The 71,635-nt window shown below is 43.5% G+C and overlaps 2 protein-coding genes across 2 annotated transcripts; both read right to left on the bottom strand.

Moving 5' to 3' along the window:
* Positions 1-15,113: 15,113 nt before the first annotated feature.
* On the bottom strand, positions 15,114-47,915 carry LOC102931425 (guanylate cyclase soluble subunit beta-2). The gene is made up of 16 exons (XM_043545668.1): positions 47,859-47,915; positions 47,101-47,174; positions 43,320-43,414; positions 40,530-40,690; positions 39,645-39,744; positions 36,242-36,438; positions 35,569-35,683; positions 32,889-32,992; positions 31,741-31,957; positions 28,951-29,259; positions 27,710-27,891; positions 27,056-27,202; positions 25,397-25,551; positions 23,102-23,265; positions 16,837-16,932; positions 15,114-15,266 (listed from the first exon to the last, which is right to left on the bottom strand). Exons 1-16 carry the CDS (start codon positions 47,913-47,915, stop codon positions 15,139-15,141), a joined length of 2,301 nt encoding a protein of 766 aa, XP_043401603.1. The 3' UTR covers positions 15,114-15,138.
* Positions 47,916-58,704: 10,789 nt separating this feature from the next.
* Positions 58,705-65,941, bottom strand: C1H13orf42 (chromosome 1 C13orf42 homolog). The gene is given in 6 exon segments (XM_043545666.1): positions 58,705-58,735; positions 59,715-59,949; positions 61,044-61,179; positions 61,700-61,728; positions 62,222-62,238; positions 65,556-65,941. Coding segments are annotated over 6 exon segments (834 nt in total).
* Between the last annotated feature and the right edge of the window lie 5,694 nt (positions 65,942-71,635).

Genomic DNA, 71,635 nt, shown 5'->3' with positions numbered 1-71,635 from the left:
GTATACTTCATTAAAGGGTATGGTTCAGTTTGTGTGTTGGATTGTATTTTTAATTTAAGTAGGACAAAGAAATATCCTTACCCATGGAAACTTATGGAATAGCCTTTGTTGGTCATTGCAGTAGTTTCACAAGGAAAATAAAATACAGTCAACTAATATATTAGTCTGTGCCAGGTAATGAAGTGGTCAATTCTTGAACTGAGTGGAGTAAAAAATAAGTTTACTAACATATACAGGAAAAAAAGTAATCATGGTGTAAGTGGGTACAAATCTAAAGGTTCACGAAGGCAAATTCAGTAATACACTTAGAACCAGGCTTAAGTACTTTTCTGTACTGGTGCCTGCGTAGTGTGTGTGTCTGTCTATTTATGAATTTGGTCAGGGCTTTGGAATGCTAGAATAAGTGCCTCTGAGGTGGATGGATGGGAAGAGGTCATATGATATCCATGTAATTTATCAGATAGATATCACCACTATATATATAGTAAAATGTATGTATGTGTACATACACAACTGTACTGAAGTGAAAAAAGAAAAGGAGTACTTGTGGCACCTTAGAGACTAACCAATTTATTTGAGCATAAGCTTTCGTGAGCTGCAGCTCACTTCATCCGATGAAGTGAGCTGTAGCTCACGAAAGCTTATGCTCAAATAAATTGGTTAGTCTCTAAGGTGCCACAAGTACTCCTTTTCTTTTTGCGAATACAGACTAACACAGCTGCTACTCTGAAACCTGTACTGAAGTGGTAGCCGGTTTCTTTTCTCTGACTTTAACAAGGAACTGTTAATCAGACATAGGGGATGAGCTGTATGTTTGCCAAAACATTATTTTGGTGTCTCCATGAATATGTGTTAAATGCTGACAAGAAGTTATCAGAACTATCAGGAGACTTAATTTACTCCATTTTCAGACACCAGAGAACAAGGTGCTAAGCAAAGGTGTCATTGTTCACTGGTGGCCAAATCTATGTATTAGAGTTAACAAGAACCAAACAAGAAAGTAAACAAGGTTCAGATCTCTTCACCTATGCATCTTTCAGCTGTGTATGTTTTTCTTTACGATACGTGCTTTTATTCCCACAAAGGATGGAGCAAGAAATCAGTGTGATCACTAACATTAAAGGAAAACAACACCCACATTGTGCTTAGCCCATCAGGAACAAAAAAAAAAAATATTGTTTACGTTGTTCTGCATTTTCAAAGCACTATAACGAAGGCTTATAACACAACCTCATTTATCCAAAGCTCAATTTTCTGAAACTCTCTGTTATCCAAAGCGAGGTCATGTCTCCCAATGTCTGTTACGTTGAAAATTGCCTTGATTATCCACAACCTCAGTTATTTGAACTTACTCAGTGTCTCCTAGGACATTTGGAAAATAGAGATTGTATTGTAGTTAAAATAATACTCCTATGAGGGTAGGCAACTACTATCCCTATTTTACACAGGTAGGAAATGGATAGAGAAGGAAAGGGCCACCTTTTCAAAATTGCCCTCTAATTTTGGGTTACTCGGTTTTCAGGTGCTCAGTGTTACGTACCTTGTGGTCTGCTTTGCAAAGGTGTTGATCATCTGCAGCCCTAGTAACTTAAGCTAGAGTTGTAGATGCTCAGCACTTAACACCACCAAGAACAAGATATCTCAGGCTGGCCACTCAAATATTGAGTTACCCAAAATCAGAGGCTGATTTGAAAAATTTGGCCCAAGCTTGCCCCGGCATGCATGATGAGTCAGGGTCAGGAATAGAACTCGCACACATTCTTCTCGCCATAAACTTATAAGTTATTAGTTGTAATTGGCATTTTGGTGCTTAGTACTGGAAGCAAACATCTTGCTGAAAAGTGATGGGTTTTTTTGGTGCATGTGGACCCAGTATGAGACTGTAAATATATTTCCATCCTGATTCATTAATTTCTTAAGGACCCCAAAAATAACCAATGTTTTAGTTTTAAATATTTTTCTTTTTATTGTTAAACCAACTGGTAGCAACTGATGAAGTTGCTGAGTTTCGGTAACTGAAACTTGCATCTTTGAAGGTGTAGGCATATTCTGTCTGATTTATTTATGAAGAGACAAACAATATGTAGGTCATTACAATAAGTCCAAAATTACCCAGTTTGATTTATTACTAAGCAATAAGACAATCAGTACATTGTTGAGTATTAGTCTGCGTAGCACTAACTCACAATGTCAGAAATGAAATTAAAAATATTTCTTAAAAATTAATTAATTCAGCCTGAACTTTATCAAACTTCATCTGCATAGGACATGCAAACCCTACTGGAGATGCTGGAGACATCATCTCTTGCCCTTTTAAAAATGATAATGAAATATAAACTCCCCTTTCTGCTGCTATAAATAGTATGGGTGGAGTGGGAAGGGGTAGAACCTGGCACACAATAGATGAGGCTGACCCAATATCCCAGACCTGAACAACCCTTAAGATTGGGAAGTTGAGATCTAGAGCCAGAGTCAAAGTTTGCAGTTTGGGCTTGTATCTAGAATACGCTTACTGAAGGATTAATATCTCTGTTTGTTTCCACAACCAAAAATTGCCGCAGTTCTTTACAAATGAAGTTACTACTGTATAATTTTTATTTTAGCAAACAGCAAGTATAACTGCTGTTATCTCCCAGGTCATAATGTGTTCGGCCAGTTGCAGCATATGGTATGTAAAAGGGGCAAAGGGCCTGACTGTACTGCCACGCTAGCCAAACACATCCATGGGATCAGAATTTGCTGGATGCTACCACAACCTCTGGAATCTTGCAAGAACTCCAGTAGATACAGTACTTCTCTCTCCCTGCTTCCCTCTCCATTTCATCCATCCAACACAGGGCAGAATCTTAGGGCACAGCTAGAGAGCTTACAGCAGCACAGCTGCACTGCTGTAAGCTCTGTAATGTAGCCGCTCTAAGCCAATGGGAGAGAGCTCTCCCATCGGTTTAACTACTCCCGCCCCCACAAGTGACAGAAGCCATGTCAGCAGGAGAAGCTCTCCCACCGACATAACCCTGTCCACACTGGCACTTAGGTCGGTATAACTTATGTCACTCGGGGGTGATTTATTCACCCCCCTGAGCAACATAAATTATCCCGACATAACCTGTAGTGTAGCATAACCTTAGCCTACCTGGTTTATGCTGTTCCAACACAGGCATCAATAAATGCCAAGCTACAATTCCATACTTAGTCACTAGGTGGCAATGACTGAGAGTTGTAGGGAAATTAAAACAGGGAAGGAGTGAGTGCAGTAGAAAAGTCTGTAATGGATTCATTACAATAAAGAACTGCTGACGTAGCCCGTTGCCATCTGTCTCTCTTTTGCTAGCCAAGTGGTTGGAAAGCACAGCTTAGACCAAGAGGCAAACTGTAGGATGATTGTTTAGTGTGGTTTTCCTTTCAAAGGCAAGTTGTGATTGTTTTTTAAGACTCTTTTAAATTTCCCTTTCAGTGCCACTGTTCAGTGACCAGGAGAACTTGCCAAAAGTTGTGATTCAGGGACAGGAGCATTTATGCAGCAAGGAAGAAGACAAGCAAGAGGAGAGATGAAATAGAAGGAGTGAGAGGATGAGAAGAGAGGTGTCCTAGGCAGGATTGGGGGTGGTTGCATAAAAAGTGATCCAAGATCCAATTCTCCCCATAGAATTCTTCCTGGTCCAACACGCTTCCAGCCCTCAATTTTTCCATGTATTTTACTATATCAGGAAACAATCAAACCACAGTGGGCACTTTCTCCAATCTCGTGTCTAGAATATGGGAAAAGCATTAGGTAGTAGGTTAGCACTGCTTTTTAAAAAGCCATAACTCATTACAATAGTTGTACTATCCTGTGCTTGAACTTAATATGTTATTGGAACAGATGGTTGGGTTCTAGTTTAAACCAATAAGCCAATCAAAATAAATGAGTTTGCCAGTGATTCTTTACTATAATTGGGGCCACTACACTTCCCAGGCCTTTCTTGTCCCTTTTCTGTAGCTTTTTGACTGATTCCATGGCACTGTTTATTTTTACAGTTGCCAAGTCATGCTTGGCCCTTGAAAAAACAGATAGGAGGCATGATCCCCGTCCCCAGAGAACTTGCAGTCTAATTTTAGACATGACATAAGGCATGAGGGTAGTAAACGAACAAAATAGGGAAAGGGATGAAACAGTGGGGCTTAAAACATGGGCAATCTGGGATGTGCTGGTGCACGCATTCTGCTAAATGTGTGTGTGTCGTTGAGATTTTCAAGGCTGAATTGGCCACGTAACTGTCACTGGCGTTAATGGGAGCTGTATGGCTGAATCCCCTAGTGAGCTTTGGAAATACCTGATTCTATGTGGGTTGTGAATTAACTCACGTTTTGTAGGTTCATGGATTCATAGATGATAAGGCCAGAAAGGACCGTTGTGATCATCTAGTCCGTCCTCCTGAATAGGGCTGAATCAGTTCCTGTTTGAACGCAAACATATATATTAGAAAAATATCCCATCTTGATTTAAAGATTTCCAGTGGTGGGAAATCCACCACGACCCTTGGTAAATTGGTCCAGTGGCTAATTTCTCTATCTCAAAAATTCGCACCTTATTTCTAGCCTGAATTTGTCTCACTTCAACTTCCTGGCATTGGATCTTGTTATATCTTTGCTAGACTGAAGAGCCATCTATTATAAAATTTCTTTTCCTCAAGTAGGTGGTTATAGTGACCATGATCAAGTCACTCCTTAACTGCCTCTTTGTTAAGCTAAACAGATTGAGCTGCTTGAGTCCTTCACTGTAAGGCAGGTTTTTCCAATCTTTTATTCACTCCTTGTGGCTCTTCTGTGACTCCTCTCCAGTTTATCAACATCCTTCTTGAATAGTGGACCCCAGAACTGGACACAGTATTCAAGTAGTGGTTGCACCCTTGCCAAATACAGAGGTAAAATACCTCCCTACTACTACTCAGTATTCCCCTTATTATACATCCAAGGATCACAGTAGCCCTTTTGACCACAGTATCATAGTGGGTGCTCATGTTCATCTGATTATTCACCCTGACCCCCCCAGTCCTTTTCAGAGTTTCTCCTTCCCAGGGCAGACTCCTCCATCCTGTAAGTACGGTGTCATGTCTGGTCAGGGTTTGGGGGTGCAATCCAAATTGGTGAGGGATTGTGCCACTGCCTGTCCTGGGTGCCTCACAATGTTTTGCTGTTGTAGCTCCCAACATGGGCATCTCACAACCAGCCTACCAGCATGCAGGTCACGCCTGGAGAATCTGTGTAAAGCTGCAGCCCTAGCCAGCAGCTCTGTCCCCAGCAGCCTGCCTGCCAGAAACCAGTCATGCTTTGGCTTTCACTAGCCTTGGTTACAACCAGCAAGTTGACCACAACACACGCCCAGTCCCAAATTTCCTCCAAACCATATGCCCTGAAGCGTCCACTCCTCTCCTGGACAACTCAGAGACATACTAAGGTTTGTTACTCCTGTAAAGAGACAAAACTGCATCACAGCTTAATTGGGGGTAAATACACCCTTCCCTTTAAACACACCATAGAGTTGGTTTATGGTAAAACTGAAATAAATTTATTAACCAAACATACATAGGATTAAATGAGTTCAAGTATAAGGACTGAAGATAGAAAGTTACAAGTAAAACAAAATGCACTTCTAAAAGTCTAAAACAATCTAGCAAGATGCAGGCTTTGTTCAAGATGGTTTCTCTTACCAGTCATTCTTCTCCACAGTTGACTGGTTGGCTGACTTTCTCTTAGGACCTTCCACAAAAGTACAAGGTCCTGGCTTCCCTTTTCATCGTAGGTAAAAGATCTTTTCCTAAGCAGGTTTCTCACCAATATTCAACCCCGCTTGGTTGAAGGACCATCTTTCTCATTTTGCAACAGCTCTGGTCTCCTGTGTCTGTCTAGTGATGGATGCCAAAGATGGCTTCTGTCCTTGCTTGTATCTCCCAAATTACAGTGACTTTGCTTCAGGAGGCAGGAAGCCCTCCGGGTGTGCTCAGCTTGCTGTGTCCACCAGGAAGCTGGCCTCATGCAGTTCGTCCCTTCCTGTGGGCTCCCCATATCCCTGTATGTAAATGGAGCTTCCGTTGGTTTGATTCTACCACGTTAATTCACATAAGAGACAGGTAAAAAGCTTCCCACACCCCTCCTGTCTGGGTAGGAACTGGCCCTTCCTTTGGCCATATGCTTTAAAATGTAATATCAATGAGTATTGTGACAGTGTCGGGCCAGATGGCTACAGGAGAGTAATAGAAGGCAGATATATTAGCCCCAGGTTAAGTAGGTCCCTTTTCCTTGGGTAAGGTATCAGGGAAGGTTCCAGAACAATCAGGAACCTTCTGGAGACAATTAAAACAGACTGGCTGCAGGTGTTCTAATCAGCCTATCAAGAAGCTGTTAGAATCAATTAAGGCAGGCTAATCAGGGCACCTGGGTTTAAAAAGGAGCTCACTTTAGTTTGTGGTGCGCATGCGAGGAGTGAGAGCAAGAGGCACTAGGAGCTGAGAGTGAGAACGCAGACTGTTAGAGGACTGAGAAGTACAAGCATTATCAGACACCAGAAGGAAGGTCCTGTGGTGAGGATAAAGAAGGTGTTGGGAGGAGACCATGGGGAAGTAGCCCAGGGAGTTGTAGCTGTCGCACAGCTGTTCCAGGAGGCACTCTAGACAGCTGCATTCCACAGGGCCCTGGGCTGGAACCTGGAGTAGAGGGCGGGCCCAGGTTCCCCCCAAACCTCCCAACTCCTGGTCAGACACAAGAGGAGTCAACCTGGACTGTGGGTTCAGTCGACCTGGACTGTCCCCCAAGCTGAGGGCTGCCGTGAAGCTCCAAGGCGAGCAAATCCGCCAATAAGCACAAGACTCACCAAGGTAAAGGAGGAACTTTGTCACAGTATTCATAATTCTTCCTCTGGTGTTCATACATTTCACAGTGATAGTAATCACTAGTGTGTCACTAGCTTTCAGGAAAGACCTCATTCCATACACTTTGTATACAATATTACTGTATTATAAATCAGCTGATGCAGTTGCTTATCACTTGAGCTTCAGCCCCGTTTTTAGAGACCAGTAAACCTTTGAAATGGGTTCTTCTGTAACATAAAACCCAGACTAAGTTTCCCTTTCGTGCTGGGTATAGACACCGTGCTGTCTTCAGGGCTGTCCCTAGGGGGTGCAAGGCCCGGGACATAGGCACAGAGTTTCTAATCCGCTGCGCGGTGCTGCCCAGGCCCCGCCCCCACTCCACCCCCTCCCCTAAAATCCCACCCCTGCCCCGCCTTTTCCCCGTCCAGTTCCGCTCCCTCCCCTGAGCATGCTGCACCCTCGCTCCTCTCCCCTCCCCCCCGCCAGCGGCTCCTGATGTCACAAAACATCTGATCCGTGGCACACGGTAAGCACTGAGAGGGAGGGGGAGGCGCTGATTGGTGGGACCTGCCAGTGGGCAGGAGGTGCTGTGGGGAGGGGAGGGGGAGATTCTGGTAGGGCGGCTTCTCCCCCCCCCCCCCCCCACCTGCCACTTGCCTCCCGATTTGCCTCCTCACCCCGCTTGCCCGCCTGCCTCCCACCTCCCCTCCCCTCCCTGCTAATGGGGTCCCACAAAGCGCAGGGCCTGGGACAGTAGCCCCAATTCACCGTACCCAAGGGACGGCTCTTACTTTCTTCTCCTCCACTTGTTAGTGTGAAATTTGCCTCCACTCCCTTGTTAGCTTGATATCTGTTTACTGCTTATATGTAAATAGAGGAAAACACACATTCCTTTGTTTAGGATAGACCTGTTTTACAATTCCCCTGACACACCCGGTTTACACACACTTTAGTTTTAATTCCAGCATATGTTCATAACCTTAATACCCATTATGTACATACATCACTCAAGAATATTAATGATCAGTGAGTTATTTATTTTCAAATGATTCCTCACAAGGCATATTTTGTCAAAGATTATTACAGTAGTGTATAGGCACATATGGACTGCTTTCTTTGTTACTATATGTATAACTTTCAAGCTGGCCGTATTGTTTGCTTGCACCCAGTTTACCAAGCAATCCAGATCGTTCTGTATCAGTGACCTGTCCTCCTTGTTATTTACCACTCCTCCTAATCTTTGGGTCATATGCAAACTTTATTAGTGATGATTTTATATTTTCTTCCAGATTATTGATAAAAATGTAAAATAGAGTAAGGCCAAGAACCCTTCTAGAAATACCACCAGCCCCGAGGGTGATTGCTTGTTTGCAATTACATTTTGATACCTGTCAGCCAGTTTTTAATCCACTCAAAGGGTGCCATGTTGATTTTGTATCAATCTAGTTTCTTAATCGAAATGTTGTGCAGTACTAAGACAGATGTCTTAATACAGAAGTCTATTTTGGCAATACTATTACTTTTATCAACCAAATTTGTAATCTAATTTTAAAAAATCAAGTTAGTTTGACAGGATGTGTCAAACCCATGTTTCCTGTGACATGCTAAGAGCAAACGTAAAAAGGAAGAGCATGGTGGTTTAGTGAAAATGGGTCTTCCATGCATATGGGATAGCAAGGAAGAAGGCATGGAGGTGACAGTAGGAGAAGGAATAAAAGGGGGGGTCAGGGCTAGCATTACTGGGAGGGTGAGAGGAGAGAGGGAGTACTGAAGGAGAGAAGGTCAGTGATGTGGGCATCCCAGATATCCTGAAGCCAGAAACAATTATACAGCCATAAAATTATGGATTGCCACAGGCCCTGAATATAATAATAAAGTTCTTTATGCTACTGAAATGCTTTAGAATGAATTAGAACGACAGAAAGTGTTTCTTTTACAAATAAACAGTTCATAATAGCAGAATTCTATCTACAGGAGCCAAGGTACTGAGCACCCAAACTCCACTTGGGCCTGATTCTATCAGGTTTCAGAGTCAGGTCTTACTCAGCCCTTATACAGGCAAAACTCAGAGAGGGTGAGGCTGGTTAGGCCAGTGGACCTGGCTTGGAGAGAGCTGTGTTCAATTCCTGGCTCTGTTACAGCCTTCCAGTGAGACCTTGGGCTAGTCACTTACTCTCTGTGCCCCAGCTGTAAAACAGCAATGGCAATCTTTCCTTTTTCCAACCCTTTGTCTGTCTTGTCTATTAAAATTGTAAAGGATTTGGGGCAGGACCTTGTTGTGTTTCTGCAATTCTTAGCACAATGGGGCCCCAATCTCTGCTTGGGTCTCTCGCTATTACTGTAATACAAAGAATGAGAGGTTTTGCCTGAGTGAGGACTGCAAGATTTGCCCATATAAAATGCCCATTAAATGAGTACATCTCCCATGGATAGTGCTATGGGATGTGAGTGTCTCTAAATCTATTAAATAGATCCATTTTATAGAATATTTACTATTTTCCATTTAAACTGATCATTGTGCACATAAGCCTGCTTTAATACACACGCATTTACTAGTCTGTGTTGGTTCAAATATTTATTTTAGAAGCAGACCTTTTAAAATGTATTCTATTCTTTGGGCCCAATCCTGTTCTCAATTCTATTGATTTCAACAGGGGAGTGATAAGAACCCCTTATGTCTGCATTCGCTGACTGCCAGGATCGTACTGCTGTTGGTCTGTTACAACCTGGGAGCAGCAGGAGCCTACTAAGCAAGGGCACATGGGAGCTGCACAAAAGATTGCTGAATAAAACCCTGTAACAAACAAAAAAAAAACCAATGGGAAGACTGTACAGCATGAATTTCAGCCAACGTATACTGTGTGCATTGCATTACAATTAAAAAACACACATACAGCTGAGTTGAAAGCCCACTAATTATTTTATATACTGACCAGAATTGTGCATGGCCCTTTATAGACAAATAACATTAATGCTCCCTGCCCCAAGAAACTTACAAAGCCAAAGGATGTATGATAAAAGTAAAAGGCATTATTTAATAAGTCTGATATGCAGCATTGCTTACAGTGCCTGTTTTTGCACTGGAGCCTGTTTAAACAAATTCCTAACAGAAAAAATATTAAACATACTTGATCGTGTTCATTTAAATTGGAGTGGGGCGAAGATGTCGTGGAAAGCATTTATCTGTATTTTAATAGGTTCCTTTAAGCCTCCTTTACAAGGATGAGTTAAGTGATCTCGTTGTCATGTCATTATCACATTTTGAAGTTAAACAGCTACATGATCTACGAACTCTCATCACACACTTAATTACTCCTGCGTTTTTCCCCTGTTCTTGAAATACATTATATTTCTTTGGCAGTCCGCCGGGAGCAATGACTGCTTTTGTGACAGCGACATTGCCAGTGGTGTAAAAATCTATGCATCTGTCAGGTTTCCCCATGTGAAACATAATTGCTTAATTTCCATTTGAAAGTACATCCCTGACATTAGAACAACGTAGACGCACCAAGGATAACAATGATTTCCTGACACCTACAATGGGGCATAATGTGGTAATAAATATGTGTGCAAAATGAATGCTCTGTGCACAGAGGGAGCAGGTCTGAATTTACAGCTGCAGATGAAGTGTTCCTCAGGAAAAAAAATAATAAAAAGAACGAAACCAACAGATTAGCATCAGCGTGAGTCTATGTCAGCCAGATGGCTTGCTGTGGAAAAAGAGCTTCCCTGCTTTATTCCAGTAACCCTGCCTAACAGGCTGAATGTCTGAGATGAGAGGGAAAAAATGAGCTCATTCCGCTGTTTTTTTGTTTCGTTTTGTTTTCTTGCCTATGTGCAGCTTAAGCTGAAGCGAAGGAGGCAGCTTGAAACGAATACAGAAGTCATACCTGAACAATGATGTGTTAAACTATATTTATAATTCAGTGGCAGGGGCCAGGAGAGCTCAAAATCAGGCATTCGAGCATTCAGACAGGATAACATAAAAGCAGTGACAGTAAAGGTGGAGAAAACCCTTGTGATATTCCTGAAAGTGCTAAGCCAACATTGCGCTGCAGGATTTAATGCTGTAGACCAAAGCTTGGGGAGACTGCAGTGTTTAGAAATCTACATTCATAGAGGGGAAGATATTGAGGAAATTTGTGTCAAAAAATATCATTTTCAAAACTGGCTGCCAAAAGTTAGGCTTCTAAATTCATAGCGGCAAAGAAGGTTGGTCTTGTAATTAGAGCCCTGCCTGAGATTCAGGTAGCTTGAGTTCAAAGGCTGACCTCCACAGACATCCTGTATGCATTTGGGCAAGCCACCGAACACCTATCTGCCTCAAATCCTCACCTAGAAATAATAATAATTTCTTTCTCCCACCTTTCTCAAGCTTGTCTATTTAGACCATATGCTCTTCAGAGCAGGGACGGACTTTTACTGTATGTTTGTATAGCACCTTCAACAATGGGCCTTGGGCTCAGTTGGCGCCATAACGTGCTATTGTCATACAAATAACTTTTTGACAAGTTAATAAAATTCACCTGATTTCAAAGGTGTTGGGTGCCTGCTCCCATTGATTGCGGAGAGATTTGAGGCTGCTCAGCAGGTCTGAAAATCAGACAGTTTATAATGAGGTGAGTAAATGTAGGCACCCATTTTTTAAAATCATGGTCATAGTGTCCATTTCTCTAAAGAGAGGTGAGAACAGAGTACTGTATTTACAGGAACACCTTGCTAGTCAAGTATTGTTTCCATAAATTTCTGATAAGGCAGTTACTTAAGCAGACAGCTGCGTTGGCCAATGTGCTTTGCATAACAGGGATGAAGGCCTAGAATTTCTGGATTCCAGTGGAAACGAAGCACACATTGGGTGCTGTGGTGAGAGCTCCCCTGAAGAAAGGCAGTAGAAGTAATCAGAGTGACTGCTACACACTGTCTGGCTGTTAGATACAATGAGTAGGAGAGAGTCTTTTTGCTCTCAGAGAGTGGGTCAAGACCTCTACCTAGGATGGCGCTTGGTGCAGTTGGGTTGTTGTTTATTCTGCACCCAATAAGGATTCCTTGGAACATGAAGGGACAGATGAGGACCCCTAGTTCCTTGGATGTTTACCTTAGATTTGGTTTTATGTAGACGCTAATGCTAAATGTGCTTAGAGTATCCACCCCTTCATTCTCTGCCTGTCTTTGGCAGTGAGTGAATGTCTATCATGTTAATGTCTACAAAAAATTACCGTTTTAATGACCTATTTGCTTCAATTAAGTCTGAGCTATTATCTTTCCAAAGGGGAGAGGGGGAGCAGATCAGCAGGACATGTGAGAGGAGCATTTAAGGGGCCAGCTGAAATGCAATGTGTGTGGATTTGGAAAGGCTGTGTGATGAATCTGTGACATTGCAGTATTTCAGTCATCACATTTCTGACTCTGGTTCATGCATCATTTGCTATGAAAGTTTTGAGATTTTAATCAGTGTTTGAAGAGTAAATTGATACAGTCTAATCATTTAGAATCTCTGGCAAACGACCAAAGTGTATTATGTTAAGTGTATGTTATGTATTATACAAGCTGCTTGCTGCAAATTAATTGAGTATTCCCGTGCTAGATAATGTTTCTACATTCCTTGGAGCCCATCCCTTTGCGTGTGAGTGTTTTCCCAAGTGCAATGCAGATGTCAGAGAAAAGGTGAATATATAACATATGTAAAAGACTGGCTTTGTTACACACAATATGGTATCAAGCTTTGTAACCCTATTTACTAACTTGTGTGGTTGTTGATTTTTCTACATAATGTGTAACAGGAAAACTGCTGGGCACAAAATGAGATGTATCTTCAAAAGCAGCACAGGAAAGGAAAGCCTGTGCCACAAGACTATTAAATAAACACCCAGATGTGTTCACATTCCCTCCTATGAATTATATGGCTTGGCATGTGGATTACCCCATATAAATGACAGATTTAACTGCTCAGTCAATATAGGTAGGAAATTTGCTATTGTATTGTGTCTTAAAGAGCCAGTTGTTTACCTATGTAATGTTCATCTTCCCTCTTCTTCCTGAAGTGCAGTTGAGGCAACTCTCTGATCAGATGTGTAGAAACATGTTCATTCTCAAGCCCAAGCATAGAGGGAGAAGGTCATTCATTTCCCATGAAGAGCGAACAATTCATGTAATTTGTGTCATTTCCCCTTTTGATTAAAAATAGGAGAGGCCTTGACGGACTTGGGGGTGAGGGCGGGGGTGTCAGTTCATCCCTCTTGACCCCAGATAAGGTGAAGCCCCAGGATGACTCTGGGTAGAAATGGGATTTGAAAGGCCCTTGTTCCCTCACAAAAGGGCCATGACTGTATTCAGTGGATTTAGTATTCTCACTGGCTTAGAGGATTTGATATAATAAGAAAAGGGATTCTTTAGCTTTTGTCCCAGCTCTTTTATATGTGACAGAAGTAATATGTTGCAAGACAACTTCTAATCATTCAACACCTTTCATTAGGATATTGAGTATAAACAATAGAAAAGTAAATACTCTTGAGCTTCCCTGCCAATGTGATTCTTCAAACGCCCTCCTCTAGGGCAGTGGTTCCCAACTTTTCACGGTCAAGCCTCCCTTTACCCTGTTTATGCCCCCCCCCCCCCCCCGGAGCCATGCTGGGAGTGGTGCCAGGGCTCAGGTTGGGGGACATGGACAGAGGTAAGGGTCTGAGGCTGGGGCCACAGCTGGGGTGGGCTGGGAATGGGAAGAGACCTGCGGCTAGGGGCCGAGGCTGGGGGCAGGGCCAGGAGCGGAAGCCATGGGTGAGCCGCAGTGGGGGACCAAGGATGAGGATGGAGTTGCGGCTGGGTCCAGGGCCACGGCTGGGGGTGGGGCCGGAGCAGAGTTGGGGGAGGAGCAAGGCTGGGTGGCACTCACTCCCCGTTCCCCGTGGAGGCTGGCCCGGGCCCTTTTGGGGACCTCTGCTCTAGGGGTAAGAAGGAAGTTCAGTCTGTGTGCCCATCAAATGTTTGGACTCTCTGGTGGTGGTACTGGGACCTGGAATGGGACTGCCAACTCCTTTCACATGGGCCATAGTACGGCTTTTAGACCTTAACTGTCACTCACTTCCAATATGGGAGGCACCCACCGGAATCACTTACCTAGTGGTGAATGCTTGTGTTTCATGAACATCTCCCAGAGCCAGAAGTGGGGGAAGGGAGCTTAGAGACAAGGGTACTTTCATTTTAGATTGACATGCCAGAATAGGGAATTTTGGGAGCTGGGAGACCCAGCTCTCCCACTCACTTATTCACTCTGTGGCCTTAGGTGAATCATTTCACCTTTCTACCCCTGTTTCCTCTTATGTTAATTAGAGATAATTATCTGCATTGGGAGATCTCACAATGAAAGATGCTGCATTATGTCACTGGGCGACCAACTCACCACAGGCTGTTCATGGGAACAGCAGCAAAAGCACAAGCAGCCAATGCTCAGCAAAAGGGGTTAGCTATGTTTGCCCACAGTAGCCGTCTCAGGCTCTTACCCTCCATTTGAGCCAGCCACTAGAGGGAAATATGAGCACACACTTAACTAATGAGTTCTACATCAGCAAACATCTGAGCCGCTCAGGAATCTGAAGACTGCCACTTTGTCATGAACTTACCATGTTGTTATCCAGTGGGGATAGAACCCATGATCCTCAGTCCCTGTTATTTGAGCTAAAGGAATAAACGCCCATAGAAGTAGGTAGCAACTTTTTAGTCACTATACGTGCCAGCCACTAGAGGGAGACATGACCACAGATACTTAGCCAGCACCTTACATGCACCAATTATTACTGGGTCTCAGAATCACTGAGCTTCACTTTTAACATAATTGCTATGCTGGAACCCAAGAAGTGTGGGTCAGTATTACCTCTGTGCCTTCAGGATAATGCGAAGGATTTGATTTGTGTACGTATTCAGGTAGGTTATAAATTTTGTCAAATGATGGGGTAGTTGTTAATATTACAAAATACTATTTGACTAAATTTGCTACTCAGTCTTATTGACAAGCGAAGCAACCAGAGCGCTGTCTTCATCTAAGGTGCAGTTGCTGTGTCCTCGGTAATATCACATTTTTAAATTAAGAGCCAACTGGGGAGGACACAGACAGTATTAGATTACTTTTTAATAAGGAACAAAAGCTCAACTGTTTCCCTTGAAAGCAAAAGCACTGAATTCACCGTTCTTACTACAGGATTGAATTGCTAAACATCAGGAATGAAACTTTATTATCTTTCATTACAGTGCTTGATAACAAATGTTCTGACTTTTATTGTTCCTTGTTTTCCTTTTATTACAACAAAACACAGAACCTAGAATGGGCATTGCCGTCGCTAAAGTGCTGTGTCCTCATCTGATCTGAAAGCTGCTGTTCCGCATCCCCCTTTGTGTGCTCTCCATTACACAGCCTGGCTTCAGCCTCTGAGAGATAACAAGTGAGAACAAAAAGAGGTGTGAAGAAAAAAATAAGTGAAATCGCCAAGGAGTCCCCTGCTGTGAACAGAGCCAGCTTTTTAGCCATCCCAGGAGGAAACACTGACAAAATTGCTGATACCCTTTCTTAGACTCTGGCTTTGTCCCGTGAGAGCAGATATTCTCACAGGCAAAGCTGATGCATTCAGTTCTGCTTTATCTGACAGAGCGGCTATTTTGTTTCTGAACTTCTATTGTCACTTGATACTTATTGAGTTCTGTACTTCTGTGTAAGAAAAGCACCAACAAGAGCTAAAACCTCTAAGTCAAAGTGCTAAAACCTGCTCAACTAACTGGTGGAGAGATGGGGAAAATAAAAGAGAAATGGAACATACCCGGAGTCAGGGAATGAGCGTGAGGTGGCTAGCAGGAGAGCACAGGATAAAAGGGAGCTGAAGGAGGATAAAATCCCTAAGGCATGCATTGTACCACTCCACACCCATCTTTCCAGCAGTTTAAAAGCAGTGAGTCAGGCCTGGGAAGTTATGTTCTAGGAGCATGGTGGCTGCTAGTCAATCCGTCTGTCATAGGGTTTTGTACTGCAGACTGCCACCATAACCTGGGAGCACCTTCCACGTAACTCTGATAATAACAGTGGAGTCCTTAGTGGAGGTCTTTCTGGCTCAGAAAGAGGATTGGAGGGTTGAAGTGAGGAGAAAACAAAAAGATTCACAAAGCTCCATCTGGGAGGAAGAATTCTCTTGCTCCTCAAAGTGAGGATGCTGAAATGCAAATGGCTATGAAGGTAGTGGCTGCAAGGTACATTTGTATGGCATCACTAAAAGCTGTACTGTTGATTAGAGACACCCCCCTATAACGTGACAGCAGAAGGCTCTGTCTGCACAAAGTGCAGTAACGTGACTGCTTTAACAGCTGTACTTCAGCATCATCAGGGTATGAATAAAGCTGTGGATACAACTAGTTATAACAGTGTTTGGCCAGGCATAGTGGATGAGGCCAAATCAGGTTATTGAAGCTGCTTTAACATAGGTTGAGATTGGAATAGAACATGCTTTAACACAATTTAATACTGCTCAAACCCTGTGATGATCTGGGTTAGCTGCAAGAATTGTGTTTAAACCTTGCATAAGCTGTAAATCCTGATTCTTTGCCTTGTGTAGGCCTGTCAATGACTCAACTACATTTATGCCTAGATTTTCAAAGGCCTTGTTTACAACAGTGATTTGCCCAGGGTACAACACTAGTGGACAGCTACTGCACATGTACAAACCCCTAGTGTAGACAAGCAAAGCCACTGTAAGCTACAGTCTGCACCGGTGCAGTTTACTCCAGTTGCAAGCAGGGGAAAGCTGAACCAGTGCAAGTCACTAGGGGTTTTCAGTCACGTAGCCGCCTCAATACAAAAGGCTGAAATCCCCAGTGTGGACATGGTCTATGTCACTAATCACCATGGTGAGCCGATGAGACATGACAGCAGACTGTTTTGGATCATCTTCCCCTCTCCTTATGTGAAATAAAGTAGCAGGAGTATTTTGAAACAAATCCTTGATGTACTCACCATATGCAAGGCTGCTGCTGGTGAGCAGCTGCTGGCTGTCAGCGTATTTCATAACAGCAATAGTCTTGCTGGCTAGATTTCCCAGAGCATCTGCCTCTACAAGAAGGGGGAGGAAAGAGACCACACGTGTGATAATGTGCATGGTCTATATTAGGCATTTATAGGAAGAGGAGCTTTGAAACAAAGGCCTGAAAGTGCGAAGAGGAGAAGGGAAGACTTTCTGGGCTACATTTTTGAAAACTGGAAATTCACCTGCACTCACAAAAAAGGTATGTACAGTGGTCTGGCTGCATTGGTGTGTGCAGGTACCACAGTGGCATGTGCAAATTAGGCACTCAAGTGGGTATGTTCCTTAACTGCTCTCCATTTTCTGTGCTTTGACCCTAACTGTCTCCCCAGAATGCATAGCGTGCGTAGTCTCTGCTGTTTACCATGTGCTGACTAATGGTGGCACACATCTAGGAGGACGCCATAAATCTGTGGTAGTTTTCAAGTTCCCAAAGTTCAAAACAATTAGCTCTTGCCAGAACCAATCTGTCTTTTCACCTAGTTACATGTGAAGTGGGATCACATTTATTCCCTTTTTGGTCATTGACATTCACCATCTCTCAATATTTCATAAGCTAAATAAGACAGTGGCCTAAAGCTGCGTCAGATGACACGTGCGCAAATGAAGGTGCAAAGAGTTTTGCTTCTGGACCAAAGTAGGGTGCCTACTTTCATAGTATCTTCATTGTGTTTTAGAGTAACAGCCGTGTTAGTCTGTATTCGCAAAAAGAAAAGGAGTACTTGTGGCACCTTAGAGACTAACCAATTTATTTGAGCATAAGCTTTCGTGAGCTACAGCTCACTTCATCGGATGCATACTGTGGAAAGTACAGAAGATCTTTTTATACACACAAAGCATGAAAAAATGGGTTTTTACCACTACAAAAGGTTTTCTATCCCCCCACTCCACTCTCCTGCTGGTAATAGCTTATCTAAAGTGATCACTCTCCTTACAATGTGTATGATAATCAAGGTGGGCCATTTCCAGCACAAATCCAGGGTTTAATAAGAACGTCTGGGGTGGGGGGGGGTAGGAAAGAACAAGGGGAAATAGGTTACCTTGCATAATGACTTAGCCGCTCCCAGTCTCTTTTCAAGCCTAAGTTAATTGTATCCAATTTGCAAATGAATTCCAATTCAACAGTCTCTCGCTGGAGCCTGGTTTTGAAGTTTTTTTGTTGTAATATCGCAACTTTCATGTCTGTAATCGTGTGACCAGAGAGATTGAAGTGTTCTCCGACTGGTTTATGAATGTTATAATTCTTGACATCTGATTTTTGTCCATTTATTCTTTTACGTAGAGACTGTCCAGTCTGACCAATGTACATGGCAGAGGGGCATTGCTGGCACATGATGGCATATATCACATCGGTGGATGTGCAGGTGAACGAGCCTCTGATAGTGTGGCTGATCTTATTAGGCCCTGTGATGGTGTCCCCTGAATAGATATGTGGACACAGTTGGCAACGGGCTTTGTTGCAAGGATAGGTTCCTGGGTTAGTGGTTCTGTTGTGTGGTATGTGGTTGCTGGTGAGTATTTGCTTCAGGTTGGGTGGCTGTCTGTAGGCCAGGACTGGCCTGTCTCCCAAGATTTGTGAGAGTGTTGGGTCATCCTTTAGAATAGGTTGTAGATCCTTAATAATGCGTTGGAGGGGTTTTTAGTTGGGGGCTGAGGTGACGGCTAGTGGCGTTCTGTTATTTTCTTGTTAGGCCTGTCCTGTAGTAGGTGACTTCTGGGAACTCTTCTGGCTCTATCAATCTGTTTCTTCACTTCCGCAGGTGGGTATTGTAGTTGTAAGAATGCTTGATAGAGATCTTGTAGGTGTTTTTCTCTGTCTGAGGGGTTGGAGCAAATGCGGTTGTATCGCAGAGCTTGGCTGTAGACAATGGATCGTGTGGTGTGGTCAGGGTGAAAGCTGGAGGCATGTAGGTAGGAATAGCGGTCAGTAGGTTTCCGGTATAGGGTGGTGTTTATGTGACCATCGTTTATTAGCACTGTAATGTCCAGGAAGTGGATCTCTTGTGTGGACTGGACCAGGCTGAGGTTGAATGTGGGATGGAAATTGTTGAAATCATGGTGGAATTCCTCAAGGGCTTCTTTTCCATGGGTCCAGATGATGAAGATGTCATCAATATAGTGCAAGTAGAGTAGGGGCGTTAGGGGACGAGAGCTGAGGAAGCGATGTTCTAAGTCAGCCATAAAAATGTTGGCATACTGTGGAGCCATGCGGGTACCCATAGCAGTGCCGCTGATTTGAAAGTATACATTGTCCCCAAATGTAAAATAGTTATGGGTAAGGACAAAGTCACAAAGTTCAGCCACCAGGTTAGCCGTGATGTTATCGAGGATAGTGTTCTTGATGGCTTGTAGTCCATCTTTGTGTGGAATGTTGGTGTAGAGGGCTTCTACATCCATAGTGGCCAGGATGGTGTTATCAGGAAGATCACCGATGGATTGTAGTTTCCTCAAGAAGTCAGTGGTGTCTCGAAGGTAGCTGGGAGTGCTGGGAGTGTAGGGCCTGAGGAGGGAGTCTACATAGTCTGGGAGGGAGTCTGAGGAAACCTACTGACCGCTATTCCTACCTACATGCCTCCAGCTTTCACCCTGACCACACCACACGATCCATTGTCTACAGCCAAGCTCTGCGATACAACTGCATTTGCTCCAACCCCTCAGACAGAGACAAACACCTACAAGATCTCTATCAAGCATTCTTACAACTACAATACCCACCTGCAGAAGTGAAGAAACAGATTGATAGAGCCAGAAGAGTTCCCAGAAGTCACCTACTACAGGACAGGCCTAACAAAGAAAATAACAGAACTCCACTAGCCGTCACCTTCAGCCCCCAACTAAAACCCCTCCAACGCATTATTAAGGATCTACAACCTATTCTAAAGGATGACCCAACACTCTCACAAATCTTGGGAGACAGGCCAGTCCTTGCCTACAGACAGCCCCCCAACCTGAAGCAAATACTCACCAGCAACCACATACCACACAACAGAACCACTAACCCAGGAACCTATCCTTGCAACAAAGCCCGTTGCCAACTGTGCCCACATATCTATTCAGGGGACACCATCACAGGGCCTAATAAGATCAGCCACACTATCAGAGGCTCGTTCACCTGCACATCCACCGATGTGATATATGCCATCATGTGCCAGCAATGCCCCTCTGCCATGTACATTGGTCAAACTGGACAGTCTCTATGTAAAAGAATAAATGGACACAAATCAGATGTCAAGAATTATAACATTCATAAACCAGTCAGAGAACACTTCAATCTCTCTGGTCACGCGATTACAGACATGAAAGTTGCGATATTACAACAAAAAAACTTCAAAACCAGACTCCAGCGAGAGACTGTTGAATTGGAATTCATTTGCAAATTGGATACAATTAACTTAGGCTTGAATAGAGACTGGGAGCGGCTAAGTCATTATGCAAGGTAACCTATTTCCCCTTGTTCTTTCCTACCCCCCCCCACCCCAGACGTTCTTGTTAAACCCTGGATTTGTGCTGGAAATGGCCGACCTTGATTATCATACACATTGTAAGGAGAGTGATCACTTTAGATAAGCTATTACCAGCAGGAGAGTGGGGTGGAGGGAGAGAAAACCTTTTGTAGTGGTAAACACCCATTTTTTCATGCTTTGTGTGTATAAAAAGATCTTCTGTACTTTCCACAGTATGCATCTGATGAAGTGAGCTGTAGCTCACGAAAGCTTATGCTCAAATAAATTGGTTAGTCTCTAAGGTGCCACAAGTACTCCTTTTCATTGTGTTTTGTTTTTCATGGTTTCCGCAGCACAGAAACAACAATTCAGCTGATGGGCTTTGTAAAGACAAACAGACAAGCTTATTTTGCAGCTAACTCCACTCCCTGTGATGGTTGAGCTGTGTTAGTCATGGATTCTCTTTGGCTCCCACTTGCAGGAGCCAGGGCAGCAGACAGTAGAATGGGAACAGTGCATGGCTCTGTTGAGAAAAGTCCTCTGCTCAAACAAACACTGCAGTGTGAGCCATGGGACTGCTCCCATTCTACGTCCCAGGCTGGAGTGTTTGCTCAGGAAAAGAGACTTTTCCCAAGAGGCAGTGGTGCCATTTTGGTGATAATTGGGGAGAGGAGATGGCAATTTGAATCTACTGCTTAAGTCATGTTTCAAAACATTAATGGGTCCTTTTTAATTGTCTGTTTGCTCCCTCCCGCTTCCCCAGTCCTCTGCTGTAACGTCCGTCTCTGTAATCCCTGTTCCCCACTTTGCCTTGTCTCTATGCTGCCCATTTCCCCTTCCCACCCTCCCCTTTCTTTGGTCTCTTATTCCTCTGCAACTATTAACTCTCCCCTCTGCCCTCACACCCCACCCTTCTATATTCACTTAAAAAACCCCAAATGATTAAAAAGAACTTGTAACATTTGCCAGCCATCACCTTAATCCCTCTGCTTATAGGTTACACCTTTATCCCCAAGTCCATTGTCTGTAGTGTGACCAGATTTCCCGATTTTATAGGGGCAGTCCCAATATTTGGGGCTTTTTCTTATAAAGGTTCCTATTACCCCCCGCCTCCTGTCCCGATTTTTCACACTTGCTGTCTGTCACCCTAGTTGTCTGTCTTGTCTATTTAGGTTGCAAACTCTTCAGGGCAGGGACTGTGTTTCCATTTCTAACTACTCAGTCTTCTAGAGCTAAGGCCTAGATCTAGGTCCATCTCTAACCTCTAGGTATTTGCCATCTGTAACTCCTCTATTTCTATTATTATTCTTTGCTGCTTGTTTCATGATGAAATTAACTCTTGGTTCCCATCACTATTATAGCATCTAAACGTTATTTTTTAAAAGTCACCCTATTACAGGGGTAGGCAAACTTTTTGGCCCGAGGGCCACATCGGGTATGGAAATTGTATCTCAAGAAATTGGGGGTCAGGGTGTAGGAGGGGGTGAGGGCTCTGGCTGGGAGTGTGGGCTCTGGGGTGGGGCCATAAATGAGGAGTTCAGGGTGTGTGAGGGGGCTCTGGGCTGGGGCATGGGGTTAGAGTGAGGGGGAGAGGGAGGAGAGCTCCGGCTGGGGGTGCAGTTCCTGGGGTGGGGCTGGGGGTGAGGGGTTAGGGATGCAGGAGGTTGCTTCAGGCTGGGACAGAGGGGTTCAGAGGGGAGGAGGGGGATCAGGGCTGGGGAAGGGGGTTGGGGCATGGGAGGGGCTCAGGGGTGCAGCCTCTGGGTGGCACTTACCTCAAGCAGCTCCCAGAAGCAGCGGCATGTTCCCCCTCCGGCTCCTACATGGAGGTGTGGCCAGGCGACTCTGCACACTGCCCCATCCTCAGGCACCGCCCCTGAAGCTCCTATTGGCTGCAGTTCCCGGCCAATGGGAGCTGTGGAGGCAGCGCTTGGGTCAAGGGCAGCATGCAGGGCCACCTGGCTGCCCCTACATGTAGGAGCCAGATGGGGGACATGCTGCTGCTTCCGGGAGCCATGCGGAGTGCGGCAAGCCCCTGACCCCGCTCCTTAGCCAGAGTAGGGCAAGCCCTAGATCCCGCTGCCCAGTGGGAGCTCTAGGGCTGGATTAAAACATCCGGAGGGCCAGATGTTGCCCACCCCTGCCCTATTATCTCACTTCCAAGTGGCAAGAATCTTAAATCTGAAGTCCTCATTAGCAGCCACACACACACGAAAAAAAAAAAAAGATACTTGGCCATAATGATGTAAATTACTGAATTTTTTGAGGTTCTTTCCTTTGGGCTTCTAATGAAGAAAATTTGGATTATTTGTTTCATAGTTGAATTGAGCAGGTTATAATATAATTTTCAAGAATATAAAGACAACGTCCATTACATTTGGTTACAAATAATTGTATTTTAGTCATATATGTATTGTCAGTTTAAAGTTATTCCCTAGAAAATGTAGTTTGTGCTGACCTTAAGCCTGATTGTCAGAGATACTAAGCACCAAAACTGTCATTTACATCAGTGGAACTGCAAGTACCCAGCACCTCTGAAAATCAGGCCCTATGGGACTAAATAACTGTTTGAGATGCTGTATTAAACGTTAGTTTGAGGACACAGATTTCTAACCTAAGGCAAGGATATAAATATGTGATGTATGTGTACTGCAGGAGGCAAAGGTGTTCTCTGTGAAGTATGAGCTTTATGTTGATCAGAGAGAAATGTCATTGTGCATCCTATATCTGGATTAAGACATTTCTCTTAGCTTACCCATCTGATCCGTGTGACTGGAGTGCTGCTTTTCTGCTCTCCCCATGATTTCATTCTCAGTTGCATATAGATTCTGCCTCAGGATATAGGTGGTCATTTTTCCTTTGCCTTTCACCTCAATTTCTCCCCTTTCAACTATTTCGAAGCCTTGATTTTGTAGATATCTGCACAATGGAAGACATGGGACAACCATTAGGACAAAGAAGTCCAGGCGGGGATTTGGAGTGAGAAGGATGAAGGAAAAATTTTGCAGAACAATATTTGTAGGGTTGGATGCATTTTTAGTGCTGTTTTTGTAAACAGAACAACACTATCAAAGCACAAGTTCATTGTTCTAATTAGGGTTGGCCTAGAGGCTAAGCTTCTGACCTGCAATCACTTTTGCACATGCTTAGCTTGACACAGATGATTAGTCTCACTGATGTCACAATGAGCAGATATTTATCATGTGAACAGCCTCTCTTATATCTTGTGCTTTCCCCTGGCCTTTACATAGGAGCATCAGGCTTAGACCCCTGTCCTGCAAATACATACGCACATGCTTAACTTTATACACATGAATATTCGCAATCAGAGCCTAACTTAGACGCTCTTCTGTAAAGGCTGTTTACGCTGGGAAAGTAGAGAACAGAAGCGGCGCTGTTTAAATGTTAAACGATTGTTCAGACTTACTCAAGACATTTCTCCGAACAGGAAGGTACTCAAGCCCCAGTCCTGCAATGGGTAGTGCCTGAGCAGCCAGCTGCATCCCAGAAAACGCCACTGACTTCAATGGGTAGAACCCCACCTGACTTTCGCCCAGGGGCAGCAGCCTGCCCATCCACTGCACATGTCACAGGATTGGGACCTAACCAGTCTGTCTTCAGTTGCATCTTTGGCCATGGTGGGCAAAGTTCCCCGTTAACATAACGTGCAGTTAAACACAGAAAAGTGACCCTATGAAAATAATGTGAGGGTCAATATTTGTGGCTCGAAATCAACTGTGCTCACTTCACAAGTAAATCCTTTCCCTCCGTGCAAATCCTGCACACTCAGCCTCTGCTCTTCTGGCTCATGCATCATCACCAGTAATAAAGATTTGGAAGCTGAAATGTAACAAATCTGTTGATGATGCATGAGTCAGATAGGAATCCAGCTCCCACTACCAAAACTGGTTAGCTCTCCAGTACGAAAAGGAATAGAATATACTTGGTTAGTACAGTTAGCAAGTGAGCTCCTGAGGATGTACTGTATACGGAGCAGTTCTGTTTAGTTAAGAGAGTGTCATTTGTATAAAGTTACATTTCAGATTATAACTGTTCTTTACAGTAATTATTGACAGGGTGGGACGTTTTGAGTCTTTCAAATGGAGAATGTTCATCACGAGAGTTTCCAAAGTTCCATATTTAATTAGAAGCCACACATGAATTTGTATCAGGAATGCAGAATGCAGAGTTAAACATCCCCTAGTTGTTTAGCTTATTTGATAGCATCTCTCCTGTGTTACATTAAAACAAGCAAATATCTTCATCCCACAAATTGCTTGTTGTTGGTTTCTGGCAGGAAAATCTTCTTGGATTGAATGCATAAAAATCCTGATGGGTATTTGGGTAATGCAAGTGGATTGGGACTTCAGGTATTTATTTGATTGTGAACCTCTTTGGTTTTCATGCATAGAAGAGAGTAGACTGGATTATGATTATGGTCCATAACATCACATTTATGTTGACTGTCAACCCAATCCTTCAACTCTTACTCAGACAAAGCTGTCATTAAATACCACAAGAATTTTGCTGGGGGTAGCAACGAAAGGTAAGACTCTTTATTTATTATTTTGGGGCAGGAAGTGTTGCCATGTTAAAAAGCTATTCATGTAAATTACTTGTTGCTCTGAGAGGCAGTGTGGCTGAAAAGAAGCTCCTAGCTGGGGACCGCACCTTCTTCACGCTCTCATTGCAGAGCTGTGACTATATGCCACAATCAAACCTTGTATGTGCAAAGTGCTTGTAAACAGGCACTTTGTGTGGGTGTTGCTTGAGCAAAGGGCACCGCTGCATCACAGTTTAGGCACTCAGATTTAAAGTGTATCCCTCAGTGTTGTTCTGAGATTATTAGTAAGTGTGAAAATGAAACTTTATCATGTGTGTTTCCAGATTGAAAAATACTGTGAGCTAAGTGGAGTGGTGCTCTATGCCTACATTGGCTCTCGTCCAAGAGAGAAACTGTTTGTGTTATTAATGCTATAAGCAGAAGAGAAGGAGGAAAAGAATTCTGGGTTGTTTGGGGTCTCATTATTATTTAACCTTTTGACATTACCTGAACGCTGTTGGGCTGAGATGGATTTTGTTAGGAAGTCCGTGACTTTCCATCCGAGAAGCTGTGTTGACAGTGTCTCCAAACAAGCAATACCTGGGCATCTTCTCACCAACCACTCCAGCCAGAACTGGTCCTGTGTGGATCCCAACTCTGATCTGTCAGTTTAAACCCAACATGATATTTTGAAAATCATATTGGCTCTTCATTGCGATCATCAGTAAGATGTCAGCAGCCCATCCCCATCCACCGCCCCATTGGATAGCACTGAGCAGTCTCTCCCCCATTCTGGGAACTAAGTAGCTGTGCTAGAAAGACCATTGAAGACAATATGTGTAGTATATTTTGGAAACTCTGCTTTTAAGGTACAGCAAGTCTAAAAAATTGTCTTACGGGTTTCCAGAAAAAGGAGCTGATATTACAATTCAGCAAACAATGAAATGGAAGGAGGACTGGCCGCATCTTCTGCTGTTCTCTGTATAGCACGCTTCTATTTCCGGCACTGCCAGACTGGGTGGATAGCTGGGCAAGTTCCATCCAGGCATACAGTGGGCACAGGATCCTGTTGATTTCAGTGGGAAATTGGCACCTGTTCACACCAGGGCTGAACTTTATCTTGCATCTTACTAGGTAAAGCCTGAACCTGCCATGTGGCAATTAAACTGGTACAACTCCCATCAGTAGCATCATATTGAAAATATACCCAAAGGGATTTAACCGTTGACCAGTGTAAAAGGTGTAGCTTTTTACCAGCATTTGTGGTCTGTAATAAGACTTGAAACAAGAAAACAAACCAGAGCACTCTTCCACCAGAGAACAGATGCACGCCGCTCAACTAGGGTGAAATTCATCCCATGCAAAGGGCTAAATTTCACCAATGGACAGTAGCCCATTGCCTAATGGAAGTTGCATCAGTGTCTCAGAATAAACCTTACCTCTACGCATACGACATACGTCATTCAATCTACCCACACTTAGCTTTGTCCTCTGTAGACTGGCTGTTATCTCACTGCTTTGCTGTAAATTATTGTCAAAGAAAATACTAATAAAAACTGGTTATAGACAACGCCCTGCATTCTTCTTTCCACAATACTATTCCCTCCTCTAGATTAGGAATTGGTCCTTTTTGGTAATAGTTCACACTGCATTTTTATAGTTGTGCAGTAATGATTTGTAAAATGGCTTATACTTTCTCACTAACAGGAAAAAAGCCACAGCCCTGCCCTGTGTTAAGCAGCTCAGACAAAGGAGAGGCAAGGTTGGAATAAATCCGAGTCAACTACTTTTGTTCTTGTTCGGGAGCCATTAACTGACTTGCTAATTATGTACAGACACAAATGCCAATAAAGATACAGCAGATCCCAATGGACTTGCTCAATGAACATGTGCCTAAGTGCTTTGCTAGATTCCAGATTAGTGCTCGGCACCATGCAGGATTGAGGCCTAAAGGCCCAAATTCAGCAAAGCACATAAATGCATTATTATTTGTATTACCGTAGCACCTCAGAATGTAACGGACCAGGTCCTCATTGAGCCAGGCACTGTACAAACACAGCATGGGACCTAAACTCTTGCTTAAAGCTACTCATACACTTAGGCTGTGATTCAGCAAAGCACTTAAGTGCAGTACTTTGTATCAAACTGAGTTCACCTGTTTCATACCTGAATAGGCTCTCCAGTGATTGGGTTCATCACCTCTCTGGCAGCAGTTCTCATACCCAATGCAAAATTGGCCACTCTTATCGCATGACTGGCAATAGGCACTGGGACTCCTCCAACTACCATGTATGCATCGCCTATTGTTTCAACCTGACAGACAAGGGAAAGAATGCAGTAGTGAGAAAGGGCCTGATTCAAAGCCCATTGAAGTCAATAGAAAGGCTCCTGTTGAGTTCACTGGAAAGCAAAATGCCCAGTTCTGTAAGGTGCTGAGTGCCTTGCTCTGCCATTGAAGTAACTGGGGGTTGGATTCGTTCATCATGTCACAGGACTGGGGATGAATCTAGGGCCTAGCTGTGTATGAAATCTTTTTTCATTAGTTTTATATTCTTTATAAACTCTCCAGTGACAAACTCTCAGTTCCTGAATCTTCATGGTGGGGAGAGTAGGGAGGTGGGATGCTCACCCAAATTTTCATTTCAAAAGTTTGACAATAAGTCAAATTGCGTGTTGTGGTGATAACCATTCTTCTACATTTTAGCCTCTCTTTAGAATTGTGGGAAACAAAATGTGGGAAACAAAAGCAAACAAAAGCAAATGTGGGAAACAAAAGTACAGTAAAGAACAGCACTGAACACAAGTAACAGAAACACTTACTTTATACACGTTGTGAACACTGGTTAATCGATCAAACTTTGAATACATTGAATTCAGCATGTTCACGATTTGGATAGGCTCACAGGCTGAGCAGATATTTGTGAATGTCACTATATCACTGAAGAGAATCGTGCAGGAATTAAATTCCCCTGAGGGAGAAAGCAGATATGAGATGCATATTTCTTTATAAAAGCATCCACTGTTATTGACTACGTCAATAATAAAAGTTGACAATAGATTTCTGTAATCTGCCAACCAAAATCCTATTGACTAGTTTGAGCCAAAGCACACAGAACTCAGTGGAAAGACTCCCACTGACTACAATGGGCATCAGATCAGGCCTAAAATTAAGAACCTAAAATGCCCAAATTGCATTGAATTTCCATGGGATGTGGGCACCTGACTTCAGAAGGCTCCACTGAAATCCCAGCCTGAATATTTTAATATTTAAAGCTATACTGTCATAGCTGGCCACATTTCAGCTGTATCTTCTATCTGTTTGCAACATTCTTCTAATCCATTAGCTGTGGTTTAAAAAAATATGGTTCCTATAATGTACTCTTATAAAGCTATGCAAATACCCCAGTGACTATGAACAGCCCTCTCCCGTTAAGACTGCTGGACTGGACCCAGAATGTCTTTTACACCTTGTTTTGAAAAATATACATTTTTCAGTGAAGAGTTTAAATAACTCTAAATTCAAGTTCACAGTTTTGTGCAGTCAAGTTCTGAAGTTCAGCTTTAGAGGCACAGACTAAATTGGTGCATGTAAATTAGGCAGATGCCAGAAGTTAAAGGCAGTGTTAGATGGCTATTTGATTTGCATGGGCAAATGTTTTTTGCTCATACAGCAGCAAATGTTTGACCACCTGCTTAAATTTAAGCACCTGCTTAAGTGTTTTGCTACATGGGGCTTATGAAATCAACCTTTCTTGTTTTAGTAGTTACCAGGTTAAAAATCAAAAGAACATATAATCCACAAGTGCACATCTTACCCTCACGTGAAACCAGCCCTGCTCTTGATTGGTCATAGAGTATTCACCCTCTCAGAACTGCACAATTTTGCCTTTGGGGTTAGAGAATGGTAGTGGTGGTACCTGCAGCTTCTTATTCAGTGACTGGGGAAGGGAATGCCCATGGAATACTCAATTATAAAGGCAACTGAAAAGTTTTTAAGGCCAGCCACACTAGTTGAACCTGAAGAGTGTAAGTGATAATGGAAGTCCAGTACCTGCTTCCACCTTTGCCCTCCTTGAGCAGATTGGCTACATGTTTCGGCAGCATGGAATACAGCAAGGTTTCTGTTTTCTTCTTTTCAGCCTCTAAGTTCTTTGAGAGGATCCTGAGCTCTTCCTTCTTTCGCTCCAGCTGGTTGGACAGCTCTATCTCTGCCAGACGCTGCTGGTTCAGGAGAATGAGGTCCCTTGTTGTGTCATGTTGTGCAATGTCAGAAATGTACATCTTTTGTTCCTCCAGCTCCTCTAAACTGCGGAGCTTTGGTGAACACAGGTACATCATGCACTGTATGGACTCCATCCAGATCATTTGTCCTTTGAATAGAAAGACATGAAGCAGTTCCAACACATTTTGATTTACTTCCCTACATATTCCCTGCCTGAAAGCTTTCCCAGCCTATACATGAGTCTACGATAAAATTAACAAACAATTCAGCTACGGTTAATTTTTCAGACACGTGCAGTATTACTTTCCCCAACACACTGAGACACTTTGGGGGAAATCCTGAAATACTTGGGCATTTTTATAAACTAACATAGAGTCCGCATGCACAAGCCAGGGTTATTATGTGACTGTGGAATATACAATGGTTGGGCGTGAAGCAAAAAGAAACAAAAGGATATTCCTAAAAAATTGCTCTCATTGTGACCTGTAGCTGAGTGGCTCATGAGCTGTGGAACACTGGTGACCAGCACAGCACTTGCTGGTGATCCATGGAGAGCAGGCTGGTCAAATGATATTGGCTCTTCTTCCCTTTTTTGCCAGGAGTTTTTACAAGCATCCAGGGTCTTCATAGAAATATGAGCCTGGATGCCAGTAAAAACTGCTGGAATCAAAAAGAAGCCACCCTAGCTGTAAATAAGCATTAGGGGCAGGATTTTAAAAAAAACACTTAATCTCTACAGTAAAACTTCAATGGGAGCAGAGTTAGGCTAGTGCTCAGTGCTTACAAAAATCCCAGCCTTGCATATTGCCTTAGAAAGGTCATAGAATATCAGGGTTGGAAGGGACCTCAGGAGGTCATCTAGTCCAACCCCCTGCTCAAAGCAGGACCAATCACCAACTTAATCATCCCAGCCAGGGCTTTGTCAAGCCTGACCTTAAAAACTTCTAAGGAAGGAGATTCCACCACCTCCCTAGGTAACCCATTCCAGTGCTTCACCACCCTCCTAGTGAAAAAGTTTTTCCTAATATCCAACCTAAACCTCTCCCACTGCAACTTGGGACCATTACTCCTTGTTCTGTCATCTGCTACCACTGAGAACAGTCTAGCTCCATCCTCTTTAGAACCCCCTTTCAGGTAGTTGAAAGCAGCTATGAAATCCCCCCTCATTCTTCTCTTCTGCAGACTAAATAATCCCAGTTCCCTCAGCCTCTCCTCATAAGTCATGTGTTCCAGTCCCCTAATCATTTTTGTTGCCCTCCGCTGGACGTTTTCCAATTTTTCCACATCCTTCTTGTAGTGTGGGGCCCAAAACTGGACTCAGTACTCCAGATGAGGCCTCACCAATGTCGAATAGAGGGGAACGATCACGTCCATCGATCTGCTGGCAATGCCCCTACTTATACATCCCAAAATGCCATTGGCCTTCTTGGCAACAAGGGCACACTGTTGACTCATATCCAGCTTCTCGTCCACTGTAACCCCTAGGTCCTTTTCTGCAGAACTGCTGCCTAGCCATTCGGTCCCTAGTCTGTAGCGGTGCATGGGATTCTTCCGTCCTAAGTGCAGGACTCTGCACTTGTCCTTGTTGAACCTCATCAGATTTCTTTGGCCCAATCCTCTAATTTGTCTAGGGCTCTCTGTATCCTATCCCTACCCTCCAGCGTATCTACCTCTCCTCCCAGTTTAGTGTCATCTGCAAACTAGCTGAGGGTGCAATCCACGCCATCCTCCAGATCATTTATGAAGATATTGAACAAAACCGGCCCGAGGACCGACCCTTGGGGCACTCCACTTGACACCGGCTGCCAACTAGACATGGAGCCATTGATGACTACCCGTTGAGCCCGACAATCTAGCCAACTTTCTATCCACCTTATAGTCAGTTCATCCAGCCCATACTTCTTTAACTTGCTGGCAAGAATACTGTGGGAGAACATGTCAAAAGCTTTGCTAAAGTCAAGGAACAACACGTCCACTGCTTTCCCCTCATCCACAGAGCCAGTTATCTCGTCATAGAAGGCAATTAGATTAGTCAGGCATGACTTGCCCTTGGTGAATCCATGCTGACTGTTCCCGATCACTTTCCTCTCCTCTAAGTGCTTCAGAATTGATTCCTTGAAGACCTGCTCCAGGATTTTTCCAGGGACTGAGGTGAGGCTGACTGGCCTGTAGTTCCCAGGATCCTCCTTCTTCCCTTTCTTAAAGATGGGCACTACATTAGCCTTTTTCCAGTCGTCCGGGACTTCCCCCGATCGCCATGAGTTTTCAAAGATAATGGCCAATGGCTCTGCAATCACATCCACCAACTCCTTTAGCACTCTCGGATGCAGCGCATCCGGCCCCGTGGACTTGTGCTCGTCCAGCTTTTCTAAATGGTCCCAAATTGACTGGGAGCTTGATTGGGACAGGAAGTGGCCTACGAGAGAAACTCTCCCTAAGGTTTGCTTCACATTATGACCGATTTGATAAACCATGTTCTAGCCATTAGTTGAGGGACACGTAGCCCAGTTTTCCAAAAGTAAAAGTATAGTTAAGAAAATTCAACCTCCAGGCTTTTCAACTACTCCTCTCTGCCTGGGTATCCCCCACACACTCTGGGCAGCAGTAAAAAGCAGCCGTAAGTTAGTACCTCGGAGCTTCAGCATGGGTTGGTTTCTCCGTGAGTCAGGCAACATTTCTCTGTGTGCTCTGAGGACAAATTGACTGTTGATAAATTTCCTTATGCTGAAAATGGTGAAGGTAACTTGTGGATGGACGACAGTAAAGTATTTATCCACTCTGCCCCCTGGTCGCCGTAGTCCTGGCACAAACTTTTGAATGTTCACACCTGCCTGCTTGATCCTTAGCTAAGGACAGGAAGGAAAATCATAAACCTGGGTTAAAGCTAAAAACTCTTTCAAAAACAAAGGAATGTGGAGGGGAGAAGGTATTTTAAAACCTGTTTAATTTTGGATTGAGTAAATATGTGTCCAGCCCCTCACTAGTCTGAGACCAGGTGCTACCGCTTTGATATCTCAAGAAAGACTGCTCAGGGTAGCATCCGGAGTCACACATTCAGAGTCCAAGCTTCTAGCCTGAGTCTGTCTGAGCCCACTCCCCACCCCTGCCCAATAGAAACTAACTTAGGGAGTTCAAGGAGGGGATAGAGACCTAGGGCTGGGACGACTCAAGGTGAGATGAGAGGAGCTCAAGAAATGTGCAGTCCTAGCATTTCCACAGCTGCTGAGGGTGGGGCAAAGTCTATGGATCTGGGCATACAGATAAGGTCAGATCTTTTCACAGGTGTCATTGGGAGCAAATCTGAACTCATCCGTATGCCCAGATCCATAGATTTCAATGGGGTAAAATGATGTAACTTCAGCAGTATTTAGCCCAGTTTAAGTAGTACTTCTTGCACAGCTACGTGGGAGGCAGGCAGCAATGGCGCAGGAGAGCCCAACACAGAGATTCGTGGTGGTTGACAATGGGTGCCCCCTAGGGTACCAGGCACACCGTCCTGACGTACCATTGGCCAGTGGGAACGCTGACTAAGACGGCAGGTGTTTGTCAATTCTAATTTTAATTATACACACGCAAATATCAAGACAAAATGTGATGTTCCTTCATTTCCAACATAAGGCAAGAGAGAGAACAATTAAGGTCAGATTCTCCGCTGCTGTAAATCAGTCTAACGCCAGCTTCCATGACGTCCATGGCAGCTGAGGATCCAGGCCTTAGATTGTTTTCTCTGCCATAACATCTTTAGCTACAAGCTTCCGACCAGGGAGGCTGTCTTACTTCTTCATCAAACACAATGTGGAAAGGAAAAGCATTGCAGAATGTTCTCTCTTCCACCCAAAGCCTCTCTGGATAAACTGGGTCAAAAGTATGTGACAGGTTCCCTGCAAAAAAACAAACACAAGGAATAAGGGGGAGACTTTCAAAGGCACAAATGGAATCTGGGCACCAAACTTCCATGGAATGTTAACAGGAGTTGGGAGCATACATGCCCTTTCTGCCTTTGGAAAACTCCCCTTCAGTCAGTGCTTAATTTGCTAATTTTTTACATTCATAACTGATGCAGCAAGCCGAGAGGTGCTCAGCCCTGGCATAAATTAAGCACTGCCCTCAGTCCATCATACTCTGCTGTACAGTTGGTCAAAAACGTATCTTTATTTTCTGTGAAAAGCCTTGATGAACATATTTTTTATGTTTCATCAACGTTTATTGTGGATTTTTTTTTTGGTCCAAAAAAACAAAAATATGTATGTTGTCAGACTTTCAACAATCCTGAAAGATTTCAACAAACATGGAAATTTTTTCACAGTTTTTTTGATCAAAAAGACATTTTTCATCAAAAAATGTTATCCAAGATCTTTCGACCAGCTCTAATCTATTTTAATATGGAGAGAAGCACAGTCTAATGATGAGGTTTTTAATATCGCCTGAAATAGGCTGAACTTCGTTACTTAATCCCTGTGACAATAAGCAGAAACTTTACCTTGTCCCTTGCAAATGCAGAGATCCTGGCAACAGTCTTACATAGGTGCTCCAGGCACAAACCAAAAAAGGCATCTGCATGAAGAGGAAGTCAGAGACTGCCTGAGAGAAAGCAGGTCCTTGCATCTAGACAAAAAGGCCCAGAGCCTCAAAGGTATTTAGGCTCTCAGTGTCCATTGGTATCAGTGGAAATTAGGAACCAAAATACCTTTGAGAATGTGGACCAAACTGTCTGTTGTGCTTTGTTTTCCTTGACTAAAACATAAGCCCTCGCTCGCTGGAACAGGAGAATTGAGTGTCTAAGTGTGTTGCTTGAGCTTCTTTGCTTCCTCACAGTCACTTACAAATGAACACTGGCCAAATGGATTTTAATTTCCCAAATTAAAGAAAAAAAGTCGCTATCAAACAGAAAAGTCACCTCAGAGGCCAAGTTTCTGCCCACAGCAGTGTTTTATGGGCAATCTATTAACCCCCTGAACTAGCGTCTGTGAAGAAAATGCTGACAAAGCGCTTGGCCACAGTACCATAACTACCCTTACCGTTGCTATACAAAGCTGCACTGTGTAATGCTGAAGGCTACTTCAGTCATTTTTGGTACGACATTTTTTCATAACAAAACCTTTTGGATAGCACAGAGAAACATTGTCAACAATGCGTTTGGCCAGCTAGCAGCAGCAGTAATTGGAAGGGGTGCTTAGAATCCTGCAGATGACGAAGTGTGACTAATGGCCTGTTTTTCTAGTTGTCAGTGAAAGAGCTCAAACTGGAACCACACAGCTTCTCCCAGACATTTATAACCGCCACACAGCTGGGAATAGAGTGGGAGTGGGGGGGGCGGGGGAGCAGCTTAGCACATTAGCCTTTCACCTCTTCAAATCCTGACTTAAAGGCGAACAAGATGGGCAGTTTCATCCTAGTTACCAGCAGTGCACATTTTAAAAATTGCTGCACAATTAGCTGGCTTGACTTATGAGAGTAGCTAGACTGGAGTATCAATGTGTTACAGGCCAGGAGAGCGGTGTGCTGGCAGAGCGGTATACGGAGAGTGTGCACAGCCCTTGCCCCTACTGTACCTGGCTAAAGCGGCATTACTGCCTCACTGCCATGATCATTAAACTCATTCACAATGCTTTCAGTGCGTATGAATTTGGACATGCTGTAAGGTGCCATATTCACAGTCCTCGAGAATGAGGGCCTCTGTTTACCCACGGAACAGGTACAGCGTGGGCAGCAGTAAAATAATCTACCCAACAGTACCTCAGAGCTGACCTGGGTGGGACCCTGCCAAAGTAGGAAGATAATTAATTATTCCTGTTTATTCCAGTCCTTGACTTCTCTTCAGAGCCTGCCTGCAAGGTTGTGCTGGTGTGGCCACTTCACACCGGGACAGTAGACTGGGATCAAGTCTCTTCACATTGGCCGCAAAAACACCCCTATAAGTGAAAGCCTTTCCATGCTTCTATCAGTCTCCTGCGTGCAGAGGTGCTCAAAAAATTTTTGGGGGTGCTGAGAACCAGTGAACCAAACTGTAAAGCCTGCCTATAATGGAAACCACTTCAAGCCAGGGGGTGCAGTAGCACCCCCAGTAGCCCTAGGTCCAGCCCCTATGGCTGAGTGGCCAGTCCCATTGCACTATAGTATTTTTAAAATAATTTAAACAGGAAAAAAAACATCATAAAAGTCCCACAATGAGTATAGAGACCCAGGCATCAAGTTACATCAATGAAAATGAAGAAAAGCGTCTGGGGCAAATAAAATAATTGCAAATTATGGTCTGATCATATTTAAACAAGAAAACCTCTCACCAAGTCCAAACTCTGCTATCCGTACATAAATCAGTGATATCATCTGGACTGTTTTACTGCCTCCAGTGTTTATATCCAACAGGCTGCCGTCCTCCTGGGAATGTGTCCATTTGTCTGCACAGCTGAGCCCCATATCTCATTATGATCACTGTAACGGAGGTTAGCACACTCACCTTTCCCAAATTTCACAACACTTTTCACAATATCCCAGTGGGATTTCTTTTCTGGGCAGCACGAGAGAGCAGAATAGTTCTCCTTCGTTGTCTGAAAAGCTACGTCTAGTGCCTTCTGGAGAGCAGCAGTCAAAGAGAGGAGAATGTTTGTGTGTGAACGATTCATACAGACAGTCCATTTTAACACACTATATTAAGAAAACATTAAGGCTGAATTGTTAAGCACTTAAAAGATAGGAAATGCTAAAGCTAAGGTTGCACATATAACCTTCACTTTGCTTCATTGTGCACAGGCCGTCTTTAATTACATGAACCCGTGCTCTTTCTCAAATACAATATATCCCATCGTTTTAAATTATTATTTATTTAATTGATTATTCAGTCTCAGACGTGAACTCTAACCTGTGACTTATCCAGAGCTTTACAGGCCTGATGCCCCACTGCCTTGCACCTGGTGTAGACCTTACACCTCCGTGAAATACATCCACTTTGCCCTCATTTTACATAGGAGCAAGATAGACTCAGACTCACCATCCTCAATCCAGCTCTAAACTGAAAGGGAGAATGTGTGGATTGTTTGCCTTAAAAATATCTCTTGTAAATTAAGAGAAACCGGACAGGCACAGAAAACTGGAAGTAAACCTCCCTCATTTCCATACATGATTTACTGCACCTCTTTATCTTTGTGGGAGTCTCCGCTTTCTGGATTTGTTGTCTTTTTGGTTTTTCTCTTTGGCCTTTTAGCCTTCTGCTGAACAAGAAATATCACATGCTCCTTTTCCCCAGTGCGCTCCTTTTCTTCACTCTGAGTAAGAATTTCCATTGTCACTTCACTGTTGAAGAAGTCCCTGGCAACGGACTCTATGATACCTGAATCAGAAGATTTATATGGTGACCTATTCGTGTTAGCAAAACTTCTTCGGCTCCGTATCTCTTTTCTTCTTTGCCTAAGCTGTACCTCTCAGCAATCTCCACAATTGTATTATTTATACTCTAATATATTGGTATGAAAGATGCCATACAACGTAACATTATAACCTGATTCTACATTGACTTTCACTGCTGCAAACCCACTGACATCAGTGATTCTGAAGACCATATTCTTGATTCTGTTATATCAGCATAAATCCTAAGGCACTTCAGTGAAGGCAGAATGCCTCCAAATTTACACCAGTGTAACTGAGATCAGTCTCTGACTCTGAATTTGGCCTGGAGTTAAAATTGTTCATAAAGTGCACCTTGTAGGTAAAGGTAACTTTTATTATTCTGTTTCTAGAAGGAAAAAGCAAAATGGGTGTCCTACCCCAATGTAAACCAATGAGCATAATGTTCAGCTGACATGTTAGATCTATTCAGATTTCTGTCTGTCTGTCTGTGGTATTTATAGAGTCCCCATCCTAGTAGTCGCTGGGCACCAGTTGTGTGACCCTGCAACAATTTGGATTTTATCAAGTTAACAAAGCCACACACACAAACTAATAATCATATGTGCCCATTTTGATTCCCACATGTGGAAACAATGTTGCCCTTTAAAAACCCAGAATCTCATTACTACTGTCTCTTCAAAAGTGGGTGGGACATGGGACTTACACACTTCATAAGATCCTGTACTTCAGGTCTGGCCTAAACACAGACATTGCAGTGGTTTAACTAAAGAGGTGTTTTTCAATTTACCAATGCAAGCTGAACCAGTTATAAACCAGATTTAAATCAAATTAAGTGTGTCCATACAGGGGTTTGCACTGGTTTAACTAAATCAGTTTAAAAACATACCTTTAGTTAAACCAGTGCAACTTTGCACATAGATCAAACCTAAAGTCCTGCACACACTCTATGGCCCCCATCAATTTCCTTCCATGAGAGGAAGGGAGCCCCACAGCTGCTCTGAAAGGATCTCCTGACAGGAAGCTCAGGGAATGCTCCAACTCATAAAATTGTCATCCCTCAAGCATTTGTGCTTTTCTTCTCTGTGGGGAGAAACAGCTTAAGGCTCTTGTCCATTTTCTACCCAAGCACCTAATCAAAGTTCAGAGGCATGGGGATGTGCCAGTTGGGGGCAGAAACTGATGATGGAGTCTGGTATTTTCTTTGATGTAAACTTGCTTATTTACAAGCAATGGGAAAGGTCCTGCTCTTCCAAATGCAGGGTGAACCAGAAACAAAAGAATAGTTTCTTAACTTACAGCTCCAAGCCTCTCTAGCCAACACCAGATCTAAAACACTCATCTCTAGCTTTTTCCCAGGTCATACACACAACCGGCTGTTGCTTTTGTGCTTTTTGCCTCATAGTCTGTCACTTTGTTCTGTGTCTGTACCCCAGCTTGTCTATTTCACATATTCATCTGATTGGAACTATTATCCAGTGGAACATTCCACCCAGTGCTTAATTTGTGCCAGGGTCATGGCACCTCTAGGCTTGACAGTTCATAGCCCTGGCACCTCTGGGCTTGCTGCATCAGTTTTGAATGTAAAAAAATTGCTTGAGCCCTCGCACCTAATTGGTTGAGCCCCAGCACCTCTTTCATTACAAATTAAGCGCTGCTTCCACCCAGCTGGGGCTAGTTTCTGGGCAGACTCTATTAGGCCTTGTTTTAGGTGTCCCCAACCCACCTGCCTTAATTGTCTCTTTCCACCGTCTCAAGTGAAGGGTGCATTCAGACATCAGTTTTAACGCAATCTGGAACAAGGTTTAACCCAACTCATAACAGTACATGAAAACCCTAGAGGGTCCAAATACTGTCTTTGAAGGGCACCAAATAAGCCAAGAAGGGTGGTCTCAGCAATAAAGCCTAGGACTGGAGTCAGGCAGACTGGATGGGGCTCCATGCCACGTTAGTGCCTCATGGGAGTTGTAGTTTGGATGCCTCATGGTTCTTTTCTTCTCTATCGGGTGGACATCTCCCATGATGCACTGAGGTGAGAGCAAGAGGAGAGACCATGGTGTATCATGGGAGATTTAGTCCAGCCAGGGAGCCTGGCCCATTGAAGAAACTAGGGGCATGAGAAACCACGTCAGCATTTCTATGGGAGAAAACCTATTTTCTGACCATCTCTACTCTCACAGTAGAGATGATTCCAGACCAAAATCCTCAATCTGAGCACCTGGAGACTAGGGAAATTTGGAGATGGATTCACAGCTGAAGTTTGTATCTCCGGCCCACCTCAGTCCCACATTAGTCTCCTCCCTCCCATATTAAGCAGCCAAATATGGATCCACCAACTTGCACTGGAGATGATCTGCTAAAGCAGAAGGAAAGGAAGCTGCTTCATCTGAATTCAGAAGCTGAGGCTGAGCACTGAAATGTTTTCTTCTTATTATTTATAGAGCATTGTCATTAGATATGCTGGCCTTTAGGGGAGCCTACAGACTAAGTAAGGACCTGGTGCTGGTTCAGCCCATAATTAAGATAATTCATTCATTTGTAGGCCAGGAACCATGTGACAATTTCCACACACACACCCCCTTTGTTTTGGACTTTTGTAATCTTCTTGTAGAAGCCCTTGTAGTTTGGCCAGCAGGCTAAACCACATTAACTACCCAGTTGCTGAGGGGAAACTGAGGCACGGCTGTATCTGATGCTGGACGAGGTAAGTAAGCAATTGCACACAACAGCATAAGGCACTTTACAAACAAGAAGACAGGTCCCTGCCCCAAACACCTTACAATCTAGACAGACAATGTACTGCTAAAGCAACATGGAAAACAAAGTGACTGGTGGCATTCAATACATGTCCTGTTGGTCCCACCATTTTTGTCTAACTCCCTTTTAAACTAAATATTCCAGCATCCTTTTGTTAATGCTTCATTGTACGGGAGTACTAAGAGTCATGGGCCTTTTGGAAGAAGTGTGTCCTAAGGAAGGGTTTCAAGGAGGAGAAGAGGAACGTGCAGATGGAGAAAAGCATGAAGGGGCTAACTTTTCAAAAGGGAAAAGAGAGAGGAGCAGAGAGATGCAGGAACTAAGTTGAACATGGCCTTGAAGGTGAGGACTCAAAGTGCTGAAGTCCCAGGGAGCCCTGGGTGACAGATATCTGAGAGCACACTATGGCCTAGTATGAAATAATATTGGTTTTACCTGGGACAATATGATACAGGCCTCTCCTGTCAGAATAGTAGTGAAGTAACATTGCCCCGTCGGTCCTCTTTTCCACGCGAAATGATGGTGCATTCATTTCCTAAGTAAGGAGACGAGAGAACCCAGTACACCTGCATAGTCATCTGTCCTAGAGATGTCACTGAACTATGCTGATTTACACCAGTTGAGGGTCTGGCCCACTATTTCATCAATTACTTCAAAGACATAAAGACTTATCAGCAAACTGAAAACTGGCATGAAAAAAAAATCTAACCTGTTGGACTAGGGCATTGTCTCTTGTTTGCTTGAGGGATTTTTGGTTTTGCACTCTGAGTATTTGTTCATGGGATGCTGGGGTAGGTTCGGCACGTTCCATCTTTGCCATGCCATTTTAGTGAACACAAGAACCAGAGGTGGCCACAGGATGTTTTGAACTCTCTCAATTGTACCTGCAAATCTGCTGTTAGGCATTTAGGGCAAATCCTTCCAACACATAGAAGCACACTCCTTTGGCAGAGGAACCACTGCAATGCTGTTGCAAAGGGGAGAGGTAAGCCTTGGGAAAGCAACTAGAGAGGGGTGTACAGCTCCCTTGGGGCTTCCAGGGTGGCTACCTCCAGGGGGACTTGGGATGGACCAGAGTGGACACGAGAAGGGCAAAGCTGGAGGATCTGGCAGTGCCATGCAGAGATGGGTTTGTAAAACCCTTTAGGGTGGAATAGCTTGAGACTTTCAATTCCACTGCCAGCACGTGGGCTGATGGGGAGGATTCCCCATCTTCTTACAGTAGCAGGATGGTAGGGAGAGGATTTCTTCCATAAAGCACAGAACTAGAAAAATTGCCAGGGAGCGGAGCAATTTACATCCACAGCAAGAAGACAGTACCTGGTAAGACAATGCAAGGTAACTATGAAGGGCATCTAGATTCTCGATAAATTCGGTTAGATTCCCTCCCAAAGTCCGTAGCATTCGATCATAGCCAGACATCTTACAGAAAGTAAAGAAATATTCTCCAAAAAGTTTCAGCACTACGTCTTCTGACACATCTGTGTAAAAGATATTCGGATTTACAGCTGTGCAATGCTATCTATACCCTGTGACCTGACCCAAGCTTTAAGGTCTGAAACGGACACAGGCAAATGGCCAAGGCCTCCATGTGACCTATTACAGAAGTTGTTATGATCTGGTGGGTAGAGCCGGATGAAAATGTTTCTGGCAACAAGTTTATATGCTGACAAATGCCATTTTGGCCAACCCAAAGATATTTGCAAATTTGTGTCGAGTTTGCCAGATTGTTTTGACGGAACCAAAAATTGAAAAAATGTTTCCGACTGGAGTCACAAAACAGATGGAGGAAGAAGTGGTTGGCTTCTCCTTAGAAGCTATGGCCTAGTGCTTAGGGCTCTCTTCTGGATGTGGCTTCAATTCCTTCCCCTGCCTGATATGAAGAAGAGATTTGAACTTGTATCTCCCACATTGTAAGAGAGTACCTTAGGTGGTGGGGTACACTGTTATGGGTCTCCCTGTCATTCCTGTTCCACTTTTTGTAAATAATCAACAGAGCAGGGACTGCAGCTTGGTTGTCCCAAATCCTAGGTGACTATCCTAACCACCAAGCTAAAGAGTCATTCCCTTTCCCTGGCCCAATGACTATTCATAAGTAACTATGACTTGCCACTGTGAATGACAATAAATAGCCATTGGGCCAGGGAAAGAGAAAGACTCTATAGCTTGATGGTTAGGGAGCTACTCCTGCAATGCAGGACCCCCGACTACAAATCCCTTCTCCACATTAGGAAGAGAGGGAATTGAAGCCAGGTTTCCCCACATCCCGGGAAAGTGCCTTTACTCCTGGGCTAAAGCTTGTAAGGAGACCACTGCCTCCTCTTCCGCTAGCTAGTTTGTGGATCTAATCTGCCTTTGCGTTTGTTAAAATACCTTCAACTGAAACAAAAAATGTTGAATTGGGCTTTTGACATTTTTTCCAACATTTCAATTCATCAGAAATTTTCAGAATTCTCATATTTGGTTCAACCTACTCTGAGACGTCAGTGAACCAAAAGAGCCATTATGCACCCAGATCTACTGGTGGGGACAGTTTTCAGAGCTATGTCTATTTTTGACTTTAAATACACCAGACCTTAATGAGGCTAGCAAAGAGGCATTATGGCCACACCCACAGCAGAAAATGTTGGCTGCAGTGTATGTTGGTGGAATCCATTACCTTCAGTGGGGTTAACCCTGGTTTATACTAGGGTAAATGAGTTTGAAATCAGGCCCTAGAATCTAGTTCGTTTAATTTATGCTGCTTGCGCTCCACTTTATCAGGCCACTGTTTCCTTAATATCCCTGTGTTTGTTGCCATGTTGATTAAGCCGTACTGTCAAGGCTGGTACTAAACAGAGCTGTGGATTCCCTAATCCCCAAGAGTAAAACAGCTCTTTTGTGGACAAGGAAAACAGATAAGAGGTATCAGGATGGAGTAATTTAAGACCATGTTGACTCCTGGGGTTAATACCATGCTACAAATCCTACATCCCAATACAGCTGCCTGCAACAGCCATGCTTTAGACCAGGGATCGCAGTGAATTTTTCTACATTTAAAAAAAGAGAGAGAGAGAGAGAGATGACTCTCTTTTGGGACTGTAGTGTTCAGTAACCTACCAGCTAGGCCCACCCTGTTCTATAGCACCTCTTATCCAAATGCCAAGAGAATAGTGTACCATCTGATCAGTGTCTCATGACAACAAAGCTTGCAAAACTTAGATGTGTGAAAGCCTCACATCTCACCTCAAATTCCCTTGGCGAGAACCTCGGAGTCACAGCTCTCGTGAAGGTTTGGGCAGATGTGGGTAAAGCTTTGTGTTTAGACCTGAGAAGCCAGTGGCCCTCTTTCCTCCAGTCATCCTCTCTCCCCTCCATCCCCAACAACGGCCTCCCTCTGGAGAAGCCACAGGGACGTCTCCAAGGCCCTCTAATGTAAGCAGTAGGGTTGTACTGGGGTATCCTCTGTGGGAGGCTGGCGATAACAAGGGGCCAGCTCTGGGGATTCCTGGAGTTCACTGATCTCCACCCTCCAAGTGCATTTATGGGGTCACTTCCCGCTTCCACAAACAAATAGCAAGGTTCAGTTTGGGAAGCCCTTTGTAAACAAACTGCTGCAGATCTCTCTCAGCCCCAGTGCAATGGAAAAGCTCTACAGGACTGGCTGCTCCCTGGCTGGCCCCTAATGCAGCTGCTCTTGGGAGCACCCAGCGCTTGGAGACAATCAGCTCCAAAGTGCTGGCAAATGCAGCAATGTGCAGCAGGCAGGCTCAGCGCAAAGGCTACCAGACTTGCAGGGCTCCTACCACCCCCAGCCAGGCACTCCAAAGGGAGGGGGCTGGGCCATGGACCAGAGCTAGCTGGGCAAGGAGGGAGCACCCGCTGCCTCATCCTTCTCGACCACACACCTTGCGCACTCCTCATGCTACGCAGCCCCCAGGAGATGTTGCATGAGCCCTACCAGAGCTTCCCCTTGTATAGTGCAGCTCCACAGTGCATCCAGTGGGGGGCGCATTGTGTTACTGCCATGATCTGGCCTCTTGGCCAGCCAGGGACAGTGTCAGTGTGAAGAGCACTGAATAAATGGGCAGTGCTCAATAAGCCAGCAATCAGGTAATGAGCAGTCCTTACCCAGGATTTTGCAGGCTTCTTGGATCAGCTTCAGAGTAATAACGTCATCATACACAGTGTAAGTCATGAAGGTGTCTTGGACCTCTGCCTGTGTTCTGAAAAAACCCGGAAAATTAAGATTTATGATAACACAGAAGGGAAACCACTCAGACTGGTCACTGCCTGAAACCAATCCATCCATCAACAGAACTGAATACAGTGAAACTAGGCCAGAGTTACCGAGAAAGCAGGTTCCAGCATATTCCAAATCTCCATATGGTTATGTGAGCAAGTCCCCAAGAAGAAACTGCAACAGCAAAGGAGAAAGTCACTGAATGCTCCCAATTGTTCCTTGGCACGTGAGCCTAGAATTTCCTGGAGCAGGGTCTGAAGGAGCACAGAGGGGAACCTGAATGCAAGGGAAGAGTTCCTCTGTGCTGGCCATAAGAAGTCTGGTTATTAAAACTTGAAAGCGGGTGGAAGAAGATAGTCACATGATCAGTGAGGAAGGAAACTGTATTAATGCTTAATATTTTAGAGAAGGGGCTTCAAGCCAGTTCATCCTAGGCCCTCTCCTCACCAGTGCAGAGCTAGATGCTTGTTCTTCGGATGGGGCGGGGACAAGAGGAGAGGGCAATCCCTGGCCGCTCTGGTTAAGAAAACAATGCCGAAACCAACAAACAATTACTATATTCAAAATATGTTATTAGCTACCATGATTAGGGACTGTTTATATCACAGTAGCTGCTAGTGGCCCTGAGTAAGATCAGGGCCCCATTGTTCCAGGCACTGTACAAGCACATAGTAAGAGAGAGTGCCTGGCCTGAAAACCTTGCAGCCTGCATAGACAAAGAGTGAGAAGATAATAATCCTGTTTATTTTATAGGTGGAGAACTCAGGCACAGATTAAGGACAAGATTTTCAGGAATTCTACACTCTGGGTGCCACATTTAAAGACACTTCAAAGGGGCCTGATTTTCAGGTGTCTCAGGTTGCACACTGAAAATCGCTAATGCCTTTTGGAAGCTCTTGGCCTAAGTGATTTGACTATAGTCACATAAGAAGCCTCTGGTAGAGGATGAGATTTGAACCTATGTCTACTCAATCCTAGCCCACACAACAAGCCTTTCTCTCTTAGGGAAAGCTCCCTGTGTAAACAGACCTAACATCACTCCCCTCCATAAATCAGCCAGAAGCAGTAGGCACTGGGAGTACCTTTCCCAGCCCTGAAGAAGAGCTCTGTGCAGTTTGAAAGCTTGTCTGTCTCACCAACAGAAATTGGTCAGTAAAAGATATTCCCACACCCGACTTGTCTTTCTAGTCATGATATCAGTCAGATTTGGTGACATGCACAGTGCATTCAATGTTCTTCCCAACCCAGCCACCAAGGGTTGGTTTAATTTGCGTTTCTGACTTTTACTGTTGGTTTAGTGAGCACCATACATGTGCTCAGCTCTGTGCAAACAATAGAGAAAGAGAGAGTCCCTGTCCTAATGGTCTTTCAAGCTTCTCCAGTGCTTTATTTGGGATCATGGATTAGTGTTCACGCTAGTTCCGCCTCTTTCTGCTCATTCTCCAGAGTGTTAAGCGTGTCTCCGGTCCTCTATTCTGTGGACTGCTATACAGTAATCCACTGCACTGGGAGATCTCTAGAGCATTGTATCACTTCACAGGATGCATTAGCATTATTGTATATGAGTCCTGTGTGGCGAACATTTAAAGCAAAACCATTTTAGTAGCTAATAGTGGAAAATTGGAGAACAGTCTGACTAACTTGGGTATTTCTGGCAGGCCTGCAGGCAGAATGCAAGGAAATTCTGAACGATAAAACTATTATCAGCCCAACATAAGAGGAGTTGCCAGATTTAGACAATGATGTATGTGAGACCCAACATAAGCATGTGTGTGTGCTGAAGAGAGCCAAAAAAACTCTGCAAATGTCACAGTACACTCTGCTTCGCTAGAGCAGGCATCAGAGGCCAAGAAGTTGATTCTTGGACCTTTGTGCAAATTGTGATAGTTCAAACTTGCATCAAGAGCCCTGTCTATTATTTCAGATCAACTTCTGCTCCCAGTTACACCAGTGTAAATAACTCCAGATTTACACCTATGTAACTAAGTTAATTTGGCTGTGTGTCTCATCTTAATATTAGGTTAAGCAGCACTTCAGGTCAATGTGAATGTTTTTCCAGGGAATGGAAGTGCATGCCATGCAAACCACCTAACAAACAACCACCTGATCTATCATTTCAGAAACTACAAGTGTGAGAACTCACTATTAATGTTTCCATTAGTATAGGCTTTTCTATGGTGCTCATTGCTGTGGTATTTTATAATTTAGTACTCCTCATGAACACGACCACTTCCAAAGACAAGGTAATGAGCTCTCTTAATAATATGCTGTAAAGCTTATGAGTGTTTCTCCCTTATTATACATTTATTCTTTGTGATCTCATAGCACGACCATTCCTCCTAGCTATGAAATAGGGCTGTATGGAGGTAACCTGCATGAGATTTCCATTATGGAGGCTTTCCCATTCATTCCATTGGGGAAGACGTGATCACCACTCCCTAGTCACAAATATCCCAGCATCTGCTTAGACCTTGGGAGATCTGCTAGAGGCCCAGCACAGCAGGACCATTTGCATGGACACCCTGTGTCTCTGCACTGGCTCCAAGAAGTCCTGACTCCTCGCTCCCTACCCCATGGCCACACAACTCTAGTGGTCTGATGCTCCAACAGTTGCCCCTGTCCACCACTGCCTCTGGCGCTCCTCCTCCACACAAAAGAGGAAAGGCCGTGGAAAGTCAATAAAACAGCATGAAAAGTGGCTCACTTGAAGCTATAAAAAAGGGGGGTATGATAGAGGTCTATAAAATCATGACTGGGGTGGAGAAAGTAAATTAGGAAGTATTATTTACTCCTTCTCATAACACAAGAACTAGGGGTCACCAAATGAAATGAATAGGCAGCAGGTTTAAAACAAACAAAAGGAAGTACTTCTTCACTCAACACACAGTCAGTCTGCGGAACTCTTTGCCAGAGGATCTTGTGAAGGCCAAGCCTATAAGAAGGTTCAAAAAAGAACTAGATAAATTCATGGAGGATTGGTCCATCAATGGCTATTAGCCAGGATGGACAGGAATGGTGTGCCTGGCCTCTGTTTGCCAAAAGCTGGGAATGGGCGACGGGGGATGGATCACTTGATGATTACCTGTTCTATTCATTCCCTCTGGGCACCTGGCACTGGCCACTGTCAGAAGACAGGATACTGGGCTAGATGGACCTTTGGTCTGACCCAGTATAGCCATTCTTATGTTCTTATTTATTGTTGCCTAATCCAACAGGTAAAAAACCAAGTCTTGCGCTTCCATTGAAATTACGTGGGGCTAGTTTTACAATATGCGATAAATGACATTATGATATACTAGAAATGAACTACCGGAGGGAGAAGGTGAAGGTGGCAGAAGGTAAGGGCATTCTGAGTCTCAGGGACAAATCGCTCTCCGCTGTAACTCCACTGGCGTTAGTAAATAACATTTTGGATGAATTTGCCTCTCATGGGCTCTGTTCTGATTTATGCTGAACACCACTCCCTCAGCTGCAGCGGGGATGTAACTCAGCCCAGAATTTGGCACGCTCGGCTCATAATTAATTGTAGCAGTGAAACATAGAGCTGTGTGGGCCTGAATTGTATTTATAATGGTCAACAGGACACAATCAAATTTTAATCCTCTTTGGCTCCCATGATGGAAGCCCCAAGTCATCAGTACTGCTCTTTTTAAAGGATCAAATACTTACTTGAGTGTTTCCCATGTCTCTTCACCAAATTTCTCTATAATTAGAGATTTCAGGCAGGTGTTGATAAATCCGTACTATGGGAGAGAAGACATTAGCATTATGCCTAATGGAACATGGGAAAAGAGCCCTTAATGGGCTGGTTAAGTAAAATGAAATGACAACCCCTTTGGGGAAACAATTATGTCTTTCCCCCATTTCTTGTTAAGTTTGTTTATTTAATAGCACTGCTCATTCCTGCCTCATGCAAAACTCCCCGAGACTTGTTCTCTACACAGCAGTAGTTCTGGTTTCCATAGAGAAAACATATTAACTAAACTTTAAAGCCAGCGTGCAATTAAGAATGGTTACAGAACGTTGTTTTCAGTTACTCTGAATTCTTTTGGATCATGCAGCACTGATATGGTTAAAGGATAGATGAAAGCAGGAAATTAACAGCGCTTATGTCAGCCTGAAGACTTGATTGAAAGACAAATATATTTTAGTTGTAAAATACAGTATAGTTAGTGTTTAAATCTGATCTGAGAAACTAGGTATTGAACATAAAAAGAAGAGTAATGCTGAAAGACACTTACCATGGTGCTGCTGTCTGCTCGCCGATTGTGCAGGGCAGGTGCTCTAGGTAGTGCTGGAGTGAGTGAGTTGTTTCATCACACCAGCAGTGAGAGCCTGGGTCTTTTAACAGATCAACTTGGACTGTCTAGAGCCCATCGCACACAAAACAGAAAGATCCACAGGGAAATCAGAAACTAATCATTTACCTGGCCATGGAGCCTCTCCAAACAGAGCTTCGCATTACAGCGCAGAAAGTCCAGCATGGAGGTAATCAGAGGAAAAGTGGTGCTTAGGCTGAGGTGGAAATGACTATTTTAATGTAAAATCCTGAAACTGTTCCACGGGCTCAGCCTCTCATACAATGCACTTGAACTACAGATTCAGGGAGTTTGTTGATCACTCGTTTAAGCCCTCTCCGGATAGGGGTCAGTGCTATCTGTTTGTATTTGTCTTAGGTGCCTTAGAAATGCCTGTCACCCTAATATCCAAGTACCATGCAATAACCAAAGGTAGCAGTGAGTGTGTGCCTGCAAAGACAGTATGTTCAGTCTCCCCTTACTCTGGTCCACGCTGGGTCTACTTGTTCCTTCCACTCTGTCTCGTCTCACCATATCAATGGAATAACTCCAGACTTACACTGGCGTAACAGAGATCAGACTCTGGCCCCTTAAATCATACTTGGATGTGAAATAACAAGTTTGAAATCTTACCACGAGGGAAGAGATGAGTGATGAGATCTTATCACAAGAAAATGTCCATCGAAAATGCCATGCTGCCATGTACAGGCACCCCCTGTCCGACTATACAGTTTATGAATACTGAACAGATGCAGCCAGAGGCACTTTTGAGAATGTCACAGCAGCAGCATTTCTAATATTGCCGTGTCATTCCAAGAAGTGTTGCTTATCCTGAGGTGTCCCTATCGTTTGGGCGCATCAGTAAGAAATAGCTGCCCTACAGGGATGGGGTGATCAGCAGGAACCTTGTGCAAAGGGAGTAGAAATCTTACAACGCTGCAGGATAGGCTGTTGTTAGCATTATGTTGCTCACACAACTTGCATTTGCCATCTTGACAATTGAAGCTCTGGCCTGAATCAAACCTGTTGTCAGTGAGTGTAATCCCATGGATATAAATGCAATTGCATCTATCTCCGCTAGCTCTAAATTTGGTCTTACAGTTCAGCTTTTCAAAGGTATTTAGATACCTAAAGATGCAGATAGACCTCTAACCTGCTTACTCACTTTTGGAAACTCCCACTCGCCACCTAAATATCTTTGAAAATCGAGCCCTAAATGTGTAATGTCAGTGCACTGAATGGCTGAAACTGTTGGCTAAATTCTGCTCATGCTGGATGTATTCCATTTGTTCCATTCCCTTGACACAATTACATGACTCCAGATTTAGCCCACTGGAACTGAGGACAAAAACCAGCCCTGTATCTTTGAAACTGCATTAAAAGTGATGCATCAGTTAGGTATTTGGATTGATCTACCACATTTTTACTTTAATGTGATGGATCAGTCTAAATAACTAACTGGATGCTTAAGCTACAGCTGACTTGTAAATAAAACAGGGTATTTTATTTGCCGTCAATCCCCTTCTCCTTTTTGTCATTCCCCATGGCACAAGAGTTGCAGACAATAGTCATTTTTTTGTTTTTTAACGAGGACATAATTCTTCATATATTAAATTAGAAGGAAGCCCAGACTGAAACCCTGGATTTGATCAGCCCCAAAACTTTTGGGAAGTTTGGCTCTTAACTTTGGCTCTTTGGCTCTTAAGTTTGGCTCTTGACTAGGCCTCTCCCATATCAAAATAACTGTCTCAATTAAAACTCTGGCTCTGGACTTCGGGGAACTGCAGAGCCAGGGATGAATCTTGTGGCTGAGTCTCATCTCAACATTAAACTCTGAGGATTTGAATCCTTCCTCGGTTCCCTATTTTTAATCCAACTCTCTTCCCTGAGAACACAAAATCACTTTTAAAAATGCCTTTACTATGTCCAGTGCACTTCCCCAGCAAAGTGAGCGGTGAGGTGCCTGGTCAGCAGCTCAGACAGGATTTGCTGATGTCTCCAGTTTTTCCTGTGGTGTCACAGGCATTCATTTCAAAGGGCAATCTCCTTGGAAGAATGAGGAAACTCACTTAAAGAACTAAAGTAAATTGGAAACTGCCAAATAAACGTTTATGAATTAAGGACATTAAAAATGAGTAGTGTATGTGTTTATGCATCTATACACACACACACACACACTGAATGTCTGTTGACCAAGTAGGACAAAACACTTCAATTTCCCTTTTCTTTTGCTGATCATAGAAATATGACGACTGCGGAATTGCTAGGAATGAAGTGCCACCGTGTGGCCGAGGGACAGTTCAAGCTGCATTTCTAGAAACCTCCCGCAAGAGCTGCTATGAGATCATGTCTAGCGGGTCAGGGTGCTGTCAGCTAATAGCATTGGCTATTAAAGCTCATTCACGCATTTCATTCTATCTGTCCTTGCTGTGCAGTGTCACTTTCAATGAGCGCAGGCTTTTAGTAAGGTCCGTCAATCTCACTTTAAAGAAAACAATATAATTTAAAACTTTGATTCCATAGACTCCGTTTGGTTTTAAGGCATCTCTAATGGGTCCTCTTGTCTATTGCCCTGTACCAGGGTCTTATAACTATTCCTGAATTATCCCTAAAGGATGTTTCTCTATTCTAGTCTTGAAACGTGCCACATTTTTATGGTAAAAGTAATGATGAATTGTAGTTACTGTATTAAAACTACTTATCAGTGGAAGAGTGTATGGTGGAGCTACCTGTTAATAGATTATGAATGAGTTTTCCCACCACAAAAGAAACAAGTGCTAATCTGGTAATAGACCTTATCTGCTGTGTCATGCCAATCTGAAAGAATCAAGCAACATGGGCAATATCTTTTGTGCTGCCCATTGTTCAAGAAGATACTGTTCATATTATACTCAGTAAAAAGCTGGATCAACCCCACTGACTTCAGCCCACATCTTGAGAGTTTGTAGACTGTGAAAAATACACAACTGTGAAGCAAGGAATTCACAACACAACAGAGCTTGTAAATTGGACAAATCAATTAGTGAGAGATTTTGCTTATGCTCAAATAAATTGGTTAGTCTCTAAGGTGCCACTAGTACTCCTTTTCTTTTTGAGTTCTCCCCTGTCTTTCTCTTGCGCGCGCGCACACACACACACACACACACACACACACACACACACACACACACACACACACACACACACACACACACACACGAAATTAAATGTAAAGAAACTAACCCTAATGCAATCTTAAGGGTTCAGGATCAAGTGCCACAAAGGAAATCCCTAAAATGAAAGTTTTTCTGGCAACTAACTCAGTGACATTGTGTACATGGAGTATTTTTCATTCCTCTTTCTCTTGTTATACATAAATGTTTGTCCCTTACATCTCCTTATTAACATAGCCTTAAAAAGAGGATGTACTGTGCAGCTGCATTAATGTTACTGGAACAACTTTCACTCCTGAACTTTGGGCATTTCTTGATGTCTGAGAGTTTGTCTTCTCATGTTGCCAGCTTCTTGCTTTTCACATGCTCTTGCTCCTTCTTCCAACTCCCTCGTCTCTCCTACGGCTATATGGCAGGCTCTGAAGTAGTGGCTCTGGGAATGACCTGTGCCCTGGCTCTGTGGGCTGCATTCACTGAGCTTTAAATAGTGTCCTGATTTATTCAGAGGTGCAGAGTAGAGCTGGGTGAATAGCCAATTATTTTATTTTATCGTTTGGTTGGCTGGCAGTTCCAAAAACTCGGGGACAAAAATCAGTTTGTCCTGAACTGAAATTCTGCCTCATTTTATTTTAGGGCACTCTTTAAAATAAAAGTCCAGAAAAAAAAGTCACAAGACAGCTGGAGGAGGTGGTGCCAACCTTATAACTGTCAGTGCACTCACCCAGGGCCAATTTCCCCCTCGGCCTGATGTGAAGCAAAGATTTTAACTGAGGTGTCCTTCATTGCAGGTGAGTGTCCTACCCACTGGGATATGGGATATTTTGGTATGGGGGAGCTCTCCCAGCCTCTCCTGTTGAAGCTGTTCCATCATGTATCAAATAATGTAATAGTTGAAAAAAGGATACAGTTAAATTCATGTACCTCTCCCCCTTCACAGGGGGGAAGTTGTACTGGTATAAAATGTATTCCTATAAACATATAAAGTTGCTAACCCAGTAAACTAATAACGTATTTCCTTGTGCACTGCCTAGGACTTCTCCTAGACATGCTTTTACAATGGCTGTGCTGACACCTTCTGTCTTAAGTGTAACTGTACAGCACTGAAATATTCAAATTGGAGTGGACATCTTGTCCAGCTGCCAACTTCCATTACACACCCACCATCTGAACTACTTCTGCATCTGCCAATGATTTATGCAGAATGATGATATAAACAAAGTGGCTTTACGTCCCATAGGCTTGATTTCTTCAGAAGACTTCTTCCCTCTGAAGTTATTGGATTTTTAGTGTATTATTTCTTTCATTTCACAGCAGCAAAGGGGTGTGTATGTGTGAGAGCAATTAATACAAAGAATCCCTGTGATACTATGGCCCAACAGTGTCACGAGTGCTAGTCACTCGGCGTGAGCCTCAGGAATATTGGGACTTTGAAACAACAAAAGAAGAGACTCTCTCCTGAGAATCTGTCCCAGGTTTTACTGAGCCGAATGCATGCTGGGACAGGGCTTTGGGAGATCAGTGTTGTGTGAATACTCATATAGTGCAGATACGATCAATAAAGCTCCTCATTTATGTACCTTGCTATTGGGTCTCACTGGTTTGATTAAAGGAGCGCATCAGTAAACTCTTCCAGGGCTCTGGTACTCAGCAGTAGTATGAAGGAGCTCTTTTGCATGTGCACAATTCTTTCATGATATTAGCAATAGACACGAAAAGTCTGATCTTGCACCTACTAAGGTCACTGCTAACACACCCATTGAAGTCAATGGTGCAAGCTCAAACCCTAATGCTGTTGTGACGAAGTGGGACTGTTCTTAATGTTTCCTCTGAATAGTGTGGGGGTGCCTCAGTTTCCCCTATGCAGTTCTTAAGTATCTAGGTGGTGGGATAAGGGTGTATGATCACTGCAGAGCCCTAGAGGGCAGGTGTGTGCAGGAGTCTGGACACAGAGAATGGCCAACACCCTGTTTCCTGGCCACTGATGGCCTGGGCCCTTCCCCCCTGCAAGGTGAGAGCGAAAGGGTTGGAGAACAAAGGAATCAGATGACCTCCTGGCCCGGGAAAGGAACAAAGCCCAGAGGAGGAGTGGCTGTAGGGAGTTTTCAGTTTGGGGCTGGCTGGGACATGGAGTGAAGGGCAGACATGGTTGTCTGGCTTACTGCCCCCCAAAATGGACCCAGCTGAGGGGTCCTGTTCTCTGCACCTACAAGCTCTGTTTTAGACCATGTTCCTGTCGTTTAATAAACCTCTGTTTTACTGGCTGGCTGAGAGTCACATCTGACTGCGAAGTTGGGGTGCAGGACCCTCTGGCTTCCCCAGGACCCCGCCTGAGCGGACTTGCTGTGGGAAGTGCACGGAGGGGCAGAGGATGCTGAATGCTCCGAGGTCAGACCCAGGAAGGTGGAAGCTGTGTGAGCTTTGTGTCCTGAAGACAGTCTGCTCCCAGAGAGGAGACTTCCCCAGAGTCCTGACTGGCTTCATGGGGAGCAGTTCCAGAGCATCGCCCAGGGGCTCCGTGACAGCTGTATGTTGTGTGCATGACCAAGCTCATGCTAACAGCACTGGTACTGAAGGGCACTCGCCCCATAGAAAAGTTCTGGGAGTAGAAGTATTAAAGGCAGCACCTTGCAATCAGGTTAATGAAGTGATCCATTAAATATGGAAATGAGGCACTCAGACCTTATCTTAAACTTTGAAAGGGGCTTTAATTAGGGAAGCTGCTTTTTTGTTTAGTTTAAATTTCCCTAAGTTTAATGAAGGGGGGATTTAAAGTAAAGGCTAAGAAAATGAGTCCAAAGAATTGTTAGGATGCCTTTTTGTTCTCTTAGTCATCAAACTAAAGCCCGTATATCACACAAGGGACTGTGTGCTGCCCAGCAGTGGGAGCACCTCCACAGCACAGTGGCAACAAAATGACACGGTAGCCTTTCAAGGGGAGAGAAGATGGTATGAGTGGGAAGTGTTCAACTGGTCTGGTTTTGCCCACCCATGTGCATCTTTAAAATAAAAGCAAAATGAGCAGTATATGAGTAAAATCTCTGAAATTGGCACTGAAGCCAATACAGAGGAGTTGAATATTGTTTAAAAGCCTTTTTATGATCCATGTTACCAATGTGTGTGTGTCTCATAATGTACTTTAATCACTGTTCTTCAGAAAGATTATGGGTTGGCTTTTCCATCACGATCTGCCTCCTAAACACACACTAGCAGCTTGAGGTGGTCAGAAACCCAGTGGAAATGGCCCCCAGGGAATAGCCTCCTGCAGGTTCCTGGGACGGCATAGAGCTGCCAAAGTGACTTTATGCTACCCTCCCAGACCCCCAGCATAAGGGCTATGTCTGGGAAGAGAGAGTGTGTGGCAGGAGCATCCTGTGCTCCAGCTCTTCTTGGTTGCTGAATGATGCCTAGGAAACCATTGCAGCTGAGCTGATGTTAGAGCTGCAGTTTTATCCTTCTCTGCAGAGTGGGCAGGGCCAGAATATGGGAGGTGCCAACGTGGTGGGGCAGGTAAGTAGCAATGATCTCATAGAAGAACTGGCTGTAGAGGATCACCTTGGTTTGAGTGATCATGAGTTAATTTGGTTTAAACTAAATGGAAGGATAAACAAAAACAGATCTGCAACTAGGGTTCTTGATTTCAAAAATGTAAACTTTAAAGAAATTAAGGGAATGAGTTAGGGAAGTGGACCTATCTGAAAACCTTAAGGATCTGAATATGGAGGAGGTTTGGAATTACTTTAAGTCAAAGTTGCAGAAAGTACCTACATCCCAAGCAAGGGGAAAAATTCATAGGAAAGTGTTGCAGACAAAACTGGATGAACGAGCATCTCAAATATGTTATTAAGAAAAAGAAGAAAGCCTAAAAGGAATGGTAGAAGGGATGGCTCAGCAAGAAAGCTACTTCTTGGAGGTCAGGAAGTGTAGGGAAAAGATAAGAACTTCCAAAAGCTGACCAGAGTTGGACCTTGCAAAGGAAATTAAAACCAATATATAAATCTAGGGAAATAAGAAGTGGGACCACTAAACACTGAGGATGGGGTGGAGATCAAAGATAATCTAGGCATGGCCCAACACCTACATGAATGCTTTGGCTCAGTTTTTAATGAGGTTAATGAGGAGCTTGGGGGCAATGGCAGGGTGGCTAATAGGAACAAGGATATGGAAGTAAAAATGACCACATCCCAGGCTGAAGCCAAATTCAAACTGCTTAATGGGACCAAATTGGGGATCCTGGATAATCTCCATTCAAGAATATTAAACATGACATTGTAAGCCCACTAGTAAGGATTTTTTAATGACTCCGTAAACCTGGAGATTGTACCCTATGACTAGAGAATTCCAAATTTTAAAAGGAAAAAAAATAGTGATCTGGGAAACTACAAGCCTGTTAGTTTAACCTCAGTTGTATTAGAACCAATTTTGAAAGCGAAAGTCTTTAAAGACAGAGGTTAACAGTAACTGGGATTAAATACAACATGGTTTTACAAAAGGTAGATCGTGCCAGACCAACCTGATCTCTTTCTTTGAGAAGATAACTGATTTTCTAGACAAAGGAAATGTAGTAGGTCTAATCTGCCTGAATTTTAGTAAAGCAGTTGATACAGTTCCACATGGGAAATTATCAAATTGTAGAAAATGCGGATTAATATGAGAATTAAAAGGTGGATAAAGGAGACACTACAATGGGTCATGCTGAAAGGTGAACTGTCAGTCTGGAGGGAGGTTACTAGACGAGTTCCTCAAGGATCAATCTTGGAACCAATCTTATTTAACATTCACATATTACAGTTCTTGGCACAAAAAGTGGGAGAGTGCTAATAAAATGTACAGATGACACAAAGTTGAGAGGTATTGCCAATATGGAGGATGACTGGAATATCATACAAGAAGATACGGATGACCTTTAAAACTGGAGTAAAAGAAATGGGATGAAATTTAACAGTGCAAAGTGCAAGGTCATATAAGTAGGGACTAACAACTAGAATTTTTGTTATAAACTGGGGAGGCATCAGTTGGAAGCGACAGAGGGTGAGAAAGACCTGGGTGTATTGGTTGATCACAGGATGATTATGAGCCACCAATGTGATGTGGCCATGGAAAAGGCTAATGCAATCCTAGGATGCATCAGGTGAGGTATTTTGAACAGGGATAGAGAAGTGTTATTGCCGTTATCCAAGGCACTGGTGAGACCTCATCTGGAATAGTGTGTGCAATTCTGGTCTCCCGTGTTTAAAAAAGATTAATTCAAACTGCAATAGGTGCAGAGAAGGGCTACTAGAATGATCAGAGGAATTGAGAATTTCTACCTTTTGAGAGGAGATATAAGGAGCTTGGCTTGTTTTGCCTAACAAAATGAAAGATGAGGGGGAGTTATGATTTCGCTCTATAAATATATCAGAGGGATAAACACCAGGGAGGGAAAGGAGTTATTTAAGGGCCAATGTTGGCACAAAAACAAATGGATATAAATTAGCCATCAATTACGTTTATGCTTGAAATTAGACGAAGGTTTCTGACTATCAGAAGAGTGAAGTTCTGGAACAGCCTTCCAAAGGGAGCAGTGAGGGCAAAAAATCTAGCTGGTTTCCATACGTTCAAAACTGAGCTTGATAAATTTATGGAGGGACTGGTATGATGAGACTGCCTACAATGGCATGTAGCCAATCTGTGACTGCTATTAGCAAATATCTCCAATGGCTGGAGATGGGACACTATATGGGGATGGCTCTGAGTTACAAGAGAGAATTCTTTTCCAGGTGTCTGGCTGGTAGGTTGCCCACATGCTCAGGGTCTAACTGATTGCCATATCTGGGGTCGGGAAGGAATTTTTCCTCAGGTCAGACTGGCAGAAATCCTGGGGTTTTTTTCACCTTCCTCTGCAACTTGGGGCATGGGTGACTTGCTGGTTTGAACTAGAGTAAATGCTGGACTCTCTGTAACTTGAAGTCTTTAAATCAAGAGTTGAGGACTTCACTAACTCAGCCAGAGGTTCTGGGCCTATTTCAGGAGTAGATGGGTGAGGTTCTGTGGCCTGCAATATGCAGGAGGTCAGACTAGATGATCATGATGGTTGCTTCTGCCATTAAAGTCTATGAGCAACAGGAACAGGAGAGCAACATTTATACCCCAATTTATTGCTTCAACATGGCATCAGACTTTCTGGATGATGTTGGCAGAATTTATGTTGCTTGATTGGGCAGGACTACAGGCTAAGCTGAATGTAGAGGAAGAATATGTAAAACTGAAGTGTAACAGAAGCAAACTCAGTTCATGAATATCATTAGAAAGAAAAACAAAGGATGTTATTCAATCAGCAGGTGTCAGCAGTGAACAGCTGATTCCTTGGCACTCTCCTATCAGGTGAAGAACAGCATCCTAACTCAATAAGATCTGAAGTATGTTTAGCCAGTGGCAGGAATCCTGGTCAAGTAAGTCTGTCAAGAAGCAATAGAAATGCAGATCTATAACGCTTGCTGTCTAGTAAATGTTACAGTACAGCATGCATGATGCTCATGAAGGTTACAATGCAATAAACTGATTAATTCAGCAGTCCCTGCCTCTGGATCTTTACCCAAGTCCCTTGTATAGCAAAAATGCTGAACATAGAAATGGCAGGGAGTTGTGCAAAGTACCTTCCCAATTCACAAGGGACACTGTGACAGGGTGAACTAGGTCCAGAGGCCCCCTGCTGGAGGCCTGAGGCCTTGCCACACCCTACCCCAGAAAAGGGCAGTAGAGAAATCCTTCAAGCTGCCTAGAGCAGCTGTGTCAGAAGCAGCCAATCAGGAACCAACAGGCTAGTATAAGAAGAGCTGCAGGGCCAGAGAGAGTTTAGTTCCTTGCTAGAGTAGGAGTGGTGTGGTTGGTGTATGGGGCTGGCTGAGGGAGCTACAGGCCCTTGGACAGAGTAATGCTGGCAGAACCCCGAGGGAATGTGAAGGAGCTCTGGGCTGGCTGCTGGGACTCCACCAGGACAAGGCCCTGAGGTAAGGGTGAAGAATGTACTGGACCCATGGGGAAGTGGCCCAGGGAATTAGAGCAGCAGTGTGGCTTAGATGAAGGGACATGGCACAGCTGCTATCTATAGGGTCCCTGGGCTGGGACCACCCTGCACCCCCACCAGCCACTGGGAAAGTGGCCTGGCCCTTGATACACCCCAGAAGGGCAACTGAACTGCATTGGCCAGCTTGAGAGCTGTGGCCAGAAAGGACCTGAGACGGTGAAGACATTGCTTCCAGAGAGGGAGCCCTGGGGCATTGCTCTATACCAGAGCAGGGACAACTTGAGAGAGATGTTACTGAGGGCACTGAGAGAGGCCCCTGTTGGACTTATACCCCAGAAGGGGTTTGCTGTGCTTTTACTCATAGACAGATTGTGTGTGAGAGAGACTTGGCTGGAGGGCTGAGTCAGCAAAGACCCACCACAAAGACAGAGAGAGAGTGCAGGCACACACACTTGGCCAACGGGTGCTCACGAGAGCTGAGTGTAGCCCATTGCAGACACAGTTAAAATAGTATATTTCATGTCCAATAAGCCACGCACCAAGGATCAGTACTGACTGAAGGCCAATAGAAAGAAAAGACGTGGGAGCAAAATAGACTTTCTCTAACTTGCTTTTCTTTCAGATTCTGAAGAAAGTCAACTTTAACCTGGATGAGGTTCAGACAAAAACTAGGGACTCATAATGGCAGTGCCTGGTCAAAACAGCCAGTGCAGCATGGTGGGAATGCTTCAGCGTAGTCCATGAGGTTTTACTTTGCTATTCGTTAGAGAAATAGGCATACTGTATGTCATAAAAATTCCAAATGGCTTATGTAGCATGACTAAGGTAAAAGCACCTTCTTAGAAGCACCTCTATAGTACAGGTTTTTTCCAGTGTTTACTGGAGGTCTTAATGAACACAGATGTCCAGGTAATGTGTGTAAACTAGTGCTGATGTGCTAGGATTTATGTTCATAATTTCCCGCCCTGGATTAGAGAGTAGTCCATGTCCTGTTTGTTCACAAATGCTACTGTTCAAAGATATTACACACCTATAGGAGTGCATATAAATGTCTTAAATTCCCATCATCTAGGTAAGGCTTGATCAGTATCTGGAATATTCAAATATATGGTTGAGGAATTTTTATTTTATTTTTTGTAACCTATGAAAAGAATTGCACAAATCTCCACCTGCAAGGAAGCTTCTCTGCTCTTCTCACATCAAAACAGTTTCCATCAGAGAGCAGAGTACAGGGACTTCTTGACTTTTCTAGCACACAGTGAGAATTGTCTCAACACATCCCTGCTCATGCTGATGCTCTTATTGCTGTTATTTTTAAGGCCCTTTCAAGGCTGCCTTCTCCACAGCCTCTCGTCGGTGCCACTGCATGCTCTCGGGTCATGGGACTGATGATGGCACGCACTAAATTCTCTGCTGCAAAGATGAGGAAAGTCCACTTCGCTGCCCTGAAATTGGAACTCCTGGTGCAAATATTCACCAAAGATGAATAGAACTGCTTTGTAGCACTAGAGCCAGGAGAGAGATTACTGCACCAGGCAATGCTGAAATCATTGCTTCCAATAACACTGGAAAACACTTGCCAAGTTGGCGCTTCCCCAGCACCCAATGATAAAGCAGTATTGTTAGGCACCGTGAACTCAATGAGCTATGCTCCAATGTCACTGCAAACCTGGAATAGCCATGGCTCACAATACAAACAGCATAAAAAGCCTTCAGTTAACATGCACTGTTATGTACCTGCTGCAGTGTTGGGTGGGCCAGAGCTTACCAAGAAAAGTGACTGCTACACATTCTATCTTTTCATATAGCTATCTATCTTCCAGCTGGGGCTAGTCCTTCTTACATGATTTTGGTTTAAATTTTAAAGTGCTGAATGCCCCTTCCACAGCTTTGGGTAAATAAATTGGATATCTTTCCAATCTCTTTCTGGAGCCAGTTGTTCTTCTTTGGCTGTTTCTTTTAGACTGGCTTGCTGCCTCTATTTGCAAGGCATCTTGGGAGTGCCTCTGGGGGGCACGGAGAATCCAGTTTGAATGTAAACTGTGCTCACGAGTGCTGGTAGCAACTGAAAGACAGAAGATAGTTCTAGTTAATAGCTTCCCAATGAATGTTGACATTCAGCTAGTAATTGATAAAGGAGGATGTTAATTAGGTCCTTTCTAGAAGTAATGCTGAGTAACATAGTGAAGTTTCCATAATGGCTTCTACTTTAGGAATGTCTGAATTTCACTTTCTAACTAAAATTTTCTGTACTTTATCTCTAGCTTATAGGTAGGCTGGCAAGATCTTTCAACAAAAACTTTTCTTGGTGAAAAATGCAGATTTTAGTTGACTGATAAGGATAGCTTGGTGGTTTGAGCATCGGCCTCCTAAACCCAGGGTTGTGAGTTCAATCCTTGAGGGGGCCATTTCAGGATCTGGGGCAAAAATTGGGGATTGGCCCTGCTTTGAGCAGGGGATTGGACTAGATGACCTTCTGAGGTCCCTTCCAACTCTGATATTCTATGATTCTGCAAATTTGTGTCCTTTTCAGCAAACGGTTGTAGTGGGGGAGGAGGGTGGAACCTCTCAAATTTCCCCAAAAGTAATGTTTCACTTCAACCTCTTCGAAACAAAATATTTAGTTTGATTCCAAATGAATTTTGGTTTCAAAATCGCCTTTAGCTTTATTTTAAACTAGAGAGAGGGGGAGGGAGAAGCTTGAAATCCAAACAAAGCATTTCATGTCAGAGCAAACACGATGTTTCATTCAACCAAAAACTACTTGTTTTCTGACTTTTCAATTAATCAGATTTTTTTTCAGAAAAATTCATTTTTGGATCAACCTGAAATAAGTGTATTGATTGAATTGTCAGTGATACCCCTCCCTCAATCCAATATTTGCACAGTGGTGCCTGTAGGTGAGTTTTTGGTTTGTAAGGTTGACCAATATCAGCCAACCATTTCTGAATGAGGAAAGAGATCAATCTATATAGAAAGATATATTTCAGTCATCTATAGATAAGGACTATTCTGCTGATATTTTTAACAGCTCTATAAACAAGACTACCTGTTGTAGAAATTGGAGTGTGACATTTTTATGATCCACATATTTTCCCTTCATGCCTCCACCCCTCTTCCCTTAGTAATAGTATTTTAGAGGTACTATATAGACTTCACCATCAAAGTCAACATCCACGTTTGGGAGATCTGTCACAGGAACTTTCTGCGATCTCTCTGCATCCAGATCTGCAATCACTGAGTCCAAGAAAGCTATTGCCTCTCTTACATCTGAATTGGGCTGTGGGACTCTTTTCTCCATTGATATCTGTTGAACAGATGTGTAAGAAATAAGTACATTGAGAATAATATAGAACTACTTCTTAATAAGAGAACCATGCAAAGCGGAGTTGCAGCTGGATCCAAACAGCCCAAATTTTTATTTTATTTGGGCCCATCTTTAGTTCATACCAAGCTAAGAAAATTGTCCGCAAATACCTAGTGCTTATATTGCTCTCTTCATCAGGAGATCTCAGAGCACTTAGACAGGAAGTCAGGATCATTATCCCCAATTTACAGATGGGGAATTGAGGCTTGGAGAAGGAAAGTGACTTGCCCAAGACCCAGCAGGCCAGTGCTAGAGCCAGCAATAGAACCCATACCTCCTGAATGCCAGGCCCGGGCACTACCCATTAGGAGACACTGCCTCCCAAACAGGTTGAACCTCTTGATACTAATGAGCCAGATTTTAAATGCTCAGCACCTGCCCTCCCCCACAAAAGCTAGGGCCAGATTTTCAAAATGCTTGTCAGCCAACATCTATTGTCCTGACACACAGGGGTAGAGTTTCAAACTGCCCTCGGCACTCAATATTCTGAGCTCTTCTGAAAATCTGCCCACTTATTTTGGTGCCTATGTGGGAACTGAGGTCTTTGTGCATAAAGTCTATTTAAGGAGGCTTGCGTGCCTCTAAAGGGGGACAATTTGATAGTGTGGTGATAACCCCAAAGGAAAACCAGTAGGGTTTAAAAATCTCTCTTCAATAAACATTTCTGTGTGTAAAAACTGAAACAGTTATGACAATATGGTAACACTTCTTGGAGTTTCTATGTACTGCAGTGTCTGTATAGACAAAACTCCCATTGACTGTCCTGGGAGTTCTGCCCAAGTAAGGACTGCTTATGTTCTCACTCGATTTAAGGCCAGACTGTGCCATTGAGAGCAGTGTGTCCCTACTACACTACCTCCCTGACTCTCCGAGATATCTTTGAAGGATGCAGCTCTCTGCTCTATAGGCTGGTGAGGGGATGAATAAAGCTTGACCTAGCTTCTTTGCTCCCTAACCCCTTTGGGGTGACTTGCATCAATAGGAGTGCTAAAAGGAAGCAGCCACTTCACACCTACTGACTAGTGACTGCTATTACATCTGGTTCTTAATGGTTAGAAGACAGTTTAAAGAAAACGTCTTGTCAATATCATCCAAGACACAAATTATTTTTCCCTCAGGACGAGCCCCAGGGTCAAAGTTTGAGCCTGAATCCAGACCCAAAGGTCAGATACCATTCAGTAACCAGGCTTTGGTTCAGCCTGTTATAGAGACAGCCATTCAGATCCAAATCCAAAACTCCTTAGTTTTTGGTGAGTGCATTTCTACTATTTCTTCATCATGTAGAGAAAGAGAAATGAATTTCCACTGAAGGTAATGTTAATGCAAGCAGATAGTGACGTACAAAACAATACATCCCTGTGTTTAAAAAGAAACATGTGATCACTAAATAAAAGTACCATTTAGAAAGCAGCCAAATAACCCGTGGTATTCTGGATTACTTCAGGAGTCCTTCAGAACCCCTTTCTTCAAAGCCAGTGTTACGGTGCAGTGACCGACCCTCTTGTGTTGGTGAGAATGACTCACTGTATAGAGTATCCTGCTGATGTCATACATTATCCATTTATGAGCAGGAGGCTGGTAGAGTTAACACTCCAGCAGGAATCAAGGCTGGTCATACATAAGAATGAGTCAGTTATAATCTGATGATATAATACTCCAGACCTTTGAAAATGAGAGATGCATTTGTTTGTTAAACCAGAGTTCCTTTTTTTTTTTTTTTTTTGAAAAGAGGAATTTTCTATTGTACATAGCACTATAACAACCCACTCAGGAAATGTAAGGACCCTCTGTCTGTAAGATCTATTCTACAGTACCTACTGTAGTTGTCAATGTTTTGCATCCTTTGCCACTGTGTTGACTTGGCCAAATTCTGCTCTGTTACACAAGGGTAGATCCAGAATTCTACCGCTGTTGGCAATGGAGTTAGTGACCCCACTGCCTGACAATCTCCCATGAATCAAAAGGGAACCAACCCCAACTAACTATAGGGAGGGTGTGTCATAAATTCCTAGACTACATATCCATATGAAAAGGTTCTTATACTGGCGCCCATCCGCATAGCGCAAGCCACACTCCTCCTAGATCTCAGTGTGTCTATTGTGGATCTTTCCCTCTCCTTGATTCTTCATCTCTTTACAAATGTCTCCATCTCCCCTTGCCAAGGCATCTTAATTCTTCTTCTCCTCCATTATTTACTGAGCATCAGTGTATCGAATATGATACCGATGTAGGTCCTGATCCAAAGCCCACTGAAGTCATGTGAAAACTGCCATTGATCAGAGTGGGCATTGGATCAGGCCCATAAAGTATTAGAAAATATGGTCTCTGGTACCAGAAATTTTTAGGCTTCATTCAGCCCCCACTGGCACAATTTGCACCCCCATGCAGTAGCAGAAGCTACTATATCCAAAGGTGAATTTGTCCTTGTGGGAGGGTAGGCAGCGTTTGAACCAGTGTTCTCCTTCAGGGCTTCTGCCATGGGAGGTTGACTTCAAAGTGTGGTCAATGCCTTGCTGATAGAGAGTCCCAACGGATGCAGCGAGTCAGCCCTATGTCCCCTCCCCACACTGCCCCGCTTGCACCCACTGTGGGCCCTGCACAGGCCAGCTGTGGCTCTGCTGTCAAAGGAGGGATTGTAGCCACTTTGCATGAACACAATACTCTGGCAGGTAGCCTTTCCACTGCTGGGAGCTCTGTATCTAACTGAATCAAGCCAGGCTGAATCAGCCTCATTTCTGAGCAGATGCAAACAAAACAGTTCCGATACATGAGATCCAAAACTGCAACTGAAAGGAAAGGCTGCATTCGATTTTTCAACTGTGTGATTCTTTACTCTGTAAAATGGTTGGAGATAGCACCTTTCATACAGACTACTTCAAAGTTCTGAGCGTAATGACAGTGAAGTGGAAAATTTTGTTTTCTGTTTCTAAAGCATCTGCCAGTGTATTAGTTAGCAGCAGCTTTCTAGTGAATAGAGCATTGAGAACGAATACTGGCCATGTCCCTGTGGCAGGCAGTGAAACTCATAGCGATGACAACACTAGTACTGCTGATGACATTGTACCTGGCTGCTCAGTGAAAATCATGGTGGTTCAATAAAAGAATGCACTCTGTGTAGAAAATTTCAAAGCAGTTCACACGGGGCCTGATGCAAAGTCAATAGAAAGCCGCTTACTTATCTCAATGGATTACTGAGCTCTCCAATCAGTAACAGCTATAAACAACCAAGGTGGATAACCATGAAGTGCCATCTGACATGATAGCCTTGAACACAATTATTTTATGGATGCATTATCCAGACATCATACACACCCAACTCTTTCTCGCTCTCACGCACATTTTCCCCAAAACATTCAGATAAATCTCGACTCATGCACACTCCACATCACTCCAAATATGTGTTTACAGGCCCTATGTGTTCTCATCTCCCCCCACTCCAGGATTCTCTACCTATTGAGGTACTTCCATGACCCTATCACTGTACTGTCTGAGTGCCTTCTAAGTATTTATGGTTTATTGTCCTCACAACACTCCTGTGCAGAAGGGAAGTATTATTATCCCCTGTTTACACATGGGGAATGGAGGCACAATGAAGTCACTTGCCCAAGATCACACAGAAGGTCTGTGGCAGAGTTGGGAAGATAGAAAATGGCACCTGTCACCATTTTAATCTATTAAAGCACTCCAGCTGTTCTCCAGAAAAGGCTGTTATCAGACCCTACCTCTAAACGTGATGAAATATAACCAGGTCCCCCCCTTCTTGGTAGAGGGCTATAATTGGTGGCACTTAATAATAACACAAATGATAACCTCAAACTAACAAAAACCCCACATGATTGACTGTGGTCTCATAAACCACCAGGATCCCAGAGGCGGCAGCAGTCAGCTGCTCCTTTAGAATGTTCTGTTATCAGGTCAAATCTAGATCCTAAAGGAACATGCACAATCATCAGATTATGGTTGATACCTTAATTCTTCTGTTTGCATCCAGGATACACAGAAAATCAAATTTAATTCAGCAGGTATTACCCAACCTTTATTCGCTCTTTAGTCACTATTGTATGACTGCTTGTACACATTAAATTATTCTTTATTTCAAATGGTGGCGCAATAAGAGTGGGCTTAAAAGAGGACTTGATCTTGAATAAAGACCATTGACACAGAAAACCAAAAGAGGTTATGCAACTACATGTTACACAGTCAAGGCAAATGGTAGGTAACCACATGCCAAGAATATTTTCTTGTGCTTAGATACAATAGGCCTTACCTTAGCGGAGTGCCTGGTAGGAAGTGGGTGTAGTGGCCTTTCCCCTGTTTTGGAGGATTTCGTTGACACCGGAGAAATTTCTGATGTCATGTTCATGGATTTTAAGTCATTGATGCTGTCAAGGTATTTTTTTCTCAAAGCTAATAGATCCTGTAAGTACTGTAAGCAATGTTGAGTCTTGGAGTACATCCAGGCCCTGTCTTCCTCTTTCTGTGGGAAGTATGCACATGCATCTATACTGGTGGTACTTTTGCATTTTTTCAAGGATTCATTGAGTCTCTGCTGCTCCCCTCCAAGAGTGTACATAGAGGTGCTGCGGATCAGCCTTACAGCAGAGCCTGCGCCATCATAGCAAGGGATATCATCAGCCAGATTCCTCCTATGGGAGCTGGGGTGAAAGATTGAATGGATCTTTCTGAACATAATGTGCCACTTTCTTCACCCTGTGCCTTGTCTCCTTCAGCCTCTTGATTTTAAGGCAAAATTAGCTAGTCAGTAACCAAGTCTCTTGTCAGCTGGAAGGCAGATTTGCCAGATGCTCACTTGAACCAGGCTAAAAGTTTATTGCTCCTTCAGCTGCTTGCAATATAATTTTTTGTTAAAGATCACAACAAAATGTTTTCGGTTACATCTGCATCACTTAAACAGCTTTGCTTTTCTCTATGATTAAAGCGTGGTACAGTAGGTCAAATGCCTTCCTCTGCTCTCCCCATACAAATCATCAGCATCAGCCAAGACATTTTCCTCTCCATTGTTGCTTTCTTTTGTTTCCATCAGTGTCACATCCTTGATCCCTTAGCTGTCTACTTCACCTTATAGTTACATAGATTCGAGATGTCTTTGTGCTGACCATGGTACTGAACTACTTCTAAGGTCCAAAAAATATCCTCTTGGTTAAGAAATAATGAGACATGGCTTAGCAGACCATTAATGGGTGTTTGTTGAAGAAATCATTCAAATAAGCTTAGACCAACAGGGACTGACTGATCAGGAAGGGAGCACCTGTATTGTCTTGATCATTGCACCTCCAGGCAGGAGTTCAGCTGCTATGAGAAGGGATGTTGTGTTCTGTGCTATGGCAACAGAGGAATGGTTACAGCTATTTGATAGCACATCATTGTTAGGAATAAAGTGGACTCAGGTATCCAGATCCATTACACCCCATTCAAAAGCTTCACCCTGTGAGAAATGCTGTGAAGTAAAACTGTGCTAAAATACTCCTGTATCTCAAAATAATAGCAGAGATTTTAGTGCACAGAGAAACCATTACATCTGTGGTTTTTGAATGTTCAAGAAAAAAAAACTACGTGCAAACATTTGAATACTGTGTTTATGGCTGCAGGATTTAGTCTGAAAAATACTGTAAATATTAGCATATTCATACTATTCTATGATTTGCATAGTATCCACATTGTGAATGTGCTTTAAGGGAAATAATTGGACAGCAGCCAGTTTTCACTGTCAGAATGATCTAGCTTTTATCTAAAGTCTACAGGAATGTTCAGGGCTTACATTTTCACAATTGAGTTTGTAACTTATTCTGCTCAGGACTGTGTGTTTGAGAAACCCATGATTTCTGAAAATAAAATAACAATGATCTTAAAATTTCCACTCAGGCAAAACTCCCATTGAACTCACTGGAAGCCTTGCGTATGGATTTAGGCACCATAACAGTTGTGCAATTGGCTATGGAGATATTGGATAATATAAATGTATGTGTTTAATTTCATGCATTCCTCCACAAACTCAGATTCACTGGGAGAAGATTTCATACTATAATTTTGGAGAATATTTACATATAGGCCCTGACTTCTGGACAGGGTTGAGCTGTGTTTGGCATAGGATTTAAGGCAGACTCAAGCTAGGGAGCTACAAAAATGGCATAAAGCTAATTCTGGGGCTGGTTTGGCTCCCATTATAAGCAAGAATAGCCTTGGGATTGCTCTAAACTGCACCCAGCAGACTATGATCTAGTGGCTGGGGAGAGCTGGACCATGGAGATGAGTTTATATTACCTAATACCTCCAGAGGTGCTCTGCATGTGTTCCCCCCTCCAGGTAGTTGGTAAAGCCAACTTTATGGTCCCTTTGAGCCCAAGAGCTGTGCAAAGAGATTGTCACCTATGTGAGAATATGTCCCAGTGCCTCCAGGTCTAAGGCAGAGAGTCCTTCTGGACCATAAAAGTAGTATAGTAAAAAAGCATTGTGGGGTTCTTTTCTAGTACATATTTTCTCTTACAAAGTGTAATCCTTAGTTTGGAGCTTTGTATCTGTCTCCCTAGTGTTGCAAAGTGCAGCTACTGTCCCAAACTGAAAGAAGTGAGATCAGTCCATAATATCCCTTTAAAGTGGATTTGATTTGCTGTATCTTCAGGTTTTAGTTGCAGTGAGTGTAATGAGCACCTGTGTTTGCACTCTCTGTCTGCTCCTGTAGCCATCTTGCCCCTGGGACTTCCATTGACTTCAGTGACTCGAACATCTGTGGGAACTCCAGGAAGGATTGGAGTCCAGTGATTTGCTGATGGCAACGGGAGTTCCCCAGAGACGAGCCTTGGGATCAAGCACTGCCTTTCCATCGCAGATTGATCTCGCTTGGATTTACCAGTAGTTCCACTGCAAGGTAGATCAAACTTTAAACAAAAACCAGGACTGCGTTTAATGATGAGTACATTAGATGTTATATGCCCTGATTAGCAAAGCACTTAAGCATCTGCTTAACTTTAAGCACATGAGGAAAACTATTCTTCTTCAGTAAAGCACTTTAAGCAGGTGCTTAAGTCCTATTGACTTCAGTCCCTGCAGTGGATCTTAAGCATGTACTTAATTTTAATCACCTGCTTTAGTGCTTTGCTGACCCCAAAATCCCCCTCTCCCCCCATTTTAAAAAATACTGGGCCAGGTTCATTTTGTGCCCCCAGAAACCAGGTTCCTATTGCTTCAAGAATGAATTTTAACAAGCAGAGACTAATAAAAAGTCATGCATGACTCAATACTGTAGCTATGCTGTGTAGGGAACATGAATATTTATTTGTTTTCTCTAGAGTCACATCTGTATTTGAAATAACCGTTATGCTTCTAAGATTAAAAGACAAGACTCTGGCTCTCTTTAAAGGCGATGAATAGATCTTGTGTATTCAGTGGTGATGAGGGCAGGCAGTGCTTAATTTGTAAACAAAGAGGTGCCAGAGCTCAAGCAATTAGGTGCTGGGGTCCGGCAATTTTTTTACTTTCATAACTGACACAGTAAGCCCAGAGGTGCCGGGGCTCAGCCCTGACAAGCCCCGGCACAAATTAAGCACTGAGGGCAGGGTCCTGAGCCCCTGTCTCCCACCACAAGGGCATGGAATCAGGCATTCACACCTGCAGGTGGTTTTCTAAGTAGGCCTCTATTTATTCAAAGCCAAATTACATTCCCCTTCCATATGGAAGCTGTCCCATTTGAAGTAAATAGGACTGCTCCCATGATCAAGGTAATGGCAGTTCCACTCAGAGAGCATACTCCTCTTCCCCAGCCTTGCTGATAAGCACTGACTATACCTGCCATATCTAATCCTGTTGATAATTAAAAACCCAAACTCTTATTCCAGAATGGTTTCTTTGCTTCAAACTTGTTTGAAGAAGGATATTTAGCCCGTTAATTGAGAGTGCCAAATTTGCAGGAAGCTATTAAACTTCCCAAGCAGGAGCTAGAGAGAAATAGATCATTCTAAATATTTAATGGCATCTAGGATTACTAGCTTTGACAATGCTGCTCTCCTTTCGTGTTCGTTCATTTGGCCGTTCGACTTTCACTTGGCTGAGTCAAGGCTTTTACTTTTAAAATGCTTTTTTGCTGTATGATTTTCTTCACTGTCCCTGGTTTGTTGGGAGGACTGAAGGAGGCAGATTCTATGGACCACCAGGAGGTGGCTTATAAAGTTATCTCTGTTATCTGTCCCAGGGTTCTCGCAGTTGTAGAGCCTGATGTCTGGTTAAGAAATATCAATCCACATGGGCTTCCAATTGTATATAATTTATAACTAAACAAAAAACATAAAATCAAAGACATAAATCAAATGAAGACAGAGTGGGTTAATATCAAACCAGTCTAATTATTGGGTTGGTTAAAACATATCAAATGAAACAACAATTCCATATTAGCTATATCTAATAATGTAGGAGGAGTCAAACCTTGTTTAGCTATCAGCCTCAAAATGACAGGGCATTATCAATCCCAATGCCACCTGATATTTATATTGCAGCCAAATGGCGGATACAAAGGAGCATCTAATCACTCTTGGATTGAACTACAGCTCTGATGCTAATTAAGGAAGACTGCCCAAATTATAGACACATGATAATAACCAATCTTTTTCTCCCCCAACATAGTTACATGAGACATTCCAACACAGCTGAGAACAACACAGCTTATTACGTTTTTCCAACAAACAAAAATGGAGGTGAAAATAACAATCTCTCAGGATTTAAACACACGTCTCCCAACCCATGAATTGCATGCATAGACAGCAAGGTCATTTAGCCTGGTGTTGTTTTAGATGACTGAGAGACTATCCTGGAGGTTCCATTCTCAGTCAGATTCTATGGGTTCTACACGCGCGCGCGCGTACACACACACACACACACACACAACCAGTCAGTCACCCCCTGGAATTAAACAAAAGAGAACAACCTCTACAAGCGCAAGAATGCTGAGGTACAGGCATCACTTATTAATAAAAATTGGTAAAACAACTCCCGAACGTTTGCTATTTAGGCAAGATAGTTGTCATGACTTTTACTGTTTCAATCAGCCAGGGCACCATTTGGGTAGAGTGTGAGTGTATGCAGGGGGTTGCCTCCCCCCCCCCATGCTTCAGACCATGTGTTAATATTAAGAATGATACATGTATCTAAAAATGTATAGTTTGTGTTCCTGCTCTTGTATTTTACGATTTTCCCAGCCTGTGCCTACAAATTCTACAATCTGCCAGCTCAAGCTTCTGGCTATTAGTGGCAGGAAACAGGCTTGCATGCTCTAGTCTACAAAGCATTCCCTCAGGACAGCATTAATGACAAACAACTCACAGTTGCTGGCAATTGTTTTTCCGTCACCCTCATCCTGGCAAGTCAGAAATATAACTTTTTAAAACTGTGTCATTGGCAAATTATTTTATTCTGGTGGAGCTTTGCTGACTAAATCGGTCACAGAGGTTTAGCCAATATATTAATAAATGGTTCACAGTTTGTCAAAGTTTATCAGTCTTTGTGGCTGGTTATGATTCCTAATGTATCACACTCAGTAAAGAAGTTCATCTTCGGTTTTCAGTCAACTTAATTTCCATCTGCAACTGACTTAAGCTGCTTGGCAAAAAATAAAAGAACACTTTTTATTGATTATATTACAGGCAGCTCAGCATGTGAAGTAAGTGAGGCTCTCTCTTCATTCACTGAGAATGTTCATGTCACAGACTTCCCTAATTAAAACGCTTTGACCAACTGTGTTTTTCATTGTGTTTTATTCGTAATGTGCTCTGAGTGTAATAAAGCACTAATTTAATTGTTTCTGAAGTTTAAATCACCAATTAATATTTCTGCATAAGGAAGCACTTAGTGTATTCAAATAAAAGCATCATGTATGCCAGAAGGACACATCACCATGGTAAAGATATCTTGCTTACCAAGGGTGCCAACTGGGGGGGAGGGGCAGAAGCCCCCCTCCCCGCCAATTTTCATATAGCAAGTGTGCAAGCTCCCAGGTAAAGCTCTTAACTACAGCACAGCATTAGTGTGAAATGTAAGTTCTGCAGAGGAGAGGTGCCCCAGGGAGTCAGTATTTTGTTTACAAACAGAGGCAGGGTGATTAAGATGAGAAAGCGCTGGTGATTAAATTAAGAATGTGGAAGTTCAGCCTGTAAAAGAGGAATCCCACTGTGGGGGCCAGGGAGGAGGGGTTGTTTTAGGGAGAACACAGCGGTGAGGAAGGGGACTCAGAAAAAAATCCAGCAAAGCACTGAGCTTGGGTTACATTCAGAAAAGGGGGAGATTTGGGGGCGTAGGTGAAAAGAAAAGGTCAAACCCAGGGAAGGGCTAGCAGTGTATCGAGAAGTTCCCACTCTACCTGTGGTACTTATCTGGCCCC

The sequence above is a fragment of the Chelonia mydas genome, chromosome 1 (genome assembly GCF_015237465.2).
Source record: "Chelonia mydas isolate rCheMyd1 chromosome 1, rCheMyd1.pri.v2, whole genome shotgun sequence".
Lineage (NCBI taxonomy): Eukaryota > Metazoa > Chordata > Testudines > Cheloniidae > Chelonia > Chelonia mydas.
This window is presented reverse-complemented; position numbering and strand designations above follow the sequence as displayed.

What these genes read in the sequence shown, in the direction of transcription:
- LOC102931425 (XM_043545668.1), bottom strand. Translation starts at nt 47,915, where the DNA reads ATGCTGGACTTTCTGCGCTGTAATGCGAAGCTCTGTTTGGAGAGGCTC. An exon ending in AGAAGCCTGCAAAATCCTGG is followed by an intron (nt 40,691 to 43,319) that starts GTAAGGACTGCT and finishes TCTTTTACACAG; the next exon opens with ATGTGTCAGAAGACGTAGTG. An exon ending in TCTGCTCAAGGAGGGCAAAG is followed by an intron (nt 27,892 to 28,950) that starts GTGGAAGCAGGT and finishes GCTTTTATAAAG; the next exon opens with AAATATGCATCTCATATCTG.